Source organism: Gymnoscopelus microlampas (assembly GCF_963454915.1).
Source record: "Gymnoscopelus microlampas genome assembly, chromosome: 12".
NCBI classification, from domain to species: Eukaryota; Metazoa; Chordata; class Actinopteri; order Myctophiformes; family Myctophidae; genus Gymnoscopelus; species Gymnoscopelus microlampas.
This window is the reverse complement of record NC_139949.1, coordinates 14,274,599-14,346,687: the sequence shown is the minus strand read 5'-3', so window position 1 is coordinate 14,346,687 and position 72,089 is coordinate 14,274,599. Positions and strand designations below refer to the sequence as shown.

Here is a 72,089-nt window from a genome sequence, read left to right as displayed (position 1 = left end):
TGTCGCAGAGCTCCCCAGAGTCCACGCTCAGCTCGTGCTCGCGGCCACGCAGCCCCTGGGCCTGGGGACACTTTGACCCTTATGACTCCCCGGAGGTGTGTCTGTTTTCTTCATTGTTTTTGTTATTTGTATTTGCTTTATTTAGTCAAAATGATATTTCTAAAGCATGATTTATACTTATATATTCTTGTTTATATTAACTCATACTTTAAACAATTTGCTGATCTACAAGGTCATAGCATTACAATGCGACACATTGTGAGCTTGTAGATCATATTTTTGGAGGAGCATAAATTGGACATAATTGCGCAAGAGATTATGTATTCACCAATGAAGCTACATTAGTCTTATTTATTTGTTTAGCAGAGAATTTACACATTAGTTAACCTTTGTGATGTATACTGTGCCAGATTTAGAAAAGAGTTCATTTTCATCTGCTGTTTCTGGGCAAGCTGATGTTAAGAGGTTATATAGGTAAGGTTATATAAAAAACGTTTTTTAGCGCCTTCCATGATGTTGTTCCTTTTTGTTTGAGGTTCTACAATCGATGATGTCTGTTGACCTGCACTGCGGACATGTTTTGTGTGAACTTGTTCCCTCTCAGAAACGTGCAGAGTCCTATGTCCATGACTCCCATTACTGTGATTTTACAGCATTATATGCTGCTGAATAAACAACTTCAGCCATTCTGCAATGACAAACGTGCTGCAATTATTTTACTAAGCAGCTATTTATATTGCCAAGAGGTTAGTTTTGATACCAACCCTTTTCTGGTGTTTTATGTTTGTGAATTAACTCTTACCACCTTTCCAAACAATACACTCATACTGTACATGTTTTGTCTATGTCTATGCAGGATCAGGAGAAGGAGTATGTGGGCTTTGCCACGCTCCCCAACCAAGTACATAGAAAGACAGTGAAGAAAGGCTTTACGTTCACCCTCATCGTAGCAGGTGAGTGATCTCAGTTGGTTGTCACTGGACCACTGGATGGCTAGTATATATATTCGGGCAATGCCCGTTGGAAAAGCATGTCCCTCGGTTGTGAAATACTACAGTATTTCTTATTTCTCTCTCTCTCTCTCTCTCTCTCTCTGTCTCTCTCTCTCTCTCTCTCTCTCTCTCTCTCTCTCTAGGTGAGTCTGGCCTGGGTAAATCTACACTGGTCAACAGTCTGTTCCTCACAGAGCTCTATAAGGACAGGAGGGTTCCCAATGCTGAAGGTGAGGCACCATCAATTCATCTACTTTGCTCTGTATGAACAGAACAGGACTTAAGGGATACTTGACCCAAAGCATACAGTGTGATTCTAGATATACTGTAAGCATAGACACACCAAGCTGACATCAGGCCATTGGGCCGCCAATAAGCCACTGTGGCGGGTAATCGGTTTTAAAATGTTCAAGAGAGACAGAGAAAGCACACAATTATTTGGTGGCACAAATGCCAAATATCAGGGCAACAAAAGGCCACAAAATAAAACAATGATTTTAGTCCACTGAAGTACTAATTACATTTATGGATTAAGGATTATTTTTTTTAATGTATTCATATATTGGTGTTTACAAATTACCAACTCAGTGTCAAATGATCATAAATGCTCAGATTTTGGCCTCTGTGTGTTTGTGTGTGGGTGTGATGTGTGATGTGTAGAACGGATCCCTCAGACAGTGAACATTGTCAGACACACGGTTAGCATCGAGGAGAAAGGGGTCAAACTGTGCCTGAATATCATCGACACGCCAGGGTTTGGAGATGCTGTCAACAACACAGAAAGGTGAGGACATTAGTGAACTCAACCCTGCTCAACTAAAAAAGCTTTTGAATGGTGTCTGTATTCATGTTTATATAATATAGAGCAGCTTCGTTCACAAACTGCACACCTACTGTAGTTACTAACCTACTGTAGTATAGTATGATTGCCTTTTGACTTTCATGATTTTCTTAAAGATGATATTGATATAGTGTAATAGGATTTATTGTACTTATTGACATAGTATATTTATTTATTTTACAGTTTTTTTTATGTTTTGATGATTCTTTTTTTGAGTGGTGCCGAAGGCAACCACTCCTATATCTGGCTTTGTCCGTGTGTCTGTATGTATGTATGTATGTATGTCTGTCCACAAACATTGATGACAACATCAATACGGGGGTCAATACGGGGCTCATCAAAGGCACCACTCACTTCACATAGGGTGTGATTTTTAGCGGTATAGAGCGGATCCTGCTCTATACCTGACTTTGTCCGTGTTCACCGTCAACGCTCTGATTGGTCAGACCCGTCAACGTTCTGATTGGTCAGACCCGTCAACGCTCTGATTGGTCAGACCCGTCAACGCTCATGACATGGCTATAAACACATTATAAACACATATCGATGACAAAATGTATCAAAGGCGCCGCTACCTTCACACAGGGTGTGATTTTTTTCTGTATACTGAGGAGAAACATTGGCAGCCAAAAGCAGTGTTCTGACCCAAATTAGTTGTCTTTAAGCAAGGCTCTGAATCTCTGACCAGCTTCACAGGAGTGCTGCTGTTGGGCCGCCATGTACAGTATGGTGGCCAACAGAGCATTTCCGAATATGCAAGTTCTCAAACTTTTTAATTTCAAGGTCCCCCTGTTTGATATGCTTTAGGCTACGGGCCCCCATAACTCTTAGAGAAAACAAATACCAAATGGACCCCCTGAGGGGGGGACCCCTCTCAAGGACACCTGGTGGTCCTGCACCCCATTTTGAGAACCGCTGCTATACCGTAGCTGTTGTAGTTTTCTCATGGTGATTTTCTGTGTGTCAACTGCAGCTGGAAGGTGGTGGAGGACTTCATTGACCAGCAGTTTGAGCAGTACTTCAGAGACGAGAGTGGGCTTAACAGGAAGAACATTCAAGACAACAGGGTCCATTGCTGTCTCTACTTCATCTCTCCGCTTGGCCACGGGTACACAAAGCTGAGGAGATCTCATATCCTTAACCACTTAAGCCCTATATACGTTTTGAACACTTTTTTTTGGTTCACCTATAATGGCATGCCCAAACTAGGGACACCAGGTTGAAAGTGGTTCAGTGTTCTCAATACGTCTGTAGTGTTAAGTTTACTCTAAACATCCTTAAGTCACAATGCACCAATCAAACGGCTGAATGACACAAGGTTAATTGTGAGGTGACACATTTGGTGATTTGTGTTCATTTCCTGCCATATTGGCTGGCTTCAAGTACACACATACATATCATCCTAGTAGGCCAGTCCAATTGCTACATATAGTATGTGTGTGTCCTCCTTCAGTCTGCGACCGTTGGATGTGGAGTGCATGAGAGCCCTGCATGAGAAGGTCAACATAGTTCCTGTACTGGCCAAAGCTGACAGTCTGACACCACAGGAGGTGCACAGGAAGAAGCAGAAGGTATGAAACACTCATACCACATGTTCAGTTTCAGCATTGGAACTAGAAAAATTTGCTCCTCGGAGCACAGGTCTCCGCCAGGCCAGGTAACTTATTGTGGGCCAGCAAAGTTGAAAAAGGCAACATGGTGGAAAACCTGTCAGGTGGAAATTGGTGTGGCTTATTTGGGTTGCGTAATAATACAAAGTTATTTTTTGTTGTTGTTGTATGGCCTGTTACAGCGCCACCATGAGGCCAATTTGAAAAATGTGTGCGTGCTTCCTTGGCCTAGTGGGAATGTGCGTGCAAAGTTTCACTGCAATCGGACGCTGCGTTCAAAACGGGCCACTCCTACAAACTTAGGAAGCCAATCTTAGCCAATCAGGCTGGAATATGAAAAAGCTGACAGATCCGTCTTGATCACATGTAGAAAGAGAATGTGACGTCACACCATTGAAAGTGATAGCTGAAAACCTCCCAAGATGGCGCCACCTGTCCATATAGAGATAAAGTTCATGGTATTTGGACACAATCTGTAGGAGCAGCAGCGTAGCCAGCGTTGGGCAAGGCGGGCAGTTGCCCACCCAGTTGAGCCCTTGCTCAATGATGCTGCTGAAAGACGGACCAAAAAAATAAACAACGTCTCTGCATTACGATGGATGGACGGGCACTCAGGCAGTAAATCACCTTTCCCCAACAACACCTCCATTCTGTTTAGAGTCGCCATGATTAGCGGACTTCCTATGGTGCTTCCCTGCCTTCTATGGTGCTTCCTATGGTGCTTCCCTGTCATCTATGGTGCTTCCTATGATGCTTCCTTGTCATCCATGGTGCTTCCTATGGTGCTTCCCGGTCATCTATGGTGCTTTCTGTGGTGCTTCCCTGTCATCTACGGTGCTTCCTATGGTGCTATCCTGTCATCTGGCTCATTTTGCACAAAATGCCACAAATCATGAACGCAGCTCCCGATTGCTGTGAAACTTTGCATGCACAACCACACAGTAGGCCAAGGAAGAACCTCCACCTACATTTTTCACATCGGCTGTTGCTACAACAGCCCACTTAACGTTTTGACAAATAACTCTTGAACCGTAGCTCATACAATAACATTTTTTTTTGCCTCAGCCACTTGTGCCAGATTACATTTTCTGGCATTTAGCATTATATTCAAAACACACAATTTACTACTACTTCTACAGATTTAGTCAAAAACTCACACAAACTGGTGCACATTATCTCTGAGATGTAAGATGTATGAGTTAAGCTATGACTGCCTTCCAAAGTGATCAAAAAGTGTGTTTTGCAAAAAAATGCATCATGGTAGAAAATCTTGCAGAGTGGAAGTGGTCTTAATGGGGATCCAAGGAATCCAGGCGAAACTTCACGTGAATCGGCCTGTTATAACAACGCCATGAGGCTGATTTGAAAAAGTTAGGGTGATATTTCTTCCTTGACCTAGTGCACTGTGTGTGCAAAGTTTCACGGCAATCGGACGCTGCGTTTATGATTTGTAGCATTTTGTTCAAAACGGTCCACTCCTGCAAACTTTGGAAGCCAATCAGGAGAATTTTGCAACCCCATCTTTTTCACCCAGTGCCAAGTAATCCTGGGTGCTACACTCCCTCTGCCAGCCTAGGGAAAGCCCAGAGCCGAGCTCATGCCTCCTTCAATGCATGAGAACTAACTAAGCCTTCTTATCACCCGACAGAGGGGAGTTTCCCCGGTTGGACGTAGCACGTGGAAGGAACACGTTATTCCAACCACTTCCGTGTGGAAGGAACACGTTATTCCAACCACTTCCTTTCAGATCTGTCTTGATCACATGACCATAGATCTCTATGGTCATGTGATCAAGACAGATCTGTCTGGAGTTTGTGTACCAATTTGTGTGAGGTTTGGAGAAAATCTGTAGGAGTAATATCAAAACATTTGTCTTCTGTTGGCGCTATAACAGTCCCATGTGAACAAATTGGGGAAGAGGTTCTTTCTTGTGTGCAAAGTTTCACGCCGATCGGTCCAACGGTGCCGGAGATTAGCTGTTCACAGACGGACGGATACACGGTCATTCAGGGCGAAAACAATAATCAGCAGAGACAATAATCTCAAAAGTCACTTTTCTCATCAGCTCTTTCTTCTTTCTCTCCCCCATCCTTTCCCCTTGTGCCCCTCTCTCTCTCTCTCTCTCTCTCTCTCTCTCTCTCCCTCTCTCTCTCTCTCTCTCTCTCTATCTCTCTCTCTCTCTTTTCCATGTCAGATTCGTGAGGAGATTGAGCGGTTTGGCATCAACATTTACCAGTTTCCAGAATGTGATGAAGATGAAACCTTCAAACTACATGAGCAGATGCTCAAGGTGTTGATTCTCTACATTCAGTTAAAAGCATTCCACTCATGCTTTGGAAAATGGTCAGCAGCAGTAATGCCAAGTACACAATGAGTCATAGTCAATTGGCTACACACACCATACTGCTAGCATGGTCCTATAAGTGTACACGTTATGGGAAATAATACGTATTTATTCTGATCATTTGATAATTATCATTACTGTAGTTTTATTTGTCTGTTTAACACCCCCCTACTGTCGCTGTAGGACAGTATTCCATTTGCAGTGATTGGTAGTAACCTCCAGATGGAAAGCAACGGTCGCAAGGTCAGGTGTCGCCAGTACCCCTGGGGTGTGGTAGAAGGTATGAAACACACACATTACACTGCATTGTTTTATTCCCATGGAAACAACACATTTGATTTGCCAAAAGTCATCTTACTGTATGTCATCATCTGTGATTAACAGACGGTCACCCATTTCTGAATCCTGCATTTGAGTGACTGAGCGACATGAGTGTTCTTTTATGCCTGATTTATACTTGGTTGCGTGGCAGGTTTACACACTGAAAATAGCAGCTCTACAAGCTCAATGCGACACAATGTGTCATGAGCTGATATTTTCGGTGTATAGTCTGGCTGTACAAGTCAGTTCAGTGTGCATGGCATTGAACTGAATGCAGCGATGTGACGATGGTTAACCTGTGATAACTTTCATTCTGTGGGTCAGTGGAGAACCCGGCCCACTCGGACTTCTTGCTGCTGAGGAACATGCTGGTCAGAACCCACATGCAGGACCTGAAGGACGTGACACGAGAGATCCACTATGAGAACTACAGAGCACATTGTATCCAGAACATGACGCGCATGGTGGTGCACGAGAGGAAACGCAGGTGGCTGGCAGTGGAACCTTTGACTGAATGCGTGTATGCTTTTCGTACCAGCAATATAGCAAATTCTGAAAGCCACGGCCCCATGATTTTTACATCGCTTGACAACAAGTCAGGTGCGCGAGAGTGATGCCTTGATGGCGTGCCCCAGCTGATGGCCTCGTGTTTCCGAATTGCACGTAATACTTGACAATGACGTGCACTTTTACGTTAGGCTAGCTAATGTTAGCTTATGTTGTGTTATGGTTTCTGAAATGTACTCTTGCGAAATGCATACACGCTGATGAATCAGCAGCTGGATTATATGGTTTGTTAACTGAGTAATTGAATGAATGAGAGATGGATGTTTTAGTAGATTGTTTATTCTTTCAAAAGAGGAACATGCTGTATTTCATTACCAAAATAATGTATATGACCCTGTGTGTGTGTGTGTGTGTGTGTGTGTGTGTGTGTGTGTGTGTGTGTGTGTGTGCGTGCGTGCGTGCGTGCGTGCGTGCGTGCGTGCGTGCGTGCGTGCGTGCGTGCGTGCGTGCGTGCGTGCGTGCGTGCGTGTGTGCGTGCGTGCATGCGTGTTAGTGTGAGGGACAAGCACCGGCGGGGGAGTGGGGTAGATTTCCCTCTGCCGCTGGCCTCCATCGACAACGAGACAGAAAGACTAATCTTGGAGAAAGACGAAGAGGTATGGATTTAAACCTAATGTATTATACTTCAGGGTACTACAGAACAGCTTGCCAAATTTGAAACTCACTTAAGAAGCTAAAATCCATTTGCAGCAAAAGTCACTTAAAAAGGCTAATTTGGCTTGACGTACAGCGAAGTATGAATTAATATAATAAAACAATTTGAATAAAATTGGCTTTACTGTCAGTCACTGACTTATAAATCCCTGTCCCCCAGTTGAGGAGGATGCAGGAGGTCCTGGAGAGAATCCAGGAGCAGATGGCGCACAGTCAGAGAGGAGGCTGCTGACCTGGGAGGACAGGGAGAGACAACCCAGGACAACCTACTTAGACCAGTGGTTCTCAAACTTTTCAAGACCCCCAAGTTTGGTATGCATTAGTCCATGGACCCTCCCTCCTCTGACAGTGTTTGAATGGAACCAAATGGACCCATAACTATGAACTATTTTGCTGAGAACCACCTGGAACCCTCTCAAGGACCCCCATGGGGGTCCCTGGACCAGGTGTAGTGCTGCTTTTAGAAGTGGGGGAGCGCATCTACTATACTGCTTGTTTCCCCCAACACTAAATCTCTTTGACAAAAATAGCCAATCTACAAGCTCACAACGTGTCGCAGGATGACTGACACGTTGTGAGCTTGTAGATTGCCTGTTTTGGGCCAATGTTCCCCCCAGAATATGGATGCTGGGGTTCAAGTGGTTTTGACCTTTCTCGATCTAAATTCTACAAGCGTAAGTGTTTCGTTCTCATTTGCATCTTCCATGCTTATGTGGCACGAGAGCTATATCTGTGGTTCATAAACCAAAGGTTTGGGGTTCAAGACAGCCATTAAGCACATTTTCACAATTCCACGCCATTCCAACTCTACAAGGTTTAGTAATATGTTCTCCCTTGCCTCTTCCATGCCAGCGTGGCTCAAGAAATAAGGTCAGGGGTTTATAAACCAAAGGTTATAGGTTAAAAACTCAAAAACTGCTCAAGGAACAACTAAAACAACTATGAAATCAAACTGTTGTGATAACAAAAACTGATTCAAATGTCTTAATAAAAAACTAAAACAGCCATCAAACTGATTTAAACACCTTAACTCAAACAAGGGATAAATCAAATGCCTCCATAAACTACAACAGAGCTGTCAAAATAAACGAATACATTTATGAAACCTGAAATGAATAGGAAATAAAATCCTTAAGAAGAAACCAAGTTCAGTATTCATAATTCATAATTCTCTTACAGGGGTGGCAGATAAATAAATAGGTGGATAAGCCGACTACATCTTTAACATTTTCTCATGCCTTTAACCACTTGAACCCCAGCATCCCTGTTGTGAGGGTAACCAACCCAAACGTTCTCATTGAATGTTTTTCAACGTTTCTCAAAATCCGTGCATAGACTACTGGAAAACCACAAATTCCGTGCATAGCCGCCTCGCATCTCCCCCATTGTGACTAAACCATTTCGGAGGCGCGCAGTCTCAAGGGAATTGTCGCCGTGTGAAGGACCACCGAGCGAGCTAAAGCGAGCGAGTGGGTGCTCTACTTCCTGGTTTTTCCGGGTTGCGACTGGTTACGCCCACCGTGGGACTCCCCGTACATATGCACGGAATTTGGGGGTTTCTAGGCGACTATATGCACGGAATGACGTGCACAAATCCGTGCAATGTATACTAATTCTCTGGCGATCAGGCTGGATTACGCCCACCGTGGGACTCCCCGTACATATGCACGGAATTTGGGGGTTTCTAGGTGACTATGCACGGAATGACGTGCACAAATCCGTGCAATGTATACTAATTCTCTGGCGATCAGGCTGGGGTAACATTAGCCAAAAATTGCCGATCTACAAGCTTGTGACCGTTGTGAGCTTGTAGATCGTCTATTATAAGAGATTTGGTGTAGACTGAAAAAAGCAGTCCAAGTACTGTGGTCTCTACACCTTCAGGCAGGTGCTTTAGTAGCCTATACAGTCTACCCATTTACTGCAGAAATACAATTCAATGTACAGCATACATAATGAAAATAAAATCACTGAATAATTACTAAGGTGTTTAACAAAGATATTTACTTACTGATGATGGCACAACAGCTGAAGAAACATAGTACTACTAAGGACTAACTAAGGATAAAGATATTTCTGACTTCTGAGCTCTTGCCATATGCTGCAATCCTGCTTCAAAAAACTACACTGATACAACGCTGCCATCTAGTGGCCAGTGCAGTACAGTGGCACATGGAGTTTGAATTATTTCTGAAAAATGCATCATTCATTATTACTGTCTGAAGCTTTATATGTGATAAACTATTTCGTCATTGGCTTTTAGATTTGTATTTGTAACATTTTTGATCTGAATTTCTTTCATCTTGTATGTGTGGTCGTTAACAAACCTATGGAAATAAATCAAAAATAACTTCTATCTATGTTGTAGCTCAGTGGTAGCTCAGTGGTTCTCTAAGGGTCCGGGGACCCCCAGGGGTCCTTGGGGGGGTTCCAGGAGGTCCCCAGCTAAATGTGTTAATACAGCATCACAATCCTTTTAACCTCTTTATCCATTTATACGTTGGCCATTCAAAAATAGCAGATCTACGAGCTTGTCCATCTGATATTTTTGAAAATAGTTCAAAAATATCGAAAATCTTTTTAACATCAATCTTCTCTTCTGGCGTCCCCTGGCACAAAACCTTTTCAGATGGGGGTCCTTTGCACGAATAATTTTGAGATCTACTGCTGTAGCTCTTGTAACATGACTTTCTGGGGTTTGCTCATGGTCTAATGCTATAATAGGTATAATAGGTCTTCAACAGGGGGTCCGCGAAATTGTTGTTTGATTAAAAAAAAAAAAAAAAACTTTTTAAAAACTTTTTGTTATTCCCCCCCCCCAAAATGTCAATATGTCTTTAAACATAATATGACATATTTTAATAGCTTAGTATTGAATGCACAATAACATGGTATGTTTATACATATTTTGTAGAGAAAGAAAAGGTCTTTTGCACACCTACTGGGCCAACCTGTGGGTAGGAGCAGAATCCAGGCATTTGTTCATGTTTAATTGTTTATACATATAAAACACAATTTTATACATAAATATACGATATATGTGGTGGCCTACCCCCTACCAGGGCTGCCAACATTGGACTGTCAGAATCCAGGAGATTGGTTGGGGGCGTGGCTAGTGGGGGGTCTGGGGGTCCTCACTACCGAAAGGAAAGTTTGTCACTACCGGAACGAAAGTTAAATCCGAAAATAAGTGTGGAGGCCAAAATCGTCCCCCCAAAAACCTGTTAGGAGTACGTTTCAGGCAATTTAGAGTTGATTGGTAGTACTTTGTAGTGACATTTGTTTTGGTCCCTAACATTCATCGAGCTCTGGACTTAGTAAAAAAAAAAATTCACCATTGTGTCACTACCGAAACGAAAGTTTGTCACTACCGAAACGAAAGTTAAATCCGAAAAAATCACTAAGTGTGGAGGCCAAAATCGTCCCCCCAAAAACCTCTTAGGAGTACGTTTCAGGCAATTTAGAGTTGATTGGTAGTACTTTGTAGTTACTTTTTTTTTTTGGTCCCTAAAATTCATCGAGCTCTGGACTTAGTACATTTTTTTTCACCATTGTGTCACTACCGAAACGAAAGTTTGTCACACCGAAACAAAAGTTAAATCCGAAAAAATCACTAAGTGTGGAGGCCAAAATCGTCCCCCCAAAAACCTCTTAGGAGTACGTTTCAGGCAATTTAGAGTTGTTTGGTAGTACTTTGTAGTGACTTTTTTTTTTGGTCCCTAACATTCATCGAGCTCTGGACTTAGTAAAAACAAATTTCACCATTGTGTCACTACCGAAACGAAAGTTTATCACTACCGAAACGAAAGTTAAATCCGAAAAAAGCACTAAGTGTGGAGGCCAAAATCGTCCTCCCAAAATCCTGTTAGGAGTACGTTTCAGGCAATTTAGAGTGATTGGTAGTACTTTGTAGTGACTTTTTTTTTTCACCATTGTACCGAAACGAAAGTTAAATCTGAAAAAAGCACTAAGTGTGGAGGCCAAAATTGTCCTCCCAAAATCCTGTTAGGAGTACGTTTCAGGCAATTTAGAGTTGATTGGTAGCACTTTGTAGTGACTTTTTTTTCACCATTGTACCGAAACGAAAGTTAAATCTGAAAAAAGCACTAAGTGTGGAGGCCAAAGTCGTCCTCCCAAAATCCTGTTAGGAGTGCGTTTCAGGCAATTTAGAGTTTTTTTCACCATTGTACCGAAACGAAAGTTAAATCCGAAAAAAGCACTAAGTGTGGATGCCAAAATCGTCCTCCCAAAATCCTGTTAGGAGTACGTTTCAGGCAATTTAGAGTTGATTGGTAGTACTTTGTAGTGACTTTTTTTTTTCCACCATTGTACCGAAACGAAAGTTAAATCCGAAAAAAGCACTAAGTGTGGAGGCCAAAATCGTCCTCCCAAAATCCTGTTAGGAGTACGTTTCAGGCAATTTAGAGTTGATTGGTAGTACTTTGTAGTGACTTTTTTTGGTCCCTAACATTCATCGAGCTCTGGACTTAGTAAATTTATTTTTTCACCATTGTGTCACTACCGAAACGAAGGTTTGTCACTACCGAAACGAAAGTTAAATCCGAAAAAATCACTAAGTGTGGAGGCCAAAATCGTCCCCCCAAAAACCTATTAGGAGTACGTTTCAGGCAATTTAGAGTTGATTGGTAATTTTCGTTTCGGTAAAATTTATTTTACCGAAACGAAAGTTAAATCCGAAAAAATCACTAAGTGTGGAGGCCAAAATCGTCCCCCCAAAAACCTGTTAGGAGTACGTTTCAGGCAATTTAGAGTTGATTGGTAGTACTTTGTAGTGACTTTTTTTTGTCCCTAACATTCATCGAGCTCTGGACTTAGTACATTTTTTTTTCACCATTGTGTCACTACCGAAACGAAAGTTTGTCACTACCGAAACAAAAGTTAAATCCGAAAAAATCACTAATTGTGGAGGCCAAAATCGTCCCCCCAAAAACCTGTTAGGAGTACGTTTCGGGCAATTTAGAGTTGATTGGTAATTTTCGTTTCGGTAAAATTTATTTTACCGAAACGAAAGTTAAATCCGAAAAAATCATTAAGTGTGGAGGCCAAAATCGTCCCCCCAAAAACCTGTTAGGAGTACGTTTCAGGCAATTTAGAGTTGATTGGTAATTTTCGTTTCGGTAAAATTTATTTTACCGAAACGAAAGTTAAATCCGAAAAAATCACTAAGTGTGCAGGCCATAATCGTCCCCCCAAAAACCTGTTAGGAGTACGTTTCAGGCAATTTAGAGTTGATTGGTAAATTTATTTTACCGAAACGAAAGTTAAATCCGAAAAAATCACTAAGTATGGAGGCCAAAATCGTCCCCCCAAAAACCTGTTAGGAGTACGTTTCAGGCAATTTAGAGTTGATTGGTAATTTTCGTTTCGGTAAAATGTATTTTACCGAAACGAAAGTTAGAGTACCGAAACGAAATTTAGAGTTGATTGGTAGTACTTTGTAGTGACTTTTTTTGGTCCCTAACAGTCATCGAGCTCTGGACTTAGTAAATTTATTTTTTCACCATTGTGTCACTACCGAAACGAAAGTTAAATCCGAAAAAATCAATAAGTGTGGAGGCCAAAGTTTCGGTAAAATGTATTTTACCGAAACGAAAATTACCAATCAACTCTAAATTGCCTGAAACGTACTCCTAACAGGTTTTTGATTTTTTCGGATTTAACTTTCGTTTCGGTAGTGACAAACTTTCGTTTCGGTAGTGACACAATGGTGAAAAAATAAATGTATTTGTCTTGTTTGTTGTTCAAATCAAAGCACGAGGAAGGCTGTATTTCTTTGCCAACAGTTAGCTCAATGGGTTGAGACGCAGTATTCATGATCCAGAGGCCATGAGTTCAAATCCCACTCGTGTCTTTACTGTGATGCTTCCCTTTGCAGACTAACTTCTAGAAAAACAAGTTAAAAGCACCATGAAACCTGTAACTCTCAGCCAACAGCTTAGCTCAACTGGTAGAGCATCTGTCCAATAACATGACTTGACTTCTCTTGAGTGGGTTCGATTCCCACTCGAGTCAAGTGTCCCCGGTAACTTGGGGCAACGGATAAATTGACTGATATCCTTAGTGATGCTTCCCTTTGCAGACTAACTTCTAGAAAAACAAGTTAAAAGCACCAGGAAACCTGTAACTCTCAGCCAACAGCATAGCTCAACTGGTAGAGCGTCTGTCCAATAACATGACTTGACTTCACTTGAGTGGGTTCGATTCCTACTCGAGTCAAGTGTCCCCGGTAACTTGGGGCAACGGATAAATTGACTGATATCCTTAGTGATGCTTCCCTTTGCAGACTAACTTCTAGAAAAACAAGTTAAAAGCACCATGAAACCTGTAACTCTCAGCCAACAGCATAGCTCAACTGGTAGAGCGTCTGTCCAATAACATGACTTGACTTCACTTGATTGGGTTCGATTCCCACTCGAGTCAAGTGTCCCCAGTAACTTGGGGCAACGGATAAATTGACTGATATCCTTAGTGATGCTTCCCTTTGCAGACTAACTTCTAGAAAAAACAAGTTTTCCTGGAGGTTTTAAGCGCCCAATTCATTGTCAATGCGGCCAATGGACATTTAAAGGCAGGCTTACAACTACATACTTACGCCTAGTAACCTCAATCTTACTTTAAAATGTTCATCTTACTGTGGACATGTTTGCCTGAAAAGGAATCTTTGAAATGTTTAACAGTTTTAGAATTGTACTCCTTTAAAAGTTCAGAGATTTATAATGGAGGTCGATGGACGAATTTGGGACCTCAAAAAAACACTTTCACCTAGAAACTCCATTCACAGTTCAAAAATTCCACCTTACTGTGGACATGTATGCTTGAGATTTTTTTCTTTGAAATCATTTGTAGTTTTGGAGATATTTAACTTTAAGCGCCCAATACATTGTCAATGCGGCCAATGGACATTTAAAGGCAGGCTTACAACTACATACTTACGCCTAGTAACCTCAATCATACTTTGAAATGTTCATCTTACTGTGGACATGTTTGCCTGAAAAGGAATCTTTGAAATATGTAATAGTTTTAGAATTGTACTCCTTCAAAAGTTCAGAGATTTATAATGGAGGTCGATGGACGAATTTGGGACCTCAAAAAAACACTTTCACCTAGAAACTCCATTCACAGTTCAAAAATTCCACCTTACTGTGGACATGCATGCTTGAGATTTTTTCTTTTGAAATCATTTGTAGTTTTGGAGATATTTAACTGTAAGCGCCCCATTCATTGTCGATGCGGCAATGGACATTTAAAGGCAGGCTTACAACTACATACTTACGCCTAGTAACCTCATTCATACTTTAAAATGTTCGTCTTACTCTGGACATGTTTGCCTGAAAAGGAATCTTTGAAATGTTTAATAGTTTTAGAATTGTACTCCTTTAAAAGTTCAGAGATTTATAATGGAGGTCGATGGACGAATTTGGGACCTCAAAAAAACACTTTCACCTAGAAACTCCATTCACAGTTCAAAAATTCCACCTTACTGTGGACATGCATGCTTGAGATTTTTTCTTTTGAAATGTTTAATAGTTTTAGAATTGTACTCCTTTAAAAGTTCAGAGATTTAGAATGGAGGCGGGTGGAAGGTTTTGGGACCTCAAAAAAACACTTTCACCTAGAAACTCCATTCACAGTTCAAAAATTCCCCCTTACTGTGGACATGCATCCTTGAGATGTTTTACCTTTTAAAGATTTGTAGTTTTTGAAATATTTAACTTTAAGCGCCTAATGCATTGTCAATGGCAATGGATATTTAAAGGGAAAAGGGTACAAAGTTTTGAAGGCTAAGTTAACAGAACAAGTCAGAACCTCTGTGGTGCAGTGGTTTAGATACAGGACCTGCAACCAGAAGGTTACCGGTTCAAATCCAACCAGGACAGGTTTCCAACAAATACCTGACTCTTGCACCTTTATCTGATCTTTCAGTGAACAGCGTGTAAGACACCATAGAAAGTATGTACCATGATGGAGCAGTGGTTAAGATTCAGGCCTTACACACTGAAGGTCCTGAGTTCAAATCTCGCAAGGACATCTTTCTAACTTTTACCTGGGGCTTTTACCTTTATATAATCTTTCAGACAAATTCCACGCAAGTCAACAGAACATGTAAGGACCTCTGTGGTGCAGTGGTTTAGATACAGGACTTGCAACCAGAAGATTCCTGGTTCAAATCCAACTGGCACACTTTTTTTTTCTTTCCCAAGACTCAAGACCCAAAAGAGTCTTGAGTCGAACATATTACTCCCGCGGAGACATCAAATTTCGCTGTTGGGCCTTGAGTCCCAAGACTCAAAGCCCAAAAGAGAAATTTGATGTCTCCGCGGGAGTAATTGGTTCGACTCAAGACCCAAAAGAAGGTGAACTGACTGTAATGATTCAAAATGTCATATATAGAATAGAAACCCCATTCAAACTTTAAAATGTTCATCTTACTCTGGACATGTTTGCCTGAAAAGGAATCTTTGAAATGTTGCATAGTTTTAGAATTGTACTCCTTTAAAAGTTCAGAGATTTAGAATGGAGGCGGATGGAAGGTAAGGGTTAGGGTATAGGGACCTCAAAAAAACACGTTCACCAGGAAACTCCATTCACAGTTCAACAATTCCACCTTACTGTGGACATGCATGCTTGAGATTTTTTCTTATGAAATCATTTGTAGTTTTGGAGATATTTAACTTTAAGCGCCCCATTCATTGTCGATGCGGCAATGGACATTTAAAGGCAGGCTTACAACTACATACTTACGCCTAGTAACCTCATTCATACTTTAAAATGTTCGTCTTACTCTGGACATGTTTGCCTGAAAAGGAATCTTTGAAATGTTTAATAGTTTTAGAATTGTACTCCTTTAAAAGTTCAGAGATTTAGAATGGAGGTCGATGGACGAATTTGGGACCTCAAAAAAACACTTTCACCTAGAAACTCCATTCACAGTTCAAAAATTCCACCTTACTGTGGACATGCATGCTTGAGATTTTTTCTTTTGAAATCATTTGTAGTTTTGGAGATATTTAACTTTAAGCGTCCCATTCATTGTCGATGCGGCAATGGACATTTAAAGGCAGGCTTACAACTACATACTTACGCCTAGTAACCTCATTCATACTTTAAAATGTTCATCTTACTCTGGACATGTTTGCCTGAAAAGGAATCTTTGAAATGTTGCATAGTTTTAGAATTGTACTCCTTTAAAAGTTCAGAGATTTAGAATGGAGGCGTATGGAAGGTAAGGGTTAGGGTATAGGGACCTCAAAAAAACACGTTCACCAGGAAACTCCATTCACAGTTCAAAAATTCCACCTTACTGTGGACATGCATGCTTGAGATTTTTTCTTATGAAATCATTTGTAGTTTTGGAGATATTTAACTTTAAGCGCCCCATTCATTGTCGATGCGGCAATGGACATTTAAAGGCAGGCTTACAACTACATACTTACGCCTAGTAACCTCATTCATACTTTAAAATGTTCGTCTTACTCTGGACATGTTTGCCTGAAAAGGAATCTTTGAAATGTTGCATAGTTTTAGAATTGTACTCCTTTAAAAGTTCAGAGATTTAGAATGGAGGCGGATGGAAGGTAAGGGTTAGGGTATAGGGACCTAAAAAAAACACGTTCACCAGGAAACTCCATTCACAGTTCAAAAATTCCACCTTACTGTGGACATGCATGCTTGAGATTTTTTCTTATGAAATCATTTGTAGTTTTGGAGATATTTAACTTTAAGCGCCCCATTCATTGTCGATGCGGCAATGGACATTTAAAGGCAGGCTTACAACTACATACTTACGCCTAGTAACCTCATTCATACTTTAAAATGTTCGTCTTACTCTGGACATGTTTGCCTGAAAAGGAATCTTTGAAATGTTTAATAGTTTTAGAATTGTACTCCTTTAAAAGTTCAGAGATTTATAATGGAGGTCGATGGACGAATTTGGGACCTCAAAAAAACACTTTCACCTAGAAACTCCATTCACAGTTCAAAAATTCCACCTTACTGTGGACATGCATGCTTGAGATTTTTTCTTTTGAAATCATTTGTAGTTTTGGAGATATTTAACTTTAAGCGCCCCATTCATTGTCGATGCGGCAATGGACATTTAAAGGCAGGCTTACAAACTACATACTTACGCCTAGTAACCTCATTCATACTTTAAAATGTTCGTCTTACTCTGGACATGTTTGCCTGAAAAGGAATCTTTGAAATGTTGCATAGTTTTAGAATTGTACTCCTTTAAAAGTTCAGAGATTTAGAATGGAGGCGGATGGAAGGTAAGGGTTAGGGTATAGGGACCTAAAAAAAACACGTTCACCAGGAAACTCCATTCACAGTTCAAAAATTCCACCTTACTGTGGACATGCATGCTTGAGATTTTTTCTTATGAAATCATTTGTAGTTTTGGAGATATTTAACTTTAAGCGCCCCATTCATTGTCGATGCGGCAATGTACATTTAAAGGCAGGCTTACAACTACATACTTACGCCTAGTAACCTCATTCATACTTTAAAATGTTCGTCTTACTCTGGACATGTTTGCCTGAAAAGGAATCTTTGAAATGTTTAATAGTTTTAGAATTGTACTCCTTTAAAAGTTCAGAGATTTATAATGGAGGTCGATGGACGAATTTGGGACCTCAAAAAAACACTTTCACCTAGAAACTCCATTCACAGTTCAAAAATTCCACCTTACTGTGGACATGCATGCTTGAGATTTTTTCTTTTGAAATCATTTGTAGTTTTGGAGATATTTAACTTTAAGCGCCCCATTCATTGTCGATGCGGCAATGGACATTTAAAGGCAGGCTTACAAACTACATACTTACGCCTAGTAACCTCATTCATACTTTAAAATGTTCGTCTTACTCTGGACATGTTTGCCTGAAAAGGAATCTTTGAAATGTTTAATAGTTTTAGAATTGTACTCCTTTAAAAGTTCAGAGATTTATAATGGAGGTCGATGGACGAATTTGGGACCTCAAAAAAACACTTTCACCTAGAAACTTCATTCACAGTTCAAAAATTCCACCTTACTGTGGACATGCATGCTTGAGATTTTTTCTTTTGAAATCATTTGTAGTTTTGGAGATATTTAACTTTAAGCGTCCCATTCATTGTCGATGCGGCAATGGACATTTAAAGGCAGGCTTACAACTACATACTTACGCCTAGTAACCTCATTCATACTTTAAAATGTTCATCTTACTCTGGACATGTTTGCCTGAAAAGGAATCTTTGAAATGTTGCATAGTTTTAGAATTGTACTCCTTTAAAAGTTCAGAGATTTAGAATGGAGGCGGATGGAAGGTAAGGGTTAGGGTATAGGGACCTCAAAAAAACACGTTCACCAGGAAACTCCATTCACAGTTCAAAAATTCCACCTTACTGTGGACATGCATGCTTGAGATTTTTTCTTATGAAATCATTTGTAGTTTTGGAGATATTTAACTTTAAGCGCCCCATTCATTGTCGATGCGGCAATGGACATTTAAAGGCAGGCTTACAACTACATACTTACGCCTAGTAACCTCATTCATACTTTAAAATGTTCGTCTTACTCTGGACATGTTTGCCTGAAAAGGAATCTTTGAAATGTTTAATAGTTTTAGAATTGTACTCCTTTAAAAGTTCAGAGATTTAGAATGGAGGCGGGTGGAAGGTTTTGGGACCTCAAAAAAACACTTTCACCTAGAAACTCCATTCACAGTTCAAAAATTCCCCCTTACTGTGGACATGCATCCTTGAGATGTTTTACCTTTTAAAGATTTGTAGTTTTTGAAATATTTAACTTTAAGCGCCTAATGCATTGTCAATGGCAATGGATATTTAAAGGGAAAAGGGTACAAAGTTTTGAAGGCTAAGTTAACAGAACAAGTCAGAACCTCTGTGGTGCAGTGGTTTAGATACAGGACCTGCAACCAGAAGGTTACCGGTTCAAATCCAACCAGGACAGGTTTCCAACAAATACCTGACTCTTGCACCTTTATCTGATCTTTCAGTGAACAGCGTGTAAGACACCATAGAAAGTATGTACCATGATGGAGCAGTGGTTAAGATTCAGGCCTTACACACTGAAGGTCCTGAGTTCAAATCTCGCAAGGACATCTTTCTAACTTTTACCTGGGGCTTTTACCTTTATATAATCTTTCAGACAAATTCCACGCAAGTCAACAGAACATGTAAGGACCTCTGTGGTGCAGTGGTTTAGATACAGGACTTGCAACCAGAAGATTCCTGGTTCAAATCCAACTGGCACACTTTTTTTTTCTTTCCCAAGACTCAAGACCCAAAAGAGTCTTGAGTCGAACATATTACTCCCGCGGAGACATCAAATTTCTCTGTTGGGCCTTGAGTCCCAAGACTCAAAGCCCAAAAGAGAAATTTGATGTCTCCGCGGGAGTAATTGGTTCGACTCAAGACCCAAAAGAAGGTGAACTGACTGTAATGATTCAAAATGTCATATATAGAATAGAAACCCCATTCAAACTTTAAAATGTTCATCTTACTCTGGACATGTTTGCCTGAAAAGGAATCTTTGAAATGTTGCATAGTTTTAGAATTGTACTCCTTTAAAAGTTCAGAGATTTAGAATGGAGGCGGATGGAAGGTAAGGGTTAGGGTATAGGGACCTCAAAAAAACACGTTCACCAGGAAACTCCATTCACAGTTCAACAATTCCACCTTACTGTGGACATGCATGCTTGAGATTTTTTCTTATGAAATCATTTGTAGTTTTGGAGATATTTAACTTTAAGCGCCCCATTCATTGTCGATGCGGCAATGGACATTTAAAGGCAGGCTTACAACTACATACTTACGCCTAGTAACCTCATTCATACTTTAAAATGTTCGTCTTACTCTGGACATGTTTGCCTGAAAAGGAATCTTTGAAATGTTTAATAGTTTTAGAATTGTACTCCTTTAAAAGTTCAGAGATTTAGAATGGAGGTCGATGGACGAATTTGGGACCTCAAAAAAACACTTTCACCTAGAAACTCCATTCACAGTTCAAAAATTCCACCTTACTGTGGACATGCATGCTTGAGATTTTTTCTTTTGAAATCATTTGTAGTTTTGGAGATATTTAACTTTAAGCGTCCCATTCATTGTCGATGCGGCAATGGACATTTAAAGGCAGGCTTACAACTACATACTTACGCCTAGTAACCTCATTCATACTTTAAAATGTTCGTCTTACTCTGGACATGTTTGCCTGAAAAGGAATCTTTGAAATGTTTAATAGTTTTAGAATTGTACTCCTTTAAAAGTTCAGAGATTTATAATGGAGGTCGATGGACGAATTTGGGACCTCAAAAAAACACTTTCACCTAGAAACTCCATTCACAGTTCAAAAATTCCACCTTACTGTGGACATGCATGCTTGAGATTTTTTCTTTTGAAATCATTTGTAGTTTTGGAGATATTTAACTTTAAGCGCCCCATTCATTGTCGATGCGGCAATGGACATTTAAAGGCAGGCTTACAACTACATACTTACGCCTAGTAACCTCATTCATACTTTAAAATGTTCGTCTTACTCTGGACATGTTTGCCTGAAAAGGAATCTTTGAAATGTTGCATAGTTTTAGAATTGTACTCCTTTAAAAGTTCAGAGATTTAGAATGGAGGCGGATGGAAGGTAAGGGTTAGGGTATAGGGACCTCAAAAAAACACGTTCACCAGGAAACTCCATTCACAGTTCAAAAATTCCACCTTACTGTGGACATGCATGCTTGAGATTTTTTCTTATGAAATCATTTGTAGTTTTGGAGATATTTAACTTTAAGCGCCCCATTCATTGTCGATGCGGCAATGGACATTTAAAGGCAGGCTTACAACTACATACTTACGCCTAGTAACCTCATTCATACTTTAAAATGTTCGTCTTACTCTGGACATGTTTGCCTGAAAAGGAATCTTTGAAATGTTTAATAGTTTTAGAATTGTACTCCTTTAAAAGTTCAGAGATTTATAATGGAGGTCGATGGACAAATTTGGGACCTCAAAAAAACACTTTCACCTAGAAACTCCATTCACAGTTCAAAAATTCCACCTTACTGTGGACATGCATGCTTGAGATTTTTTCTTTTGAAATCATTTGTAGTTTTGGAGATATTTAACTTTAAGCGTCCCATTCATTGTCGATGCGGCAATGGACATTTAAAGGCAGGCTTACAACTACATACTTACGCCTAGTAACCTCATTCATACTTTAAAATGTTCGTCTTACTCTGGACATGTTTGCCTGAATAGGAATCTTTGAAATGTTTAATAGTTTTAGAATTGTACTCCTTTAAAAGTTCAGAGATTTATAATGGAGGTCGATGGACGAATTTGGGACCTCAAAAAAACACTTTCACCTAGAAACTCCATTCACAGTTCAAAAATTCCACCTTACTGTGGACATGCATGCTTGAGATTTTTTCTTTTGAAATGATTTGTAGTTTTGGAGATATTTAACTTTAAGCGCCCCATTCATTGTCGATGCGGCAATGGACATTTAAAGGCAGGCTTACAACTACATACTTACGCCTAGTAACCTCATTCATACTTTAAAATGTTCGTCTTACTCTGGACATGTTTGCCTGAAAAGGAATCTTTGAAATGTTGCATAGTTTTAGAATTGTACTCCTTTAAAAGTTCAGAGATTTAGAATGGAGGCGGATGGAAGGTAAGGGTTAGGGTATAGGGACCTCAAAAAAACACGTTCACCAGGAAACTCCATTCACAGTTCAAAAATTCCACCTTACTGTGGACATGCATGCTTGACATTTTTTCTTATGAAATCATTTGTAGTTTTGGAGATATTTAACTTTAAGCGCCCCATTCATTGTCGATGCGGCAATGGACATTTAAAGGCAGGCTTACAACTACATACTTACGCCTAGTAACCTCATTCATACTTTAAAATGTTCGTCTTACTCTGGACATGTTTGCCTGAAAAGGAATCTTTGAAATGTTTAATAGTTTTAGAATTGTACTCCTTTAAAAGTTCAGAGATTTATAATGGAGGTCGATGGACGAATTTGGGACCTCAAAAAAACACTTTCACCTAGAAACTCCATTCACAGTTCAAAAATTCCACCTTACTGTGGACATGCATGCTTGAGATTTTTTCTTTTGAAATCATTTGTAGTTTTGGAGATATTTAACTTTAAGCGCCCCATTCATTGTCGATGCGGCAATGGACATTTAAAGGCAGGCTTACAACTACATACTTACGCCTAGTAACCTCATTCATACTTTAAAATGTTCATCTTACTCTGGACATGTTTGCCTGAAAAGGAATCTTTGAAATGTTGCATAGTTTTAGAATTGTACTCCTTTAAAAGTTCAGAGATTTAGAATGGAGGCGGATGGAAGGTAAGGGTTAGGGTATAGGGACCTCAAAAAAACACGTTCACCAGGAAACTCCATTCACAGTTCAAAAATTCCACCTTACTGTGGACATGCATGCTTGAGATTTTTTCTTATGAAATCATTTGTAGTTTTGGAGATATTTAACTTTAAGCGCCCCATTCATTGTCGATGCGGCAATGGACATTTAAAGGCAGGCTTACAACTACATACTTACGCCTAGTAACCTCATTCATACTTTAAAATGTTCGTCTTACTCTGGACATGTTTGCCTGAAAAGGAATCTTTGAAATGTTTAATAGTTTTAGAATTGTACTCCTTTAAAAGTTCAGAGATTTAGAATGGAGGCGGGTGGAAGGTTTTGGGACCTCAAAAAAACACTTTCACCTAGAAACTCCATTCACAGTTCAAAAATTCCCCCTTACTGTGGACATGCATCCTTGAGATGTTTTACCTTTTAAAGATTTGTAGTTTTTGAAATATTTAACTTTAAGCGCCTAATGCATTGTCAATGGCAATGGATATTTAAAGGGAAAAGGGTACAAAGTTTTGAAGGCTAAGTTAACAGAATAAGTCAGAACCTCTGTGGTGCAGTGGTTTAGATACAGGACCTGCAACCAGAAGGTTACCGGTTCAAATCCAACCAGGACAGGTTTCCAACAAATACCTGACTCTTGCACCTTTATCTGATCTTTCAGTGAACAGCGTGTAAGACACCATAGAAAGTATGTACCATGATGGAGCAGTGGTTAAGATTCAGGCCTTACACACTGAAGGTCCTGAGTTCAAATCTCGCAAGGACATCTTTCTAACTTTTACCTGGGGCTTTTACCTTTATATCATCTTTCAGACAAATTCCACGCAAGTCAACAGAACATGTAAGGACCTCTGTGGTGCAGTGGTTTAGATACAGGACTTGCAACCAGAAGATTCCTGGTTCAAATCCAACTGGCACACTTTTTTTTTCTTTCCCAAGACTCAAGACCCAAAAGAGTCTTGAGTCGAACATATTACTCCCGCGGAGACATCAAATTTCTCTGTTGGGCCTTGAGTCCCAAGACTCAAAGCCCAAAAGAGAAATTTGATGTCTCCGCGGGAGTAATTGGTTCGACTCAAGACCCAAAAGAAGGTGAACTGACTGTAATGATTCAAAATGTCATATATAGAATAGAAACCCCATTCAAACTTTAAAATGTTCATCTTACTCCGGACATGTTTGCCTGAAAAGGAATCTTTGAAATGTTGCATAGTTTTAGAATTGTACTCCTTTAAAAGTTCTGAGATTTAGAATGGAGGCGGATGGAAGGTAAGGGTTAGGGTATAGGGACCTCAAAAAAACACGTTCACCAGGAAACTCCATTCACAGTTCAAAAATTCCACCTTACTGTGGACATGCATGCTTGAGATTTTTTCTTATGAAATCATTTGTAGTTTTGGAGATATTTAACTTTAAGCGCCCCATTCATTGTCGATGCGGCAATGGACATTTAAAGGCAGGCTTACAACTACATACTTACGCCTAGTAACCTCATTCATACTTTAAAATGTTCGTCTTACTCTGGACATGTTTGCCTGAAAAGGAATCTTTGAAATGTTTAATAGTTTTAGAATTGTACTCCTTTAAAAGTTCAGAGATTTATAATGGAGGTCGATGGACGAATTTGGGACCTCAAAAAAACACTTTCACCTAGAAACTCCATTCACTGTTCAAAAATTCCACCTTACTGTGGACATGCATGCTTGAGATTTTTTCTTTTGAAATCATTTGTAATTTTGGAGATATTTAACTTTAAGCGCCCCATTCATTGTCGATGCGGCAATGGACATTTAAAGGCAGGCTTACAACTACATACTTACGCCTAGTAACCTCATTCATACTTTAAAATGTTCATCTTACTCTGGACATGTTTGCCTGAAAAGGAATCTTTGAAATGTTGCATAGTTTTAGAATTGTACTCCTTTAAAAGTTCAGAGATTTAGAATGGAGGCGGATGGAAGGTAAGGGTTAGGGTATAGGGACCTCAAAAAAACACGTTCACCAGGAAACTCCATTCACAGATCAAAAATTCCACCTTACTGTGGACATGCATGCTTGAGATTTTTTCTTTTGAAATCATTTGTAGTTTTGGAGATATTTAACTTTAAGCGCCCCATTCATTGTCGATGCGGCAATGGACATTTAAAGGCAGGCTTACAACTACATACTTACGCCTAGTAACCTCATTCATACTTTAAAATGTTCGTCTTACTCTGGACATGTTTGCCTGAAAAGGAATCTTTGAAATGTTGCATAGTTTTAGAATTGTACTCCTTTAAAAGTTCAGAGATTTAGAATGGAGGCGGATGGAAGGTAAGGGTTAGGGTATAGGGACCTCAAAAAAACACGTTCACCAGGAAACTCCATTCACAGTTCAAAAATTCCACCTTACTGTGGACATGCATGCTTGAGATTTTTTCTTATGAAATCATTTGTAGTTTTGGAGATATTTAACTTTAAGCGCCCCATTCATTGTCGATGCGGCAATGGACATTTAAAGGCAGGCTTACAACTACATACTTACGCCTAGTAACCTCATTCATACTTTAAAATGTTCGTCTTACTCTGGACATGTTTGCCTGAAAAGGAATCTTTGAAATGTTTAATAGTTTTAGAATTGTACTCCTTTAAAAGTTCAGAGATTTATAATGGAGGTCGATGGACGAATTTGGGACCTCAAAAAAACACTTTCACCTAGAAACTTCATTCACAGTTCAAAAATTCCACCTTACTGTGGACATGCATGCTTGAGATTTTTTCTTTTGAAATCATTTGTAGTTTTGGAGATATTTAACTTTAAGCGTCCCATTCATTGTCGATGCGGCAATGGACATTTAAAGGCAGGCTTACAACTACATACTTACGCCTAGTAACCTCATTCATACTTTAAAATGTTCATCTTACTCTGGACATGTTTGCCTGAAAAGGAATCTTTGAAATGTTGCATAGTTTTAGAATTGTACTCCTTTAAAAGTTCAGAGATTTAGAATGGAGGCGGATGGAAGGTAAGGGTTAGGGTATAGGGACCTCAAAAAAACACGTTCACCAGGAAACTCCATTCACAGTTCAAAAATTCCACCTTACTGTGGACATGCATGCTTGAGATTTTTTCTTATGAAATCATTTGTAGTTTTGGAGATATTTAACTTTAAGCGCCCCATTCATTGTCGATGCGGCAATGGACATTTAAAGGCAGGCTTACAACTACATACTTACGCCTAGTAACCTCATTCATACTTTAAAATGTTCGTCTTACTCTGGACATGTTTGCCTGAAAAGGAATCTTTGAAATGTTGCATAGTTTTAGAATTGTACTCCTTTAAAAGTTCAGAGATTTAGAATGGAGGCGGATGGAAGGTAAGGGTTAGGGTATAGGGACCTCAAAAAAACACGTTCACCAGGAAACTCCATTCACAGTTCAAAAATTCCACCTTACTGTGGACATGCATGCTTGAGATTTTTTCTTATGAAATCATTTGTAGTTTTGGAGATATGTAACTTTAAGCGCCCCATTCATTGTCGATGCGGCAATGTACATTTAAAGGCAGGCTTACAACTACATACTTACGCCTAGTAACCTCATTCATACTTTAAAATGTTCGTCTTACTCTGGACATGTTTGCCTGAAAAGGAATCTTTGAAATGTTTAATAGTTTTAGAATTGTACTCCTTTAAAAGTTCAGAGATTTATAATGGAGGTCGATGGACGAATTTGGGACCTCAAAAAAACACTTTCACCTAGAAACTCCATTCACAGTTCAAAAATTCCACCTTACTGTGGACATGCATGCTTGAGATTTTTTCTTTTGAAATCATTTGTAGTTTTGGAGATATTTAACTTTAAGTGCCCCATTCATTGTCGATGCGGCAATGGACATTTAAAGGCAGGCTTACAACTACATACTTACGCCTAGTAACCTCATTCATACTTTAAAATGTTCATCTTACTCTGGACATGTTTGCCTGAAAAGGAATCTTTGAAATGTTGCATAGTTTTAGAATTGTACTCCTTTAAAAGTTCAGAGATTTAGAATGGAGGCGGATGGAAGGTAAGGGTTAGGGTATAGGGACCTCAAAAAAACACGTTCACCAGGAAACTCCATTCACAGATCAAAAATTCCACCTTACTGTGGACATGCATGCTTGAGATTTTTTCTTATGAAATCATTTGTAGTTTTGGAGATATTTAACTTTAAGCGCCCCATTCATTGTCGATGCGGCAATGGACATTTAAAGGCAGGCTTACAACTACATACTTACGCCTAGTAACCTCATTCATACTTTAAAATGTTCGTCTTACTCTGGACATGTTTGCCTGAAAAGGAATCTTTGAAATGTTTAATAGTTTTAGAATTGTACTCCTTTAAAAGTTCAGAGATTTATAATGGAGGTCGATGGACGAATTTGGGACCTCAAAAAACACTTTCACCTAGAAACTCCATTCACAGTTCAAAAATTCCACCTTACTGTGGACATGCATGCTTGAGATTTTTTCTTTTGAAATCATTTGTAGTTTTGGAGATATTTAACTTTAAGCGCCCCATTCATTGTCGATGCGGCAATGGACATTTAAAGGCAGGCTTACAACTACATACTTACGCCTAGTAACCTCATTCATACTTTAAAATGTTCATCTTACTCTGGACATGTTTGCCTGAAAAGGAATCTTTGAAATGTTGCATAGTTTTAGAATTGTACTCCTTTAAAAGTTCAGAGATTTAGAATGGAGGCGGATGGAAGGTAAGGGTTAGGGTATAGGGACCTCAAAAAAACACGTTCACCAGGAAACTCCATTCACAGTTAAAAAATTCCACCTTACTGTGGACATGCATGCTTGAGATTTTTTCTTATGAAATCATTTGTAGTTTTGGAGATATTTAACTTTAAGCGCCCCATTCATTGTCGATGCGGAAATGGACATTTAAAGGCAGGCTTACAACTACATACTTACGCCTAGTAACCTCATTCATACTTTAAAATGTTCATCTTACTCTGGACATGTTTGCCTGAAAAGGAATCTTTGAAATGTTGCATAGTTTTAGAATTGTACTCCTTTAAAAGTTCAGAGATTTAGAATGGAGGCGGATGGAAGGTAAGGGTTAGGGTATAGGGACCTCAAAAAAACACGTTCACCAGGAAACTCCATTCACAGTTCAAAAATTCCACCTTACTGTGGACATGCATGCTTGAGATTTTTTTCTTTTGAAATCATTTGTAGTTTTGGAGATATTTAACTTTAAGCGCCCCATTCATTGTCGATGCGGCAATGGACATTTAAAGGCAGGCTTACAACTACATACTTACGCCTAGTAACCTCATTCATACTTTAAAATGTTCGTCTTACTATGGACATGTTTGCCTGAAAAGGAATCTTTGAAATGTTTAATAGTTTTAGAATTGTACTCCTTTAAAAGTTCAGAGATTTAGAATGGAGGCGGGTGGAAGGTTTTGGGACCTCAAAAAAACACTTTCACCTAGAAACTCCATTCACAGTTCAAAAATTCCCCCTTACTGTGGACATGCATCCTTGAGATGTTTTACCTTTTAAAGATTTGTAGTTTTTGAAATATTTAGCTTTAAGCGCCTAATGCATTGTCAATGGCAATGGATATTTAAAGGGAAAAGGGTACAAAGTTTTGAAGGCTAAGTTAACAGAACAAGTCAGAACCTCTGTGGTGCAGTGGTTTAGATACAGGACCTGCAACCAGAAGGTTACCGGTTCAAATCCAACCAGGACAGGTTTCCAACAAATACCTGACTCTTGCACCTTTATCTGATCTTTCAGTGAACAGCGTGTAAGACACCATAGAAAGTATGTACCATGATGGAGCAGTGGTTAAGATTCAGGCCTTACACACTGAAGGTCCTGAGTTCAAATCTCGCAAGGACATCTTTCTAACTTTTACCTGGGGCTTTTACCTTTATATAATCTTTCAGACAAATTCCACGCAAGTCAACAGAACATGTAAGGACCTCTGTGGTGCAGTGGTTTAGATACAGGACTTGCAACCAGAAGATTCCTGGTTCAAATCCAACTGGCACACTTTTTTTTTCTTTCCCAAGACTCAAGACCCAAAAGAGTCTTGAGTCGAACATATTACTCCCGCGGAGACATCAAATTTCTCTGTTGGGCCTTGAGTCCCAAGACTCAAAGCCCAAAAGAGAAATTTGATGTCTCCGCGGGAGTAATTGGTTCGACTCAAGACCCAAAAGAAGGTGAACTGACTGTAATGATTCAAAATGTCATATATAGAATAGAAACCCCATTCAAACTTTAAAATGTTCATCTTACTCCGGACATGTTTGCCTGAAAAGGAATCTTTGAAATGTTGCATAGTTTTAGAATTGTACTCCTTTAAAAGTTCTGAGATTTAGAATGGAGGCGGATGGAAGGTAAGGGTTAGGGTATAGGGACCTCAAAAAAACACGTTCACCAGGAAACTCCATTCACAGTTCAAAAATTCCACCTTACTGTGGACATGCATGCTTGAGATTTTTTCTTATGAAATCATTTGTAGTTTTGGAGATATTTAACTTTAAGCGCCCCATTCATTGTCGATGCGGCAATGGACATTTAAAGGCAGGCTTACAACTACATACTTACGCCTAGTAACCTCATTCATACTTTAAAATGTTCGTCTTACTCTGGACATGTTTGCCTGAAAAGGAATCTTTGAAATGTTTAATAGTTTTAGAATTGTACTCCTTTAAAAGTTCAGAGATTTATAATGGAGGTCGATGGACGAATTTGGGACCTCAAAAAAACACTTTCACCTAGAAACTCCATTCACAGTTCAAAAATTCCACCTTACTATGGACATGCATGCTTGAGATTTTTTCTTTTGAAATCATTTGTAGTTTTGGAGATATTTAACTTTAAGCGTCCCATTCATTGTCGATGCGGCAATGGACATTTAAAGGCAGGCTTACAACTACATACTTACGCCTAGTAACCTCATTCATACTTTAAAATGTTCATCTTACTCTGGGCATGTTTGCCTGAAAAGGAATCTTTGAAATGTTGCATAGTTTTAGAATTGTACTCCTTTAAAAGTTCAGAGATTTAGAATGGAGGCGGATGGAAGGTAAGGGTTAGGGTATAGGGACCTAAAAAAAAACACTTTCAACAGGAAACTCCATTCACAGTTCAAAAAGTCCACCTTACTGTGGACATGCATGCTTGAGATTTTTTCTTATGAAATCATTTGTAGTTTTGGAGATATTTAACTTTAAGCGCCCCATTCATTGTCGATGCGGCAATGGACATTTAAAGGCAGGCTTACAACTACATACTTACGCCTAGTAACCTCATTCATACTTTAAAATGTTCGTCTTACTCTGGACATGTTTGCCTGAAAAGGAATCTTTGAAATGTTAAATAGTTTTAGAATTGTACTCCTTTAAAAGTTCAGAGATTTAGAATGGAGGCGGATAGAAGGTAAGGGTTAGGGTATAGGGACCTCAAAAAAACACGTTCACCAGGAAACTCCATTCACAGTTCAAAAATTCCACCTTACTGTGGACATGCATGCTTGAGATTTTTTCTTATGAAATCATTTGTAGTTTTGGAGATATTTAACTTTAAGCGCCCCATTCATTGTCGATGCGGCAATGGACATTTAAAGGCAGGCTTACAACTACATACTTACGCCTAGTAACCTCATTCATACTTTAAAATGTTCATCTTACTCTGGGCATGTTTGCCTGAAAAGGAATCTTTGAAATGTTGCATAGTTTTAGAATTGTACTCCTTTAAAAGTTCAGAGATTTAGAATGGAGGCGGATGGAAGGTAAGGGTTAGGGTATAGGGACCTAAAAAAAAACACATTCACCAGGAAACTCCATTCACAGTTCAAAAAGTCCACCTTACTGTGGACATGCATGCTTGAGATTTTTTCTTATGAAATCATTTGTAGTTTTGGAGATATTTAACTTTAAGCACCCCATTCATTGTCGATGCGGCAATGGACATTTAAAGGCAGGCTTACAACTACATACTTACGCCTAGTAACCTCATTCATACTTTAAAATGTTCGTCTTACTCTGGACATGTTTGCCTGAAAAGGAATCTTTGAAATGTTGCATAGTTTTAGAATTGTACTCCTTTAAAAGTTCAGAGATTTAGAATGGAGGCGGATAGAAGGTAAGGGTTAGGGTATAGGGACCTCAAAAAAACACGTTCACCAGGAAACTCCATTCACAGTTCAAAAATTCCACCTTACTGTGGACATGCATGCTTGAGATTTTTTCTTATGAAATCATTTGTAGTTTTGGAGATATTTAACTTTAAGCGCCCCATTCATTGTCGATGCGGCAATGTACATTTAAAGGCAGGCTTACAACTACATACTTACGCCTAGTAACCTCATTCATACTTTAAAATGTTCGTCTTACTGTGGACATGTTTGCCTGAAAGGGAATCTTTGAAATGTTTAATAGTTTTAGAATTGTACTCCTTTAAAAGTTCAGAGATTTAGAATGGAGGTCGATGGACGAATTTGGGACCTCAAAAAAACACTTTCACCTAGAAACTCCATTCACAGTTCAAAAATTCCACCTTACTGTGGACATGCATGCTTGAGATTTTTTCTTTTGAAATCATTTGTAGTTTTGGAGATATTTAACTTTAAGCGCCCCATTCATTGTCGATGCGGCAATGGACATTTAAAGGCAGGCTTACAACTACATACTTAAGCCTAGTAACCTCATTCATACTTTAAAATGTTCATCTTACTCTGGACATGTTTGCCTGAAAAGGAATCTTTGAAATGTTGCATAGTTTTAGAATTGTACTCCTTTAAAAGTTCAGAGATTTAGAATGGAGGCGGATGGAAGGTAAGGGTTAGGGTACAGGGACCTAAAAAAAACACGTTCACCTAGAAACTCCATTCACAGTTAAAAAAATCCACCTTACTGTGGACATGCATGCTTGAGATTTTTTCTTATGAAATCATTTGTAGTTTTGGAGATATTTAACTTTAAGCGCCCCATTCATTGTCGATGCGGCAATGGACATTTAACGGCAGGCTTACAACTACATACTTACGCCTAGTAACCTCATTCATACTTTAAAATGTTCGTCTTACTCTGGACATGTTTGCCTGAAAAGGAATCTTTGAAATGTTTAATAGTTTTAGAATTGTACTCCTTTAAAAGTTCAGAGATTTATAATGGAGGTCGATGGACGAATTTGGGACCTCAAAAAAACACTTTCACCTAGAAACTCCATTCACAGTTCAAAAATTCCACCTTACTGTGGACATGCATGCTTGAGATTTTTTCTTTTGAAATCATTTGTAGTTTTGGAGATATTTAACTTTAAGCGTCCCATTCATTGTCGATGCGGCAATGGACATTTAAAGGCAGGCTTACAACTACATACTTACGCCTAGTAACCTCATTCATACTTTAAAATGTTCATCTTACTCTGGACATGTTTGCCTGAAAAGGAATCTTTGAAATGTTGCATAGTTTTAGAATTGTACTCCTTTAACAGTTCAGAGATTTAGAATGGAGGCGGATGGAAGGTAAGGGTTAGGGTATAGGGACCTCAAAAAAACACGTTCACCAGGAAACTCCATTCACAGTTCAAAAATTCCACCTTACTGTGGACATGCATGCTTGAGATTTTTTCTCATGAAATCATTTGTAGTTTTGGAGATATTTAACTTTAAGCGCCCCATTCATTGTCGATGCGGCAATGGACATTTAAAGGCAGGCTTACAACTACATACTTACGCCTAGTAACCTCATTCATACTTTAAAATGTTCGTCTTACTCTGGACATGTTTGCCTGAAAAGGAATCTTTGAAATGTTTAATAGTTTTAGAATTGTACTCCTTTAAAAGTTCAGAGATTTAGAATGGAGGTCGATGGACGAATTTGGGACCTCAAAAAAACACTTTCACCTAGAAACTCCATTCACAGTTCAAAAATTCCACCTTACTGTGGACATGCATGCTTGAAATTTTTTCTTTTGAAATCATTTGTAGTTTTGGAGATATTTAACTTTAAGCGCCCCATTCATTGTCGATGCGGCAATGGACATTTAAAGGCAGGCTTACAACTACATACTTACGCCTAGTAACCTCATTCATACTTTAAAATGTTCGTCTTACTCTGGACATGTTTGCCTGAAAAGGAATCTTTGAAATGTTTAATAGTTTTAGAATTGTACTCCTTTAAAAGTTCAGAGATTTATAATGGAGGTCGATGGACGAATTTGGGACCTCAAAAAAACACTTTCACCTAGAAACTCCATTCACAGTTCAAAAATTCCACCTTACTGTGGACATGCATGCTTGAGATTTTTTCTTTTGAAATCATTTGTAGTTTTGGAGATATTTAACTTTAAGCGTCCCATTCATTGTCGATGCGGCAATGGACATTTAAAGGCAGGCTTACAACTACATACTTACGCCTAGTAACCTCATTCATACTTTAAAATGTTCATCTTACTCTGGACATGTTTGCCTGAAAAGGAATCTTTGAAATGTTGCATAGTTTTAGAATTGTACTCCTTTAAAAGTTCAGAGATTTAGAATGGAGGCGGATGGAAGGTAAGGGTTAGGGTATAGGGACCTCAAAAAAACACGTTCACCAGGAAACTCCATTCACAGTTCAAAAATTCCACCTTACTGTGGACATGCATGCTTGAGATTTTTTCTTATGAAATCATTTGTAGTTTTGGAGATATTTAACTTTAAGCGCCCCATTCATTGTCGATGCGGCAATGGACATTTAAAGGCAGGCTTACAACTACATACTTACGCCTAGTAACCTCATTCATAATTTAAAATGTTCGTCTTACTCTGGACATGTTTGCCTGAAAAGGAATCTTTGAAATGTTTAATAGTTTTAGAATTGTACTCCTTTAAAAGTTCAGAGATTTATAATGGAGGTCGATGGTCGAATTTGGGACCTCAAAAAAACACTTTCACCTAGAAACTATTCACAGTTCAAAAATTCCACCTTACTGTGGACATGCATGCTTGAGATTTTTTCTTTTGAAATCATTTGTAGTTTTGGAGATATTTAACTTTAAGCGCCCCATTCATTGTCGATGCGGCAATGGACATTTAAAGGCAGGCTTACAACTACATACTTACGCCTAGTAACCTCAATCATACTTTAAAATGTTCATCATACTGTGGACATGTTTGCCTGAAAAGGAATCTTTGAAATGTTTAATAGTTTTAGAATTGTACTCCTTTAAAAGTTCAGAGATTTATAATGGAGGTCGATGGACGAATTTGGGACCTCAAAAAAACACTTTCACCTAGAAACTCCATTCACAGTTCAAAACTTCCACCTTGCTGTGGACATGCATGCTTGAGATTTTTTCTTTGAAATCATTCGTAGTTTTGAAGATATTTAACTTTAAGCGCCCAATGCATTTTCAACGCGGCAAATAGTATAGTGGCCAATTTGCGGTGTCGTCACCTGCCTGCACACAGCGTCGGGTCTGTAACACCCTGCCTGCCCTGTCTGCTCAAAGTGCAGGGGCAAGATCCGTCAGGGGAAAAAAACAAAAAAAATCAACATAAGATTAGCAGCCCCTCACCCTCTTCTGTTGCCTAGGTCTCAAATGAGCCTCATTTGCTAATCGGCCGAATTGTAAATGAGGACCATTTGAAAACCGGTTTGGCCACCGACAGGCGCCCAGAACGCATGGATGCATATTTATAACAGAAAGAGCTTCACATTTAACTATAGCCATACTCATTCATTCAATTCTGAATTCTTAAAATTAAAAATTCTCTATTAGATTAGATTAGGTCTACTCTTCTTTCATGTGTATCAGATCATGATTGTTCGCCATCAAACAATATCAAGCAAAAAGAAAACATCGGCCGTCCTTGTCTCCATTGCGCAGAGACGGGCACCTCTCTCCATTCAGAAATGTAATAGAAGAACCGTCGCCCTAAAACACCCTGCCCCGGGTCTAACCCGGCGGCCTCGGTCCGTGAAAAAAACGGGGCAATGTGTTTTGGGACGAGCGTTCCGTTTTCCACCTGGAATGGCTCGGTAATTCTCAATAGACTTATCACCCGTTGTTGCGCGACCCCCCGCCGCTTAACCCCTGTGGGGGGGTTAAGATTCTGGCCCGGTCAACGTTAGAATTCACCTTACGAAAGTGTCTGTGGAGCCTCATAGGAGCTATAGCCTACAGCAGAGGGAGAGGTTCTTAATGGAGCTAGTAATAAAACAATAGTAAAAGGTAGTAGTAGGCTATAATAACTTAATATTCCGATTGGAGCTAAACTATCAGACGTTATCCTTCAACTTCTCGTTTATGCTCCCAAATGACTGGATATACAGGTTTTGTAGCAATTGTAGAAATATTAGACCTTGATTGTCGAATGTTTAAGCATGGTATAATCATATATAGGCTACTTTACCATAGAACATTTTTCAAATATTTTATTTTTTAACATTTTGGACAAAATAGCCAATTTTACATGGAGGTGCCCAGATGTCCCTTGTGCCCACCTATCCTGTTATACCCTGGTGGGTCTGTAAGTCATTTATTTGTTACACAATCGGTCAGTATCATAATAAATAAATACCAAATGGAATATTTCTATACGTTTTTTTCTGATAAGTCTATAGAGCGTGCCAAAAATCCTGAAGGGGGCGTCAACAAGGCGTCTTTGAGGGGTAAAAACCAGGTTGACACATTGCCCCCCCTCAAGTATGTCTGCAGCTACTATGCCACGCCCCCCGTGGTGACGAGTCGTTGGCACGTTCTATAAGAGTAGGCTAAATACATTAAATTAACAAAAACGATGTTTTAACATTTATATACCTAGATATACGTTAATATATCTTATGTTTATATAATATCATTATATTGTAAAATGTATGCTGTGTTGTACAAAAAAACAGATCTACAAGCTAACACCGCGTCACTCAGCAATGCGTTGTTAGCTTGTAGATCTGCTCTGACCATATCCACACTGTGGACGAGCTGAGATGGTGACGTCACCGAGAACGGTGCGTTCCAACTACCGTACTCCCGTACTCCCGTCCTCGCGTCCTCGCAAGTTTATACTCCCGAGGCGAACTTGCAAGTCTGAACTTCCAAGGACGCAAGTCCGTGCTTCCCAAGTTCGGGTATTGAGAAACGGCCGGTGTGTCTTGCCAATTTTGGTGGGGAGAGTCTTGTTTTGTTTTTTTGCTGAATCTGCTGTTTTTTGAGTGTGTACCGGTGCGTTAGCCTGGCTCCACCCCTGAATCGCTAGCCGTCGTCCTAAAACACCCTGCCCCAGGTCTAAACCAGCGGCCTCGGAGCACGAAAAAAAATGGGGCAGTGTTTTTGGGACGAGCGTTCCGTTTACCACCCGGTAGTGAAAATAGCAGATCTACAAGCTTACGATGTGACGCATTGTGAGCTTGTAGATGTAGATCTGCTACGTTCACTGCTTTGGGTCCGGGGGAGACATCAAATTTATGTTTTGGGTCCCGAGCTAAAAGGTTTGGGAACCTCTGGTTTAAAAGATGCTAATAATATCTTTGTTTATTGTAGCTACTCCACTTACTCATTAACTGCTTTTACTTGTATTAAACGTTATAGCTGGATAGTCTGAATTGTGAACCAGCAGTAGTCTAGAACAGGGGTCTTCAACAGGGGGTCCGTGATAGGATTTTTTTTTTTTTACATTAACCACTTGAACCCTATTCCTTTTCTGAAGGGAACATTAGCTGAAAATAGCAGATCTACAAGCTCTCAATGCCTCACGCTGCGAGGCACTGAGAGTTTGTAGATTGGCTTATTTTTGGCAAAGAGGTTAGGTGTAGAGGGAAAAAAGAGCAGACCAAGTAAAAATAAATGTTTTTATCTGAAACACAATTGTATACAATATAGAGGGGGCCCCTGCTTCATCTCTCTCTCAGCTAGGGGGTCCCTGGCCTGAAAACGTTGAAGACCCCTGGTCTAATGTTAAGACATTGACCTCTGCATTGAACTGGCTCCCTCTCAGCTGTGCTATTACAAAGAAAGATGTGCATATCCAGAGAAAGATTGACGGACAACCATTGTTGTAAATGTAATAAGATTTATTAAGAATCTTTATTATTTCTTCGGCATAACTCTTCAATTATTTTATTTTTTTATATTCATTTAATTGTTATCTTAAACAGTGGACAGTTAATCTAAAAGGCAGCCCAAAAACATACAGGCGATATAGATATATATTTATATATAACTTAAAACTTTCTCCATAGGGAAAACATTGTTTTATATTTAGATATAAAATATCAATGTAGCTTGAGGTCCAATATCCCGCCCACATCATACAGTATCATTGTACATGGTCCCGGAAAAATTAAAGAAAACGTACAAAAAACAAAAGAGCTAAACGGCAATCTACATGCAGAAAACTAAACGGGCATGGGTCAAATTTTGTAAACTACATACACTCAAATGCCTAAACGTGCATACGATCACACATTTACAAAAAAAAGGTACATACAAATATTACAAAACTCAAACTGAATATCAGACATTAGGTTAGCAAGAAAAAAAAAAGTAATTTTTTGTTTCTTTTCAACTTTTTTACTCGTCTCAGTGGAACTCACAAAAGTGGCCAAAATAAAATAACAAAAAACAAACGTGACTGTATTTCTTTTTTTCCATTCATTCATTACGTGTGTATACATTTCGTTGAGGGTTTTATCACAGTGTTGAGGAAGGTGAATACACGAACGTTGCTCATACATACATACGATACACCTAGCACCCGTACATCGCCTCTGTATGAAAATAAAAAGTAAGAGTAAACAAGCCCCATATCCCGGAGGGACGGTCACGTTAGCACCAGCGGTTGCCTGACAACCAACTAGCCAATCACAGCGTGGCCTTCCTTCTAAGCTATGGAATCTGGACTCTGGACTTTATACGCCATATATAAAGAAACATACCTCGCCCGCAAACGGACGGTACATTGGCGCTGACATGCACAGGGGGTCAAACTGTACAACCAAATTAGAACCATGCATCAGAAACAGCAGGATTAGCTATAGTACAGGATATAAACAGAATATAGTCACATATACATACATATAGAAACAGCAACAAAAAAAATAAAGAAAGAAAAAGGCAAGGGCCAGAAAAATGTGATTTCATACATTTCATACATAACTGGTGAAAAACAACAAATTAGAATGTGACGGACAGAGAGACAGAAATGTAGTCATGAGTCTAGGCTGGCAAGAGGGCTGTGTGGAGCCATGAACTCAATGTAAACGCACACAAACATTCTCAGGGTTCCTACATTTTCAAAATCCACATTTTTCCATACATTATTTTATTGACTTGTAGATTGATCTGTAGATTTTTGCCATGTTCTTTTTTTTTTTTACCCCCAGCGGCAGGGCATATGAAGAATAGGTAAACATTGTTTTTCACACATTACATAAGTAACAATTGAGTCGTACATCTGTGGTCGTGCGTACCTGTGCTGATTAAGCCACTTTCAACCTTGGCGTCCCTATTTTTGGCATATCATTACAGGCAACGATTTACAAAAATGATCACTTTTGTTTTTTAAATCGTATAAAATAGCAGATCTGCAAGTTCACAATGCATCACATTGTGCCACGTTGAGAGCTTGTAGATCTGTTATATTCAATTTTCATCATATGACGAAGTATATAGGACTTAAGTGGTTAATAGCCTTAACCCCTTACTTTTGTAGACTTGTTTGTGTGCCATTTCTGGGACCTGATCCAGTTCCTGTTCTACACGCCACTCAGGACTTCATTTAGGTACCCTGGCCTGCACAGTGCTTATTTGGTGCCACTAACAGTAGCTGTGTGCTGTGACCATCTGTAGAGGGTGCTATGTTACTGCTGTGTCGAGAAGATGTGTAAGCCATCGTTTTGAAGGTGAATCAAAGCTTATAATTGAACATTTAGCCATGGTGAGCTTCAACTTGTTTTCTCTCTGTGGGATTGATAACCTGGAATCTGGGGGTGGCAATCGTTAAGCACCTGGTGTCTGCTACAAAAAAAGCATGGAGATACAGGTTAAGGCTGCAACTATCGATTATTTCCTCAGCGATTATTCTACTGATACTACTTTTTCGATTATTTCGATTTAATAATCGAAATAATCGGTTTTTTTTATAATCGACTAAATCAGTCGACTAATAAGTCTGATTAACCAGCTAAGCCCTATTCTATAAATACTTCATCACACAATGATGTAAAAAATACAGAAAATGTCCGATCTACAATCTCACGTGTCGCGTCAAAACTTGTTGTAGGCTTGTTAATTATTTTAATATATTATAATTATTATTATTTTATAATCAATTAAGTCTATTAGTTTGATTAACTGCTGTACCCCTACATTACAGACCCACTGACGACTATCTTCAGCCTCACTTGTCAAACACACACCGACTACATCATCTTACCAACACTGAGAGGTGCGCTTTAACCACTTAAAACCCCAGCATTCTTATTGTGGGGAAGGCTTGAACAGAAAATAGCAGATCGACAAACTCACAGAGCTTGTAATTTTAGCGAGAGCTTTCCCCACAATAACCCAAAACAAAAAAAGACACTAGTATTGAGCCCTGAGGGACTCCGGTTACCCATATGGGATTTAAGTGGTTAAGCTCAATACATACTCCTCCCGACGTCCGAAATTTTCTTCGGAAGGGGAGGTGATATAACTACAAATTGACGTTATTCCGAGCATCGGAAAGGCGGTTTCAGAACTTTTCCTCGGAACCCGTGCACCTCCAGATGTCCCGACTCTCTGAACTATAGTTCTGAAAGCCTTTCCGACCCGGAAGATTTTCCAATGCCGGAAGGAGTATGTATTGGCCTTTTTACCCTCACTGATGACATCGTTGTTATTTCGTTTTTTGGGGGGAGGGAGTATGGAACACAGAACAAGTACATACCACTATCGCCAGAGACTAATCAATCGCTCTCACATACATTTTTCTCCTGAATAGGGCTGGGCGATATGGACAAAATCAAATATCACAATATTTCTGACCAAATACCTCAACATCAATAGTGTGACAATAATACAGTATCCATTTTTGAGAATTCTTGACAATAGGCTCTATGCACAGCAGCCATATTGGAAAGAAATTGGGCCCCTTCCTTACTTCCTTCACAGGTGTTACCAATGATACTAATGAAGGCTCTGTTCCATTTAGTGTAGCACAGTGGTTCTCAAACCTTTTAATTTCAAGGACCCCCATAACTCTGAGAGTGTACAAATGGAACCAAATGTACCCTTACAGGTCCATTTGGTTCCATGTGTACACTCTCAGAGTTACACACCCATAAGGGGCCATTTGGAACCCCCTCAAGGAACCATGAAGGTCCCTGGACCACACTTTGAGACCCAGTGGTGTAGCAGAGTGTTTCCAGTGAGCCAACATGGACAATATCAGCACCCTGACTCTGCTTGACCAGAATGGAACAGAGCCTTCATTAGTATCATTGGTAACACCTGTGAAGGAAGTAAGAAGTGGCCCAATTCCTTTCCAATATGGCTGCTGTGCATAGAGCCTATTTCTGAAAATAAGGCTTAAGTGATTAAAACCCGGAAAAGACTGGAAAAACCCAACCATATTTAGTCTCATATCACAATATTGACATAACATCAATACACCGTATTGCCCAGCCCTACCCCTAAATGAATGAAAGAATATTTAAGGTAGATCCTTGATGCCTGAGTGTGAGCGCTGAGCTTATTATGTTAGTGCTTCTGGTTGTACGCTGAGGAAACGTGGGAAGGTATAGTGCGGGAGGGAAGGAAGGGAGGAAGAAAGAAGGAGAGAAGGAGGCAAGGGAAGAAAGAGAGGACGGAGGGAAAGATAGAAGGTCCTGTCTAGACAACAGAGATGAGTTTTCACGTGTTGACAGACTAAGCCACTCTCTCTGCAGAAACGTCCTGGTTATGTACTTACGTACGCACATGCTCAAACAAATCCCCAAAGATCATCTCTAGGCAATAGGATCTGAAGTCCCTGGTTTCTTTCCAGAAGGTGGCACGCCCGTTTCCTGCACTGGGTCCTTTACCCATAGCTTCGTTTGATTGGCTCTGTGATTAGATTTGAACCCGGAAACAGATAGGACACCTTCATAATGTGTTTCTGGTCCAGATCTGCTGCTGAGCCGCTCGAACAAAGCTATGGGGGAAATGAACCGGAACAGTAAACGGGTATGACAGCTTCGGCAAACCTGGGAATACAGCTACGCACAAAGCCTATAAAGCAGTGGTTCTCAAAGAGGGGTCCGGGGACCCCCAGGGGTTCTTGAGAAGGGTTCCATGGGATCCCTACCCAGGTTATTGACAGTTAAGAACCAAATGGACCCTTACAGCTCTGTAAGGGCCCGTTATGGTGGACCGTGGTCAAATGCATACCAAACTGGGGGTCCTTGAAATGAAGAAAGTTTGAGAACCACTGCTATAAGGCACCAGACGCCAGAGTTCATTTATCTATGGGGGAATGTTTTTGTGTTCTTAAGACAGGACTGAGGCTCATTCAGATGGTTTCACATCCATCCATCCATCCATCCATATGTCCCTCTTTCAGGCCAGTTTGAGTGTGCTGACAGGGAAGGGTGGGACCGTCACCATGGTCACAGGGTTGAGGACAGTGGTCTGGCCCACCAGCTGCGGGTGAGGGGCCAACACGGCCGTGGGCTTCCCCAGGGACTGTCCTCCCTGGCTCATCACGGCCGCCGCCGCGTTCATCTGCGTGGCGGCGTGGGTGGCGTGGACGTGAGGCAGGTGGGTGAAGGTGTGGGTTATGTGACCCACCATGGTGGGCTGGGACATGGCGACGCCCTGCGGGTACAGCGCCGTCGACAGGTGCGGCGGCAGCGGGCCGCCCAGGTGCGCCACGGGGTGCACCGTGATGTGTCCGATGGGCTGCGCCGTGATTGGGTGGTGGTGGTGAGCGGCGGGCGTCACCGTGAGCGGGGTCGGGGCGGGAGCGGCCACCATGGCCTGAGGGACGACGACGGAGGACGAGGACGACGCGGGACCCGGCGAGGGGGCGATGTGCGTCAGGTGCTTGTGATTGGCCGGCAGGGCGTGATTGACGGCCTGGATGACGGAGGCGTGCGAGACGGCCGCGTGGTGGGCGATCACCGTGGGCTGCACCTGCATGGCCGGGGGCGGAGCCAGCGTTACGGCGGAGACCGGGGGAGGGGCGGGGGCTATGGGCTGAGGGGCGGAGGGGCCCGTCGGGGAGGGCGCGGTCAGGACCCCAGAGAGCGGGAGGGCCGCGTGTTGGATCGACAGGTGAGGGGCCAGGAGGGGCGGGGCCTGTATGAGGGGGGCGATGGGTTTTGGGAGGGACGGGGGGCGAGGGGCGGAAGACACGTCCTCCTCAATGTCCTGGTCAAAGTTGTCTTCACCTTCTGTGGAGAGGAAAGGGACCATTAGTCTCACAGGGAAGAGCTTTCTGTAGCAGCATGGTGTGTGTGTGTGTGTGTGTGTGTGTGTGTGTGTGTGTGTGTGTGTGTGTGTGTGTGTGTGTGTGTGTGTGTGTGTGTGTGTGTGTGTGTGTGTGTGTGTGTGTGTGTGTGTGTGGGTACATGTATTACTACACTGATACATATATATATACTATATATACTATATACTATACTTGTAAGGGCCAAATGTACTCACAAGTATAGTAGAATTTGAGAAAAAAAAATCCTGGTCCTCACAAGACAAATGGTTGTTTTATATGTTAAAAGGGTTTTTTACAGTTAGGCTTACAATAAGTAAAGATTCAGGTTAGGATTAGGGTTAGGAATTTAGAAGTTACGTTTGGGGGTTAGGGTTGAAGTTATGACTGATTTATACTTAATTGTGCACCGGTGTTGTGCACCAAAAATAACAGATCTACAAGCTCACAACTTGTGAGCTTGACTATTTACGGCTGTTGGGTTAGGCTTAAAATGGCCAAAGATTGTACAAATGGCATTGATAAAATCGCCATCCTAAAAATGTTCACAAGTATAGTAATACAAACATACACGTGTGTGTGTGTGTGTGTGTGTGTGTGTGTGTGTGTGTGTGTGTGTGTGTGTGTGTGTGTGTGTGTGTGTGTGTGTGTGTACCTGATGCGGTAGAGGTGGAGGCCTGGTCGTCCTCGGGTTGGACGGTCTGTCTGAGGACGCGGTCTATCTCTGTGATGTCCATACACTGACTCAGCTCTTTCTTCAGCTCGGCCAGGCGCTGCTGCGTGGCGATCTTCTCCCGCGCCAGGCGCTCCATCTCGTGTTCATACTCCTTCTCCTTACGTTTCAGAGTCTGACACAAACAGAGACATGTACAGTATGTTTCAGAGTCTGACACAAACAGAGACATGTCGCGTACAGTATGTTCACCTGCTGCACCCCCCAATCAATGCCTTACTTCAGGGGTCTTCAACGTTTTTCAGGCCAAGGACCCCCCTAGCTGAGAGAGAGATGAAACAGGGACCCCCACAACATATTGTATAAAATTACACACCTTGCAGTGCGAGGCGCTGTGAGCTTGTAGATCTGCAAAGTTTGGCTAAAGTTCTCTTCAGAATAGGGATGCAATCCTATTAACAAGATTTGGCAGCCCCCCTGTAGTAACTCTGAGGACCCCCTAGGGGGCCCGGACCCCCTGTTGAAGACCCCTGCTTTACTTATTTAGTTTGATCTGTCTGAACCGTGAATCTGCATGAAGACACTTGCAAATAATCATTGGTGCTTATTTAAACAACCTTGGAAATGTCCAAATTCCAGCTAAGTTAGTGATATACTGTAGGAACCAAATGGAGTGTACAAACGGAAATGTTATTATTCAAGGACTTTCAGTAGCATGTCTACAAAGGCTGAAAAGATTTTCATTTCAGCCAGCATCCAGTAATACAATAAGATGGAACGGTAAAACAATATCTAGCTGGCAGAATGATACACATAATAATAATGAATAAACACCAAGGGCCCGTTTCATTGTCTCGGCTTGGCTGTTACTGTCGCTGTATTTTCATTGTGTGCTGGTTTTCTGAAGTCTGGTTTTACAAAGGGTGCCATATGAATTGATAGCATTTACAGAGGTAAGCACATGTATAAATGTATAAACACACACAAATACAGTCTCCTTTACCGTGGCACTGAGAGAAGCCCCTCCCATTTCCTGGACATCAAGCTGGCGTTATAGATAACTATTTATAAAGTGGAGGTCAGCTGAGTCCAAAGCCTTCCCTACTACTGTGATGTCACTGGTAGACCCATCTGTGTCCTAATAACTAATAAGACACAGGTGGGTGTATGGGTGTCATATGGAACAACAGAGGTCAACTTATAGCAAAGCTTTCTCATGGACCAGACACGCGTTGTGGACGGACTTGACAACTGAGAGACAAAATGAGAGAAATTAAGAGAATTATGCTGCGTTCACATGGGTAGACACAAAGATACACAGCATATTTATCGCTCTGTCGCTTTGTATCTGTGTTGCTCAACACAGTCGTTGACGTCATCAAGCGTGCGTCCGTCATCAGAGCTACAGTTGTAGTTTTGTATCTGGAAGTTGAACCCAGCTCAACTTGTATTTGTAGCTTTCCATCTTTGCATCTTTTGTGGCAGCTACAAACGTCGGATGTTGCTTTGTACTTCATGTCGCTGGCTTCCATTGAAAATGAATGGTAGACTGTATCTTTGTATCTGCCCGTGTGAACGCAGCATAAAGCCTGATTTACACTGGATTGTGTGCCAATGTTGCACCTGAAAAAAGCTTGTAGATCTTCTATTATTGGTGCACGATACTGGCGCGCAACTAAGTATAAATTAAGCATGTCAGAGAGAAAACTGTGACTAAGCGGAGAGAGACAAAGTGTCAAAGGTCACAGCCTCTCCAGAAAGGGTGAAACTATTCATCGAATAATCAATTGACCAAACACTTACCGAATCGGTTTAGTGATATGTCATGTTAAAATAACTGATCCACACTAAAATGTGAATACCTGCCTTTGTTACTTATTATAAAATGAAAAGCATGTTTTATGGCTGGTAAACGTTTTCATTTAAGTTCAGATACATTTACGTAATGTTTATTTACTATCAATTTCTACTTTATTTTACTGTAATTCTATTACCTAAAGCATAGATTGATCAAAACAATACCCGACAGAATAATTCATTATGAAATGTGTTCGTTGCAGCCCTACTTCCTTTGGAGCTCCTGTATGGGTGTGTGTGTGTGTGTGTGTGTGTGTGTGTGTGTGTGTGTGTGTGTGTGTGTGTGTGTGTGGGTGGGTGTGTGTGTGACCCACTTTGTGTGTGGCTCAGCTGACGCAAGCAGCACACAAAAAAACAGCGTGTATGCCTGCCTGCCTAAAGACATTAACACAGATTACTGCAGAGGGAGGGGAGGTACGAGTGGGTGACCGGCGGCTGTGGGGACACTGAGCGCCACAAATGAAAAATGGAATCAAAGTACCGCGTGTGTTCACACGCCCTCAACGCACCGAGTCCATGTAATGACTGGGCCAGGTACAGGTGTTTGTCTTGGAACTTCCAAGAAGCAAAATATTCTCATATCCAGTGGTGTAAAGTAAGTACATTTACTTAAGTACTGTACTTAAGTAAAGAATTTTGGTATTCGTACTTTACTTGAGTATTTCCAATACTTTTACTTCTACTCCACTACATCTCGGATCCAAATATTGTACTTTTACTCTACTACAATTATTTGAAAACTTTACTTACTAATTACTAGTTATTACTTTGAAGATTCAGCTTATTCTTACAAAACATACACTAACCACTTCAGACCTATATATCCATCCATTTCACTTTTACTTTTGGTACTTTAAGTACATTTTGATACCAATACCTTTGTACCTTTACTCAAGTAAATTTAGAATTCCCGACTGTTACTTGTAACAGAGTATTTCTACAATGCAATATTTACTTAAGTAAAATATCTGAGTACTTTTTCCACCACTGCTCATATCAACCTTCAAGGAAAGGTCTGAACTCAAACGAAGGCCTCGCTATGCAAAAGATGACTGTTTTAGTTCTGGTGTGAAAAGTGCATAAGCAAAGCCTTATTTACACAGTCGCTGCCGTGTGTAATCAATCCTTGTACGTCCACAACCGTGACTTTTCAGGAATTGGAATAAAGAACCTGTGTTCAAATGGAGTTATTATTCAGTCACACGTTCTTTTAATACTTTTCATTGGTTAAATATTGATATAACCCACAGACACACTTAACCACATCACAAGTTACAACGTGTTACATTGTAAGCTTGTAGATCTGCTGTTTTTACTACTTTTGCGCTGTCATATGACAGTACGAAATAGGACATTAGCTTATGAAAGAAAAAAAAACGTGAAAAAGATCAAATATAGAGATCCAAGGTTTATGCCCGACAGCAACAATATGATGGATTCAATTCCCTGCACACAAGTGTCTGATGGAATATGAATGGTGTCTTTTATTGTCCTGTTAGGGAGCGATAAGGAGCAAAAAGGAAGGGAGGATAGAAGACAGGAGGATGGAGAGAACAGGGGGAAGGAAAGAGGAGGGGATTGAATTAAGAGAGAGAGAAAGAGAGGGAGAGAGAGAGAGAAAGAGAGGGAGGGGGGACAGAGAGAGAGAGGAAGTGATAGTGAGAAATGAGCCTTTGGGGACACATGTTCCTACTCCAGGCCGCTCAGTCCAGTGAGCAAAGCTGTTTACCTTGGAGCCTTACGTGACGTCTCAACACACGAACACACTCCCTGCTACTGCCAACACACATCCAGTCAACTTAAACAACCTCCCTGACGTGTGTGTGTGTGTGTGTGTGTGTGTGTGTGTGTGTGTGTGTGTGTGTGTGTGTGTGTGTGTGTGTGTGTGTGTGTGTGTGTGTGTGTGTGTGTGTGCGCGCGCTCACATACATGCGTGCATGCCTGTGTGTGTTCTTGCATTTCTAAGATGACAATGAGGAAAATCCTGCACGGTGAACACATTTTGAGCGCACCTCACTGTTTCAGGGTTAGAAATAGCTTCCCTGAACTTCCAGATACCTGACTTCATACCTGACTTAAGGCTTCATACCTGACTTATGGCTTAGGTTAAGGTCAGGTATGAATTGTCGACTGATGCTGCGTTCACACTAGCGGTGACAAAGCATCAGGTTAGAAGTAATTGTCAATGGAAGCCAGTGACACAAAGCTACAAACTGACACCCGACACTTGACATTGCGTGACACGCTACAATTTTATTTTGTTTTTGAGCAGGCTTCAACTTTTTTCAGCGCTCAGATGACGCAGTGAAGTGTCAATCAATCATGTTTTTCTTTCAACGTTTCCACTCCCCTTCTCTCCACAATTCCTGCTCCACTCCGTGAATGGAAGAAAAACCCATTCTTGCAATGAACCAGTTAGCTTTTCTATTTAACCCTTTTCATGTATGCAGTTCGCCATAGCAACACTTCAACACTTGGTTGTTCTGTAGCTTTAAAGGGTTAAGAGAAGGAATGCCGTTCATGGATATCAAAGTACAGTACGTCTGTACAGACGCTTCTGCAGCAATCCAGACGTGCCTTAAAGGTTGCACGGCGAAGATTCCAAGTTATATCATTCATCTCTTCAACGAGACACATTGTGCGACAACTCAGACACAGCACTGCCAATGGACATTGTATTTAACACAAAGCTTCAGTCTTCCAACAGATGTGTCTGGCCAGAACAGGCCACATGCACGGGTGTATGATGCGCGCTGCCATGCAACTAAACAATTAACCACTTAATCCCTCTAGACGTAGTAAACTGGACCAGAGTTGGCTCTGTACCTGGACCGCTTTTTTTCTCTTCGCAAAGAAATGCAGATCTACAAGCTCACAACGTGTTGTATATTCTATTTTTGGCAGATGTTGCCCTCAGAATATGGATGCTGGGGTTCAAGAGGTTAAAAGATCTCAACAGCCTGTTGACAGCGCAGTGGTTCAGACACGCACCTCTGGAACAGCATGTACTCACACCCAACCACAGCCTTTCTACTGTTTCTCCCCTACACTGTCTCCCTCTGCTGCTGTCTGTCTCTCCTACACTGTCTCCCTCTCCTGCTGTCTGTCTCTCCTACACTGTCTCCCTCTGCTGCTGTCTGTCTCTCCTACACTGTCTCCCTCTCAGCGTTCCTGTCTGTCTCTCCTACACTGTCTCCCTCTCAGCATTCCTGTCTGTCTCTCCTACACTGCCTCCCTCTCCTGCTGTCTGCCTCTCCTACACTGTCTCCCTCTCAGTGTTCCCGTCTGTCTCTTCTACACTGTCTCCCTCTCAGCGTTCCTGTCTGTCTCTCCTACACGGTCTCGGTCTCAGCTGTCCTACAGTCTGTCTCTCCTACACGTCTCTCTCACAGTCTTCCTACTGTCTGTCTTTCCTACACCGTTTCCCTCTCAGCTTTCCTACCGTCTGTCTCTCCTACAGCGTCTCCCTCTCAGCTTTCCCAGCTTTCTTCTCCTACAAAGATTCCCTCTCAGTGGTCCTACCGTCTCTCTCCTACAATGCTTCCTTCACAGCTTCCCTGTCGCCTGTCTCCCCTACAAAGTCTCCCTCTCAGCTCTCTTGCATTCTGTCTCTCCTACACGGTCTCCCTCTCAGCCTCGTCTGGGTAAAAAAAACATAATACAATTATTAAGAATCCCCCTCAGTCCCGCAAATCACCACGGAAACAGCTGCCACCCCCATGGCCGTTTCCGTGGCAACCCCATCCACGAGGAGCCGGCTGCCGGAGCGACGGAACAGAGGAGGGCACGAGGAGACGTCTAATTGGCTGATACCTACGGGGTAATTACGTACAAGGAGCGATCCGATTGGGCGGTTCGCCAGACGGCCGCGTCAGATCACTTTGCCACATCCCTACCACCCCATCATCCCACGCTCCTCCTTCTCTCTTAACCCTTTAAGACCTGAAGCCGATTCTACATGTTCCAGGGACCCCCCAGAAGCAAAGATTTGAGTTAAAAATATTCGCTTAAAAAATATATATATTCAAAGATTTGCACACATTTTCACGATTTTTCAAAAATAGCAGATCTACAAGCTCATAGCGCGGCACTCGGTGCCGCGCTATGAGCTTGTATATCTGCTGTTTTTGAATAGCCAAAGTGTAAAATAAAGCTTTTTAGCTCAAATCTAAAAATGACCCAGTTCCAGGTCTTAATGGGTTAAACCCTCTGTTCTTAGTCAAACGGATCCCGAGTTGCAACAGTACTTGGTGCGCTCTTTTTCCCCCCCACTACACTAAATCTCTTTGCTGAAAAGAGCCGATCTAAAAGCTCACAATGGGTGGCAAGCTTGTACTGTAGATCTGCTATTTTTGGCAGATGTTCCCCCCCCAGGGTAGGGATGCTGGGGCTCAAGTGGTTAAACGCCCTTCCCCCTTGCTGTTCTTCTGTGTTCTTCTGTCGTGCATCCTGCCTCGTCCCCTCACCTCCCCTCTGTAATAACTCCTAATTTACGCTCCCGTGCACACACCGGTGCTGCAAACGGCAGACCTGCAAGCCCACAACGTGTTGTGGATCCGGCAGGTCTGCTGAGAGTATGAATGGGGCTTACAAAGGTGCCTGGGGTGTCGTATGGTCCGACAGACCCCACCTTCACTGTGAGAACATATTGCGGTTATTTCTGCTTTATTGGATAGTATGGCACTATCCATCCACAGACTGTAAAGAGAGTAGAGACACTGCATTATGTAGAACACCGTTTCTCAACGTCTAGTCTGGGGCCTCCCAGAGGTCCAAAACAGACCCTTAACGGTCTGTAATATCTGAAAGGGTACATATGGAACCCGTTTGGGATCCTAATCTACACTGTAAAATTCTCAGTGTTCATTTGCACTTCCTCCCTCGCAGCTTTCCTACCGGCTGTCTCTCCTACGCTGTCTCCCTCTCAGCTTTCCTACCGTCTGTCTCGCCTATATGCTGTCTCCCTCTCAGCTTTCCTACCGTCTGTCTCTCCTATATGCTGTCTCCCTCTCAGCTTTCCTACCGTCTGTCTCTCCTACGCCGTCTCCCTCTCAGCTTTCCTACCGTCTGTCTCTCCTGCTGTCTTCCTCTCAGCTTTCCTACCGCCTGTCTCTCCTATGCTTTCTCCCTCTCAGCTTTCCTACCGCCTGTCTCTCCTACGCTGTCTCCCTATCAGCTTTCCTACCTTCTGTCTCTCCTGCTGTCTTCCTCTCAGCTTTCCTACCATCTGTCTCTCCTATATGCTGTCTCCCTCTCAGCTTTCCTACCGTCTGTCTCTCCTATATGCTGTCTCCCTCTCAGCTTTCCTACCGTCTGTCTCTCCTGCTGTCTTCCTCTCAGCTTCCTACCGTCTGTCTCTCCTGCTGTCTCCCTCTCAGCTTTCCTACTGCCTGTCTCTCCTACGCTGTCTCCCTCTTAGCATTCCTAATATCTGTGTGGGGTATGCTAAAGAGACGTCCTCATATGAACCTCAAACTTGGCAGTAAGCTGAGTCTCAGGCGTATAAGCGGGACGGTACACTCCTTCTATCTCTTGTACTCATACTTTACCTATTATTTGATCCTATTGCTGATATCTAGTGTAGATTTGCCCTTGTACTTTTTACTGCCGATTCCTTCCTTCCCTCAATGAGGGGGTTCCAGGGGGTCCCCAGAAAAATGTGTTAACCTAGCATCAAAATCTGTTTAACCGCTTTAATCCTAATGCACATCGCGTTGGCGGAAACATTTTGAATATTTGTGAAACATTTTAACAACACAAATCTTGAATGGTGGTCCCTGGCACAAAATATTTTCAGATGAGGGTCCGCAGTACATATTCATTTGGGGGGTCCCTGACATAAAAAGGGGGACACCAATGTCCCCTACACTCTCCTTCCTGTCCCTGCTGTAAGAGGTATGGACGTGACCTTATAAAGCATCTTCAGAGATGAAAAGGAGTTGCATGAAAAGACATCCCTGAAACATCCCCACTGCGGCAGCGTCATCATCACCCACGCCAACTAAAACTCAACACCTATACAATCTGGGCTTTTTTGACGTGCAGCACTGCAGCATGTGCGTGCACACACACACACACACACACACTAAGGTGGGTTGACCACCTGCCATCATCCGTTGCTATGGTTACAGAGTGTTGAGGGCCAGAGACGCGAGGGCAACGGAGGACAGGAATGAGCAAAAGAGAGAGAGGAGGAGGCGGAGGGGGGAGAGGGATGGGGTGATAAAAAAAGAAGAGGGAAGTGTAAATGGGGGGAGGGAGGTCTTGCACAAGCCTTCATTACGGGACTATACCCAGTTGTGTGGAAGCAAATTGTCTGCCGCACATGCCCAGTGGCACACACTGGATAAGAGCACACACCCTGGTCTCTCTCTCTCTCTCTCTCTCTATCTCTCTCTCTCTCTCTCTATCTCTCCCCCATCTTTCACTTTATCTCCCCCCTCTCCCCTTACATGTACACTGTCAAGAGTTATTTTATCACTGAGGATTTTCCCAGAGATACAAAATCGTTATCTAATGAGGTCTGTGGGCTGAATCCATATCAAACTGTGGGTCCTTGAAATTAAAAAGGCTGAGAATCACAGCCCTAGTCTCCTCCCCCCCCCCCCCCCCCCCCCCCCCCACACCCCCACACACACACACACACACACACACACCCTCTCTCTCTCTGCTGCAAGAGGGAGGGGCAGAGCAGTGCGGGGGCAGGGAGAGAGGATGATGTCATGGGACTCGGGCTAGCCATGTGCTCACGGCTCACGTGGCTTCTTGTGGAGAGAGATATGCACAGACAGATGGAAGGAGAGAAAGATGGAGAGCGAACAGAGCAAACTGAGAGAGAGGGCCATGTTAGTACACGGGGACAGCTGACGGGGAGTTGGCGTGGGGTCTTGTTTGACAACGCCCTCTGGCTCATGAAAATGTCACCGGCACACTTTTGTTCACTTGGAAATATGTCATTGACTAGAGTCATTTCTTTGTCGAAAGGGTCATGTGATGAAATATAAATTCACTGGAATCACTAGGTAACTTGCTATGTATCAGTAATTATCAATAGATAGATGACCGCATTGCTAGCTAGTAATTTGCTGTAGTAAAAAGATGACATGATTGCCATATAACCTCTAGAAGAAACCATGTATCTCCATATTTCACCTTTTTATGTTTTTTCAATGAATGCCCTGCTTATTCATACAAGAGGGTCGCACAAAGGTAGTGAAAATAGAAGATCTACAATAGGCTCTATGCACAGCAGCCATATCGGGAATGATTTGGGCCCCTTCCTTACTTCCTTCACAGGTGTTACCAATGATACTAATTAAGGCTCTGTTCCATTTAGTGTGGCATAGTGGTTGTCTTATTTTCAAGGACCCCCATAACTCTGAGAGTGTACAAATGGAACCAAATGGACCTTACGGGTCCATTTGGTTCCATTTGTATACTCTCAAGAGTTACACACCCACCATAAGGGGCCATTTGGGAACCAAAATGGAGTGTTTCTAGTGAGCCAACATGCACGATATCAGCACCCTGACCAGAATGGAACAGAGCCTTCATTAGTATCATTGGTAACACCTGTGAAGGAAGTAAGAAGAGGCCCAATTTCTTTCCAATATGGCTGCTGTGCATAGAGCCTACTGTAGATCGTCTATTTCCACTATTTCTGAACATTTTCATTCTATTTCCTGAAAAGTAATGGTTTTGGACATACAAGGTTTCCACCCGACAGGGACAATATCCTTCTATAAATGAGTGAAATCTCTGCATGAGTGAGTGAGTGAGTGAGTGAGTGAGTGAGTGAGTGAGTGAGTCCCCCGCTTATCTCTAGAACCACCCAACCAATCTACTTCCAACTCGGGATGCATATTGCAGAGGACCCAAGGGAGTGACCCACCGAGTTGGAAATCGGTCATCCATGACATCATAGTACTGATGTCAGAGACTGTCCTGGATGCCATAATTGGGCATGGCTGACACGGAACACCATATATATACTGTATGTGCATGAAAGGGACACGGACACACAGACGGGTACACAGGGTACTTTGACAACAGGTACAACGGGTATTGCACCGGACGGGCATGCGTTCCCAATGGGTTTTGTTCCCGACTTGCATCGTTCTCGGTGACTATTCTGCCCAACGGGCACCGGTCTAGTGTGATTAAATGTATTCACAACTGAGGAAACACTGGAGCTTATCGGGGCACAAAGGAACCAAAACACAGAGCAGAAAACAACGGCCGTTGACTATTCATAGAATGGCTGTATCATGACCAGGCTGGCCATGTTTTCAGCCAACTCCCTCCTCACACTGTTGGTAAATCCCAGAAGAACTACCTTTCATTCCCCCGGGTAGTTCCTTGTTGACAGTAATATGTTAACATATTTATTCAATGAAAGTGTTAACTTTTCTAATGTAAGATTTTGCAAGTAAGTCGTGCAGGGTAATGCACTGTGAGCAAGTCCGTTATGAGAAAATAATCGCACTTTGCATCAGGCTCCATAGCACCCTCCTGTCGTGCGGTTAGTCTCATAACTGACATGTTCAAAGTGCATTATCTATTACTTAACAGTCAGAATTACCAAATTATTAACCAAATAGCTGAGAGTACATCCAATTTATTTATGTCCTTCTGATCTGTTTGCTGCTTAATTTAATCCAGAACCCCCATCTATCCCCACAAATCTGCTGCCCATCTTAAAAAACATAAAATACTAAAGATCAATCTAACATATTCAAATATAACAATGGAAAAGGCTGATCTCTTTGCTCAAGATCATAAAGAAACTTTAACGACTCACACTAGTGGTGACAAAAGCATCAAAACGTCCGAGCGCAGCCAACTATGTTGCTGCCAAGTAGAGGTGTCACAATACGCCTAATCCACGATTCGATTCAAATTTCGATTTTAAAGGTAGGGTAAGTGATTTTCTTTGGTTAAAATACGTGTTAAATAGCTCTATATTCTGATAGTACTCATTGCTATAGAGTGTTTGTTCAGTAAAAGGAATCTCCTTGTCTCTCCAGCTCTTTATAAAACAGAAAATGCATTTTCGTTTCAGTTTCATTTCCAATTTTATCCAATCAGGATAGAGAACTCAATCAGGATATAGATTAAACAAGTGAAATTGGAAGTGATGACACTAAGAAATGAGCAGGCAAAATTGGAACTGGAACACTATAAAAATGAAGCTTAAAAATGGGTACTTTCTCCTGATTGGCTGAGATTTAATGTATTTTCTGTTTATTAAAGAGCTGGAGAGACGGGGAGACTCCTGTTACTGAACAAACACTCTAGTCTATAGTAATGATTCCTATCAGAATATAGTGCTTTAACCTTTTAACAAAATACTTTTTGTTTTAACCCAAAAATATCACTTACCCTACCTTTAAGCTCACGATTTGATTTTTATTTAATTTTAATTATTAGGCTATTGACTCTTGATTTGTAAAGAAAAACACTTGTTTTTCAACAAATAACTTTTATTTTAATAATTATAAATAACAAATGAGAATCTAGAATAATAAAATGTTTAACTTTGAGTTTTGTCATTGACATTTTCAGATTCTTCTTTAAGAAGATTAGTTAACATTCTTTGAAAAGTTCAGATTTTTTCCCATTCCAAGTGGCTATGACTGACTTCCAAAGTTTGCGGGCCCTGGGTAGAAAACCCGGCCTGGTGGAGATTGGCAGAGATCTGCGCTCTGAGGAGGACTGTTCTAGTTAAGGCAGTCCATCAATTGGACGCGTTGTGAGCTTGTAGATCGGCTATTTTCAAATAGCCTATGTATAAAATAGGGCTAAAGTGGTTAATGTATGTTTTATAATATAATAATGTATATCTGCAAACTGTGCAAAGTAACTAAAGTTTTCAAATAATTGTAGTGGAGTAAAAAGTACAATGTTTGCCTCTGAGATGTAGTGGAGTAGAAGTTAAAGTACTGAAAGCTGGAAATACTCCAGTAAAGTAAAAAATACCTCAAAATTGTACTTAAGTACAGTACTTGAGTAAGTGTACTTAGTTACTTTCCACCACTGCTCAAATGCGATCTGCTGCCATGGCACTTTGTAACGTTCTAGAACAGTTTGAATATTTAAATCCAGCGTTCTCACCACTGAAAAGGCTTGCATGTCACGAGACTGCGCTCGTTATTTCTTGAGCGCTACCCGCGGGTCGAATTGTGTGTGAGTTTGGGGGGAAACACATGGTTTCTCTCTCTGTCAACTCAGCTGAGGCTTCCTTTTTCCCTGTCGGGAAGCAGGAATGTGCAAAATGTACAGAAAAACAACGCATGGCTTCCCTTGGACCAGCATTGCCAGATTTTGTGAGAGAAACAAGCAACCAGGTCTATGAAAAGAAGTCCAAAATAAGCGACTAGGGCAGGTCAGTCAAACGTTATTGTCGAATGTTGTTTTAGAGCAGCGGTTAACAAACATTTTCATGTCAATATATTCAAGCGACTTTACAGATAAACAAGTCTAACTTGACTTGGCAACACTGCCTTGGACTCGCACATGTGCTGGACTGTGAGAATCGTGATACGGCATGTAATTTCGGTACACTGTATCGAACGTAAATTTTGATACATTTTCAGTACGTATCGAGTATCGCGATGGCCTTACTGCCAAGTCACCGTTACTCAAGCCAATGAAAAGGGTAGGGTTAAATAGCACAGGGCAGGAATTAGTTTCTCTTCTATTTACGTAATGGAGCAGGAATTGTGGAGAGACCAGGGGAGTGGAAATGGTGAAACACAAACATATGATTGAATGACACTTCACTGCGTCACTGGAGCACTGAAAAACGTTTAAGCCAGCCCCACGTCTTAGTGTGCCACACTTGTCACTCTGCAACACGTATTGATTGAAAAAGAAAAGAGCAGGAGTGTCGTTCGGACACGTTTCAAGTTACTAGCATGTCCATATACGGTAGAAACAATGCTAGAGGGCAGTGCCAACCAAGCGTACCAAAACAAAACATTTAGCAAAGCACCCAACGTTAAAGGATCACCACACCGAACTCTAGTCTATAAAGAATTTCAAGAGGTTTGGGACAGGTCACGTTTCAACATCACTGAAGCATTAGGAAAGATATCCCAGAAAGCAACGCCAACCCCCTCGCCCTCCCCCCAATCCTGAGAACAAAACAACAACTGAATATTGTGACCGCAGGCCATATGGTCACACTTTGTAGAATTTGATCAATTCAAAATAGTAAAAGGGTACCTGTATGTAACGCAAGGCGCTGCGGAGAACACTCAAGTTGGACGTCTTCTTCTCGTCCACATTTGGAACGTTCTTCTTCAGGGTCTCAAAACACTCCTTCAGGTGTGCTCGTCTGGAGAATGGAAAAGAGCACAGAAAGAATTGAATGACGAGAGAGACGGTCACTGTGGAAGTCTGGGTGAGCCTCCGGATACTGGCCGTCAACAGGATGCGAGGAACTAATGGCAAGATGGCAGCACACGTCTCTACGTTTGTTTCATGAAAATAGATGTTTTCCTTGCGTTTCCTTTACTGTGCTTTGGTTTGAAACAAAAACATTTTCAAGCTCAAATCTACTCTTGAAATAAACCAAATGTATGGTGGCAGCACACGTCTCTATGTTCGTTTCATGAAAATAGATGTTTTCCTTGTTTTTCTTTTACTGTGCTTTGGTTTGAAAGTAAAACATTTTCAAGCTCAAATCTACTCTTGAAATAAACCAAATGTATAGATTTAAACAGCAAAACCCCGGCAGGATCTTGTATTTTATCCTGCCAAGTCTTCCACTGTTGACATCCTGACTCTAGTGTATTTACCTGCCGGCTGCCCACCCACCCCCTCCTCCAGTCTGCTGCTGGCTCTGTTCGCTCTGTCCCTGCTGTGCTCCCTGCCTGTTGCTTTGCTGTTGTTGCCGACAGGTGCATCTCCTCTCTCCACCTGCCAGCCTGCAACTTTGCTAGCTCTCCCCTTAGTGGAGGTGCTAAGCAACATTTGACTTCAAGTCATGATGCAAAGGTCCCCTTTGGTATGGAAGTACCTTAGGGCCATAGGAAAAGAATTATCCAAAGAGACGAGTTAGATCACCCTTCTTTTTTTTTTTTAGGCGTTTTTAAAAATGGCCACCGACAATTAACCACTATTACACCAGACCCCATATCTTTGCTTCTGTTAGAGCTATAATAATAATATTGGTGTCAAAGTGTACATTTTTGTGGTCAAGGAATTCAATTAAATAGGTTTCAATGCAAAAAAACGAATACTTCATTAATTGCCATGACAGCGGGGGGTAAAATATGCAAATTTCATTAAAAAAATACGTTTTAACAGGGTAACTTAACCCCTCCCCCTCTAAAACTTGTATTAACTTGTCCCTTTGTCATGGAAGTACCTTAGGGCCATAGGAAAAACAATATCCAAAGAGACAAGTTAGATCACCCTTCTTTTTTTTTATAGGCGTTTTTAAATATGGCCGCCGACAATTAACCACTATTACACCAGACCCCATATCTTTGCTTCTGTTAGAGCTATAGTAATAATATTGGTGTCAAATTGTACATTTTTGGGGCTGAGGAATTCAATTAAATAGGTTTCAATGTAAAATACCCAATGCTTTACTAATTGCCATGACAGCGGGGGGTAAAATATGTAAATTTCATTTGAAGAATACGTTTTAACAGGGTAACTTACCCCCCCTCCTCTAAAACTTTGATTTACTTTTCCCTTTGGTATAGAAGTACCTTAGAGCACTAAGAAAGAAATGATCCAAAGAGACAAATAAGATCACTCTTCATTTCTGAAATATATGCGTTTTTAAAAATTGCTGCCACCATTTGAAGTGATACAGCAGAACCCATATTTACTTCTGTTAAAGCTATAATGGTAAACATTTTTAGGGTCAAGGAATCCAATTAATTAGGTTTCAAGGCAAAACAAATCCCCAATAATGTTCTTACTACCATGACAATGGGGTTGTTGTGGTAATTTGAGTCTTGCACTTGCAAATAACCAGTTCTGGCAAGTCCCTTGAAATAATTGAAATTGAAGCCATTCATCAAAGGGCAAAAGGAAGAGGGGGCTCGACTCATCATTTACAGCCTTTTCCAAATATCGCTCATAAGCCTTCATCACAAGTACAGAGCAGCTACAGACACCTGATGCATGTACCAGGTTCTGCAGATGTGGTCAACACCAATGAAAGACTGAGCTTTGCCACTAGTTGAATTACCACAATTGGTGAGAGCTGTAGTCCATCCACTGCCATTCATCCAGCCAGTCTCCAGACACAATCCAGAGCATCTTTTTTGGCAAGTGTGAATAGGGGTTGATCAGCTAACATGACTGGTGTCTGACTTGGATTTAGGTAGTTGATTGCTTGAAGGAGGACATTCATTGCATGCCAAGCCAAGCCATAGTGGGACTGGTAGGAGACTCTGTGAACAGTGGCAGTATGTATGATCTGGATGGGGGGGCTGAACAAGGCTCTGCAATGCTTGCATAATATGCACCCCATGAGATCCATTCTTCATCCTCAAGGTTGTCTTTCCCCACAAGGTGTCGGTGACTCTCTCCAACCACTGGGAGCCTTCTTCAAGTGTGTTGCTGAGAGGACAAGAGGCTGGCTGAGGATGACTGTTTGTATTAAGGGCAGGAACATCAGTTTGGAGTGAAACATCCAGATCCATTGTTGTGTAGAAAGCTGGAAAGGATTGTACATGCTTCTTCCCCATCTTAGCTGGAACTAGGATGTTAGTGAGATTGGCTGTTTGTTGGTCATCTGACGGGAAGTGCTGCTGAATGCTTATGCATGTCCCATGGAGGGCTGATTTTGCTGTTGTTGAGGTCAATGTTGTCAAAACCACCATTAGTGAAGACACCCTTCTGCACACACCAATCTGCTCCCACTGATTGATCACTGTACTCAATGTTTTCAAGCGATCACATGATACACCATACCTCGCTTATGCATGGTATCCACCTGGTGTTTACTGCCAGTATGCAGGTGCAGATTCATTGCCAGATACAGTGAAGCTGTGGTTCCCTTTCTCTTATGTGACAACTAACACTACGGACATTTCTTGGATCTGCATTTCACAGAGTTGTAAATGATTTGCTGCCCAATTGATGTAGCAACCTGGCACTTCTCTGGTTCAGGGGCTGGCTGGTCAATACCTTATCCATTCAGAAGCATCTTTAGGAACAATTGCAGCAGGGGAGGGATTGAATCAGGAGGCTGTGAAGGAACCTGTAAATTATTGTTTCATCTGAAGATATTCTTCCCGGAGGATTTTAGCTGCTCTGAAGATGATGGAGACATCAGTAAATGTGTTGCTTTTCATGCCAACAACAGCTTTCAGGTCATCATCAAACAACATAACAGGGACCAGCCACGATCTAGTCACACAGATCTGATGTCAATATCCTCTCGAAGGCGCGTGGTGTTACATTTAATAATAATTGATTGACTCAAAGAATTCATTGAGGACATGTGCTCTGATGACCTGTGTTGCCTTATTTTCTGTCGTGTCACAACGGCGGTTTCTGCTTTTCTATAGAGCCTAGTCAGGCATGCACGATGATGCACTGCCTCCATAGCTACCATGTCACCAGCAGCTTGTTTAGCTAACAGACACTTGTCACCCAGCACCTGAGCACATTATTTCACTTTTCGATCCAATCCCAGGGTGGAAGCCGTCCTTAGTTCCTTTCTGTTGCCAACTTCACCACAGAAGAAACACGGTGTGGTTTATTCACATGAGGATGATGATGAGCATGAGAGTATAGCCTGTGCAGTGAACTTGCCACCACCATTCATGCACTGTGTTTTTACTGGGCTCACAGACTCTTCATGTCTTCTTCTTGCTCTGTCCACTTTTTGATCGATAATGGCACAGTTAACATAAAAAACATTCTGTATTCAATGAGAAAGTAATACAAACCTCAAATTGAACCTCAAAGTGTCTCAGATTTTCTGTCACCTCTGATTTAATCAAATTGTCGCAGTCCCTTGTGCAGAATTTATGTTTTGTGGCAGCAACAGGTGTAACTCTCAGGTGATAACAGTCAGACATATACACTTACAGTCAGACAGACACTAATCTCTCAAGACAGATTCAGAGCTCTGCAGCTGAATCTGTCGGGAGCTCCTGATACAACGTGTATAGTTAGGAATGTTAGGAATGTAAACAAAGACACGCAGACCGGAAGTGGAGGGCTGAGGGCGGACCTAATGGCCACCATCCTGTTATCCACATTCTATTGGGAGGTCCCCCCCAGAGTCAAATCTTAAGGAAAAAAATAGCAGAGGGTGCTGTTTTTTCCTTTTTTTGACTGGGTTCCTAGATTGGACAGACACACATAGAGCATATGGCATGTGCATAAGAGGTTGTACTTCTTAAAGTTTTTTTTATAGGGGGAACATTTTAATGTCACTTATTTTGTTGATTAAATGTGCATATTTTACCCCCATTGTGAGGGTAATGAGAAAACTATTGGGTTTTTTAGTCTTGGAACCTATGTAATTGTATTCCTTGGCTCCAGAAATGTACACTTTGACACCAATATTATCATCATAGCCCTAACAGAAGCAAAGATATGGGCTATGCTGTATTGCTGTAAATGGTGGCGGCCATTTTTTAAAACACAAATACTTTAGAAATGACGTCTTATCTAGTTTGTGTCTTTGGATAATTTATTTCCTATTCCCCTAAGGTACTTCCATGCCAAAGGGAAAACTAAATTAAAGTTTTAGAGGGGAAATAAATGGAAAGTTACCCGTTATTTACGTATTTTTCTAATAAAATGTGCATATTTTACCCCTGTTTTCAATGGCAATAAGAAAATGATTGGGTTTTTTGCCTGGAAACTTATTGAATTGGATTATTTGACCCCAAAAATGTACACTTTGACACCAATAATATTATTATAGCTTTAACAGAAGCAAAGATATTGGTTCTGCTGTATTGCTGTAAATGGTGGCGGCCATTTTTTAAAACGTGTATATTTCAGAAATGAAGGGTGATCTAACTCGTCTCTTTGGATAAATGTTTTCCTATGGTCCTAAGGTACTTCCATGCCAAAGGGGAAACTAAATTAAAGTTTTAGAGTGGGGAAAAATGGAAAGTTACCCTGTTAAAACAACATTTTCCAATTAAATTAGCATATTTTAGCCCTGTTTTCATGGCATTGAGAAAATGATTATTATTTTTTTGCCTTGAAACCTATTGAATTGGATTACTTGACCTCAAAAATGTACACTTTGACACCAATATTATTGTTATAGCTTTAACAGAAGCAAAGATATTGTTTTTGCTGTATTGCTGTAAATGGTGGCGGCCATTTTTTAAAACATGTATATTTCAGAAATGAAGGGTGATCTAACTCGTCTCTTTGGATAAATGTTTTCCTATGGCCCTCAGGTACTTCCATACCAAAGGGGACCTTTGCATCATGACTTGAAGTCAACGGCATATTTTTGGGTCCTAACACCTCCACTACCTTGTGTGCCTGCTGTCCTGCTGTTAGTCCCGCTGTTAACCCATTCAATCCGGGAACGCGTCTGTGTCATTTTAAAATGTCTTTGGTTATTCAGAAATAGTAGACTTACAAGCTCATAGCACTGAGTGCCGCGCTATGAGCTTGTCAATCTGCATTTTTTTGAAAAATCGTGAAAATGTGTGCAAATCTTTACAAATGTCTTCAACAGTTTTCTGAAAAATTGTATGTTTCTATATCAGTGGTTCTCAAACTTTTTCATGTCAAGGACCCCCAAAATTATATGTATTTGGCCACCGACCCCATCAAAATATGTTGTTCCAGGGACCCCCAGAAGCAAAAGATTTGAGTTAAAAATGTTGCTTCCAAAAATATATGTATTCAAAGATTCGCACAAATGTTAAAGATCTTTCAAAAAATAGCAGATCTACAAGCTCATTGTAGATCTGCTATTTTTCAATAGCCAAAGAAATCGTAAAATTACACAGATGCGTTCTCGGATTGAATGGGTTAAGTGTGCCTCTGTCCCAGGTGCCTCTCCTCTTCCCTCTACCAATGCTGACGCAGATCTCTCCGCCGGGTTGTGCCCAACGCGATTACCAGCACTCTGCCCCGCTGTGAAATGGCTAAGCAGGGGTCGCAGCAGGGGATATTCTACTTACGCTGACTTTTTCCTACTATGTGAAATTAAATACACCATATGTCTGTTTTGAAAGGTTATTTTAAACGTTTAAGAGAATTCTCTCACTGACCATGTACATGACCAATCATTTAATGCTAACGAGTTACTAGCTAGCTTAGCTCTGCTAAATGCCTAATGGAAATGGATGTCACCTGGGCCAGGGCAAGGAATATACGTAAAACTGAGCCAGACTAGCTCAGTTTTAAACAGCTCTATAACCAGTCTACATCGGGCAAAATCAGAATGTTTACCTCTGAAACCACAAAAACCTTAACTATTCAAAGTTCTGGAAAGTAATAAAATCCTCTTCTGGCTATGTACGCTCTAGTCTAGTGAAACTTCCAACCTACATACATTGTTACAGATTCCTGCACTCTGACTCATAAGTCAGCCATGCTTAAAGGAGCATTTCACCCCTGGAAGAAACTGCAATCACTCAATGGTAATAGTATTTGTAGTAGATAACAGTAGCACAATTTAAAATTTGCACCCTATGGCCATAAAAATAATGAAATCTGTGTGTTTGACTAGGTTTTGACTGGACTGCTTATTACTACAATGACCATAATGCTTTTGGTTTACTGCCCCTCCTTGTGGCAGGGGAGATTCTGTGTGGGTGTGATCTCCAACAACGACGTTGAAACAGCATGGTAGTGTTGCCATGTCTGCTTATTATAAGCGGCTTCTTTCTAAAATGTAGTTGATATTTGGGCTTGTTTCCAAATGTTTTGATTGTTGTTTAAACCAGTGGTTCTCAAACATGTTCATGTATTTTTCCACAGTCCCCCATCTGAAATTATAATTTGTGCCAGGGAGCCCCTAACAGATATTTGTCAAAAATATTCCACATTTTGCACTTTTTCCCCCTCAAGATGTTTTTGTAAATAGCAGATCTACAAGCTCACAATGGGCAGCGAAGCGTTGTGAGCTTGTAGATCGGCAATTTTCAAATATATAATATCCCATGTACATGTCTAGGTAAAGTTGGCCTAGTTATCCTCTTTTGGGTTTATTTTCTTAGACCTGGTTGCTTATTTCTCTCACAATATCTGGCAACACTGACTGAAGAACGTCAACCTAGCACATGTTCATCTAGTTACATATATGTCCAAGGATTCGTTAGTGATGTCATATCACTGTCAAATCCTTGCTATCTTCATGCAGTTCTACTTCCGTGTCGCATAGTAGTGACATCACTGTCGAATCCTTGGTATTTTTATCCTAGCCTTTCGCGACGGTTTGTTTACCAGCTGCCTCTCCACGCTGTCTTTTTTTTTTCACGCTTGAGCTTATGAAACACTACACAGGATTATTATTTCATGTCAACATTCAAGTACAACTATCAGAAGATAACTCAGGTAAAGTAAAGTCTCACTCTGCAACGGGGGGCGCAGCTAATGGGAGTGACTGTGTGGGGACACCCCATTGGGGCGGTCTTTGGAGCTGGTCTGTGTGAGACGCGTCGAGACAACATGTAGTGCGGAAAAGGAATGACATAACATTTCGTGACGTAAATAACGTCACGAGAAGGTAGAAGATTACTAGATATCTCAAAACACAGATCATACACAAAAATAATAATAATTGAGTCCTAAACTTCATTACCATTGGGTCATTTTCTTCCAGGGGTGAAATGTCCCTTTAACTGTTTCAATGGGCAATTTATTTCTGTTGGTTTTCTTTAGAATCCTTGTGTTCCTGAATGCCTAATTATGTGTGCAAGTTGACAACGCTTTCCCTATATCACATGGAGCTACTATTAATTGACCATTTCAATGTTCTATTGTTCTCCGTTTATGTCAACAACCTTAGAAAAAAAACGTATTTGGCATTTTCTGTACAGGCCTTTGACATTCCAGTCTGCAACTGATGTTGTTCAGTCCTGCCTGCAGCAACTAAACTTGGCATTAAATATAGGACTGTCACGATTGCAAATTTAAGTTGACCATTAATTGTCACACAAAATAATTACGATTAACGATTTATATGACAAATAATTTCAATTACATTTACAAATAAATTGCTGACTGGCTGCGGTGAAACCTGCAGGGAGGGTTTAATCCATCAAGGCAGAGTGAGATGTTTGTGCCCAGCAGGAACTAGGACGCAACACACCCTACTTCCCCTACTTCTGATCAGACGAAGGAGGAACCAGGCCCGGAGGCAACCCACAGTGCCTAGAGCCTCCTAGTGTCGCCAATACCTACTGCAACAGCTCACCTAACCTTGCCTGACATTGGCCGGACTGATGGCGTGGATTCACTCAAAAACTGCCATGTGTGAGTGGATCTGCGTTGTCGGTCTGGCTAGTGCCAGGCTAACCCTTACCCCTAATTAGAACTGTCTCTAACTACCCCCAAGAGACAGTGGGGGCAGTAGCACGCCACTTGGACACAGACCGGGGTCTGATCAGCTTAGGTCGGGTTGCTTGGAGGAGAGTGTCTGCTGCAAGACCCGAAACACCCAGTGACTCCTGATGATGTGTCCAACTTTGTGCATCAGTTGATGTTTTATTAACTGACACAGTTAATAATATTATACATAGCTTACAACATGTAAGCTTGTAGATAGCGGAAATAGCTGATCTACAAGCTTACAACATGTGACGTGTTGTAAGCCTGTAGATCTGCTATTTCTGGAAAATGTTTGAAAACCGCTTTACAATGTGCATTAAATTCACCCATTCCACACACCCATGCCTATATCAACAGAGGAAGCAAGGTACCTGCTCATCGGGAGCAGTTAGGGGTTAAGTATCTTGCTCAAGGACACTTGGTTTTTCTCGCCCCTCCCGTTTTTATGCGAGAATTTCTGGGAACCCAGATTACTTGGACACTAACCCAGGCGAAGCCGGGAAATCTTCTGATTCCCAAGTGACCTCCAGGTGATCTTAGGCTTCTACTTGAGAAATAAATCCTGCCTCTCCTTTAGAGCTATACCTTGTGTTGACAACATTCTTGCCATTGCAAGATTATGGCAACCTGTTGAACATGAGTGCCTATGTTGTGGTCGCTGGTCACTTTGTCTCATTGTGACCTGCAATTTGTCACTGGTTGTAAACATCTGATCCACCATACACAATCCAATTGGCCATCTCTTTTAAGTACAGTACATATAGGAATACCCATTAAAAAAAAAGGCATCATATTCATATGAAATCAAAAAGGAATTAGAACAGGAAGTATTAGAAATTGTCTCTATATCAGTAACAGGACTGCAACAGTTAATCAAACTAATAGATTTAATAAAATAATGCATTTTATAAAAGCGAAAATAGCACATCTACAAGCACAACGTGTCACAATGTAATGTTATGAGCTTTTTCTGCAAATTTAGTGCGCCAACTTTCTAAGTACAAATATTGGTTAATCCGACTAATTAGTCCATTCTAAATATCAATTATAATTTTGTATTTGCTGAAAAAACATGCTTCTCGCTTATTTGTTTAATAGACAAAGTAATAAATAAAATAACCGCTAAGAAGATAATTGACACCTGTAGCCCTCAAATGTATTATTCATACAATCCAAAAAATGGCTTTTCAAATTTTCGATAAGTGTGTATGTGTTTGTTTGTATGAAACCTAAAAGTATCTGTTTTTTGTGCAGCCCTCTTGGTTAGGTCTCTCTTGAAAAAAAGGTTGAGTCTTTGCCTGGTTAAATATAAGGTTTAATAGATAACCTGATAATTTGCTTTAATGTTTGGCCATGACATGAGTCAGCAGAAATACACTGGTGTTTCATTGTGACTCACCTGTTCTTCTCCAGCTTGTTGTGAACCTCTCTGGTACCAGCTCTGTAATCATACACACCCACAGACACACACACAGACACACACACAAATTAGAAACAAAAAGAAAACTTTTTCCTACTGATGTAATACTTTTTACATACCATTTTGGGGACATTGCAATGATGTACATTCACATTTTATAAAACATTAGTCCAAATCATTAGTCAAATATAATTGTGGACAGACACCAATGCTGTGCCCATTTTGCCATGCCAAGCCCAACCAACTGGTTTTATATAATTTATAAATATATATAATGTAAAATAATATATGACATTTGTCAGGAACATACACACACACTGACCCTCCAGGTCTCCTCTTCCCGTCTAAGGACCTCATGTCCTCCACCGTCAACCCGTTGGTTCGTGGCTGAGGGGTGCCGGTGGGCGGGGCTTGCTGGGGGAGCAGTGCATGCTGGGAGCCCGGCGCGGCGGCGGCGATGGGCGAGGCGTACGGGATCTGAACCTGGGGCTGCATGGGCTGCATGGACTTCACGTCGCCGATCGTCAGCGGCGGCGAGACGGGCTCTACCTTCACCTGGGGAGCGCACAGGAGGTGTCGGGGAGCGGGCTGCTGGGGAGGGGAGGAGGCGTGGCCGTTCTTGTGGACCGCCGTGGCCACGGCCATGGGGGCGGTGATGGGGAGGGGAGGGACCGAGGGAGTGGCCGTGACGACGGGAACCATGGGGATGACGGTGATGGGAACCTGGGAAGGCGGAAGGGACGGCGGAGGAGGCGGGGGGACAGGAGGCGCGGGGGAGGGGTGCCGTGGTTGTTGTTGTTGTTGTTGTTGCTGTTGCTGTTGCTGCGGTAGTTGCAGCTGTTGCCGGTGATGGCCATCGCCCCACACCACGTGGTTGGCTCTGATTGGTTGGGCCGACAGGGTCGCCGCCACCTCCATGCGCCTGGACTCCTCCCGGCTGAGGAGCTCCTCCTCTCTGCGATGCTCCTCATCTGTGAGAAGACATGGGATGAGGTCAGAGGGATTTACAGCAGTGAGCCAGAACAATAGAAAAGGAAATAAATAGCAGATCTACAAGCTTACAACACGTCACCAAGTGACGCATCGTAAGCAGATCAGACAGGTGTCTGACAGGCAGATATCTGCCTGTCAGACACCTGTCGTCTAGCAGGCAAGTTTATTTCAACAGAATAATGGCAAAGTGAAAGACTAGCACATGGCTCTCGTAATGTTTCTGGGTTATTGTGAGCAGCTTTTCATGCTGATAGGCCATATAGATTTGCAATTTGATAGAACGTATCTGTCTACTCAAAACACTGACTCTGGGTTTGCACTTGTATTTGTTCTGCTCAAAGTCAGCATGTAATATCTTTAAGTTAGTGACAGGCTGAAGATTTCAAGAATACAGCCATGAGATGTGTGATAAACCATGCTATCCATTATGGAGGATCCTCTGTCCAGCCCCCACCCTTTATTACTATATTTAACACATTTCTAATCTATCTACACCGTTATAGGGACCAAAAAATCATGCAATGCCAAATTTGTACAAAAGCAAATTTTGCCATTTTAGTTAGTTTGTGTTGGCTATTCAAAAATAGCAGATATACAAGCTCACAGCGCGTCATTTCGTGCCACGCTGCCAGCTTGTACATCTACTATTTTTGAACATTTTTTGAAAGATCTTCAAAGTGAGAGAACTTTAGAAGGCATTTGTAGAAACAGGCTCTGGTTTTAATGGGTTAAAATTGTAAGCTCCCCTTCCACCCGCCCCCACAAACATGTTTGTACATTTCATGTATACACACACACACACACACACACACACACACACACACACACACACACACACACACACACACACACACACACACACACACACACACACACACACACACACACACACACACACACACACACACACACACACACACACAGATGTCATGCTGGAGGCAGACAGCAGATACAGACAGGAGCGGAGGAGAGAACATGTCTGCCTGGCCTCTTTAACCAGAGAAACCCTCCTGCTGTCCGGAACATTCAGTCGACGTGCGTGCCTGCAAGCCCGACCTGTGATAGGCTGCTTAGCTAAATGGGCAGGGCCGGTTGTCAGGGAGCCACTCAGCTGCGTCAGCTAGACTTGGCGCCACGGCAACATACACAGCGCGTCACTGTACAGCATGCGTACAGAGAGACATGCTTACTTGCAGCGGTGGAAAGTAACTAAGTACATGTACTCAAGTACTGTACTTAAGTACGGTTTTGAGGTATTCTTTTTACTTTACTGGAGTATTTCCAATGTTCAATACTTTTACCTCTGCTCCACTAAATCTCAGAGGAAAATGTTGTACTTTTTACTCCACTACAATTATTCGAAATCTTGAGTTTCTAGTTAATTAGATTACATTTTGATCATTAGAAAACATGCATTAACCACTTTAGACCCATATACATTCTGCTTAATGAGTACTTTTACTTCAAGTATATTTTCATGTAAGTTTTGAATACAGGACTTTTACTTGTAACAGAGTATTTCTACATTGTGGTATTGATATTGGTACATCTCAGTACTTCTTACACGGTCACCACTGCTTACTTGCAGGCACACACGGAGGGGAGAATGGAATTCTGGGGCATAACACATATCACACTGGTTCCTCAAGTTTAAACACATCATTACGTAAATATATTCAATTAGGGCTGCAGCTATTGATTATTTTCTTAGCGATTATTCTATCAATTACTTTTTCAATTAAGCTAACAATGGAGAAGTGTGTTTTTATACATATATATCAACAAATGAATTAACCACTGAAGTCCTATTTTATACTTCGTCACACAACAGTGTTATAAATAAATAGCAGATCTACAAGCTCTCAACATGTCACATTGCGAGGTGTTGTGAACTTGTAGATCAGCTACTTTAACTATTGATAGGGATCAATTACTGAACAATTACTTATGATCAATTATTTTTAATAAATATTAAATCTACAAGTTTGATTAACCGTTGCAACCCTGTATGTAGTATGTTCAATAAATGCTATTGAGCAATAATCTATGAACCAGAAAATCTTTGCCAGGGAACACACGCACACACGCACACACACACACACACACACACACACACACACACACACACACACACACACACACACACACACTTTCTTTCGAGTGAGCACTTCCACATCAGAAAGACAGGTTCACCTCTCTAAAGTAATCTCAAGGGCCCTTAGTTACTATGACTACCGCTATATTCCCAGGGATTCATTCCACAGACCCACACGGCCCATAGCTACTGCCACTACAACACACAGCCAACACAATGTAACACAACTGTCATAAATGTGTGTGCCTGGTTGAATAAAAATGCTACATTTATTGACAGAATATCTCCCCCTATCTATGTGGGATTATCATTTCTGAACACAAGTTCACATCAAAATATGGCCACAGCCCAAAAGACTGGACATAATGAGTGAAATTACACAAGGGACCTGCCAATTTAGAGACAGTTATTTGTGCAATGAGCTAGAAACCATGGGGAAGGGGATTATAAATCATCTTGACTTAATTTATTACAAATGAACTGCTTCTAGATCTCAAAGATGTTAGATATGAAATATTGGACATACGATGAAAGCGGGAATAGCTGATCTACAAGCGCACAACTCATCACATTGCAAAGTGTTGTGAGCTTTCTTTTCTTTTTACGTGTTCTGACATGATGATGTTTTTAAGTAATCTGAACCCACTTCTAGTAACTTCCAGTCTAGTCACACGTACAATAATAATCTATTGCAGCAGAGAAGACACCCAGGAATAGATCCCATTCATCATTATTCTGGTCTTTCTCTCTTGCCAAGGGTCTGCAGAACTCTGCACTGCCTCACACAGCAGCACAGCAAGCATTTGACTCTAGTTTAGACGTCAACATTCCCATATTATGTCACCCTTTTTTCCTAATGGCACATGGATTCACTTTGCATCAAAGTAAGCATGCAGTGGAAAAGACAGTGCCTGTTAATGCCCCCTTTTGTGTGTATTTCTGTGGATTACAGTTGGTCTCTAGCTCTTCCCTGAGTGTCTCACGCAAACACACACAATTCAGCCATGCTCTAGTTTGGAAATGCACGCAAACGTAAATTACATAACTCCTGCATTGATGGAGGGAAGGGGGCGGGGGGAGAAAGAATTGTGGTGGTGGTGGGGGGAGGGGGGAGGGGGGCTGCCCTACTTCCCCCCTCTCCCCGTGACCCGCCGCTGTCAGCGGAGTGGGGAGGAGGGGGGCACAATGCACGTGGTTGTCGAGGGCGGGCCCAGTCAAGCACAGGGTACTTTGTTGCCTTTAAAAGGTCAGAAGGCAACTTGCATTGTGCATTTTGTGAAGTAAATGTTAAACACTTTATTTTTCACAATTAAAATGCCTGAATGAAATGTAACAGTGGGCTGTTACGAATTAAATAAGATCAGAACTGTGACTATCCAAGCTATGCCCCTCCAGACTAGTGGCGTCAGTCATAACCTGCTATTATAACCTACCATAAAATAATAACAATCCAATTTGATAGCCGCGTGTTAAACGTTGTGCTCAAATCACGCTGTAACCTGGATGGTCACGACTCTAGCGAAGCACGCAAGTCGTGTGTGAAGGCAAAAACACACCCCGTGTGCCAAGCACGCGGTATGTAAGTGGGGGTGTAGATTATCTGACACGTCATCAGAAGGGAGAGACAAAAAGAAGCCAGTTCCCTACTTCCCTTTCCACTAGAATCGTGTTGGTCCTGTTGATTATAACTCCCCCAAGGGTCAACCCGGGACTGACTCACAGAACGTATTCTGAAGCGTGTTTTACCCTTCACTATGGCTTAATATTTAATCGACATCAAATAGATACACACGCGTAAAAAAGGAGAGCGGGGGACCCGCCCCGGTGTGTCATAAGATAGCAGAGCAGAGCCATGTCAGGGCATTACATAAAGAGAGCAGTCTGTCTCTCCTGCCACCGCCCTACCACCCACCCCCACGACGGACTGACTTCTGCTGCGCTCACACTGGCAGATTCAAAGATACAAAGCTACACAGCGTATTTGTAGCTTTGTATCTGAAGTTCAAATCAGTTCAACTTTTTTTTGTAGCTTAGTAGCTGCTGTAGCGTTTGAAGCAGCTACACACGTCTGGTGTATCTTTTAGTATCTTCATGTCGCTGGCTTCCATTTAAAAAGAATGGTAGCCTGTGTCTTTATATCTGCCAGTGTGAACACAGCATGAGAGAGAGAGTGGGTCAGACGGCTCCAAAAGGGGCCCATTCTTTATGAAACCCGCCTGGGGGGATGTGACTCATTGCGCCAACAACAAGGACCAAAGTGTGTTATCATTAACTAAATGTCTACTACTCAGGTGTTATTAACACTGCTGGCACAGGGTAGTTCTTAATGCTCGGCAGAGGGAAGGTGGGGACAACTTGTGTAACAAAGTTACCGCGACGGGACCGTAACCTAAAACCCCCCCAACAGTGCGCAGGAGCGGGCACCGTGCCGTGGTGTGTCTGACTGTCTGTCAGCAGGAGCTTCAACATTCACAACACAACACACACACCCCACACTCACGCACGCGCGCACGCACCGTGAGGAAAAATAGTTTGAAAAATACTAAACTTTTGGGGCTATTTCCGCATTTGGAACGAGCCAGGTAAACGGACATAATAACTAACTAATGGACAGGCTGAGTGTTGTTGACGCAGCAGCACCGGAGAGGCTTCCGCTCTCCTCCACTAGGCGGGTCAGTTGAAATGCATGACCAGTAGCGACTGACTGACTGACTGACTGGGACGGGCTCGTTTCGTTTCCCCCCAAAACTTTCGGGTTCCGACCGTTGTGTTAGTTGATCAACGGTTCCGTCTGGAAGCCTCCGCCCGGGCCCAGGGTGGTGCTCCTGCTCCGACTTACCACGTGCTATCTGTTGTTGCTGGGCTTGCCATTCCAGATATCTGGCCGCCTCCAGCAGAGTATCGATGCTCATCGCGCCGCGTCCCTCACGGTCGGTAGGCGACCCGGTTCCCCGGGACGGAAGGAAGCAAGAGAAACGGGCGGGTGTTTTTTAGTCTCCAGCGAGGCCCCGGTGGTGCACGATCAACCCGCACCGCACGCGTCGATCGTTCCTCCCTCTTTCTCCTCGAAAAGGGACCGAAAAAATCAATCGGAGAAACCGAAGGTAATTCCTCTGCATACGTAAAAAGATGATTGCAACAAGATGGCGATGCAACCACGGGAATACACACAAAACAAGGCGAGTCGTATTCTAGGCAAGCCCCGCCCCTCGGGGCTCTAGCCCCGCCCTTCTTACTACGACCTTCGGCAAAACACGGCGGACAGCCGTGTGGCTGCGTGGATGTACGGAGTACGGACCAGTGATGATCATTCTCATATCCCAGTTTGATATGCATTTAAGGCCCCAGACCCCCATTTTGATACG

General features: G+C 41.6%; 2 protein-coding genes across 3 annotated transcripts in view; one reads left to right on the top strand and one right to left on the bottom strand.

The window, feature by feature from the left end:
- LOC311057220 (septin-5-like) overlaps positions 1 to 7,561 on the top strand; it is a gene marked incomplete at both ends in the record, with an annotated part of 9,958 nt that extends 2,397 nt beyond the window's left edge. The window contains 11 exons of the mRNA XM_084074169.1: positions 1 to 95; positions 857 to 953; positions 1,136 to 1,222; positions 1,653 to 1,776; positions 2,807 to 2,941; positions 3,287 to 3,404; positions 5,638 to 5,733; positions 5,971 to 6,067; positions 6,433 to 6,595; positions 7,169 to 7,271; positions 7,490 to 7,561. The exon at positions 1 to 95 is cut by the window's left edge and continues 772 nt beyond it. Of these exons, the coding sequence (XP_083930295.1) occupies positions 1 to 95; positions 857 to 953; positions 1,136 to 1,222; positions 1,653 to 1,776; positions 2,807 to 2,941; positions 3,287 to 3,404; positions 5,638 to 5,733; positions 5,971 to 6,067; positions 6,433 to 6,595; positions 7,169 to 7,271; positions 7,490 to 7,561 (1,187 nt within the window). The remainder of the gene's footprint in view (positions 96 to 856; positions 954 to 1,135; positions 1,223 to 1,652; positions 1,777 to 2,806; positions 2,942 to 3,286; positions 3,405 to 5,637; positions 5,734 to 5,970; positions 6,068 to 6,432; positions 6,596 to 7,168; positions 7,272 to 7,489) is intronic.
- A 30,523-nt stretch (positions 7,562 to 38,084) lies between these two features.
- mntb (MAX network transcriptional repressor b) lies at positions 38,085 to 71,867 on the bottom strand. Of its 2 annotated transcripts, none has more exons than XM_084074770.1 (6): positions 71,564 to 71,867; positions 65,947 to 66,607; positions 65,616 to 65,657; positions 55,931 to 56,042; positions 42,830 to 43,022; positions 38,085 to 42,139 (listed from the first exon to the last, which is right to left on the bottom strand). In XM_084074770.1, exons 1-6 carry the CDS (start codon positions 71,634 to 71,636, stop codon positions 41,304 to 41,306), a joined length of 1,917 nt encoding a protein of 638 aa, XP_083930896.1. In that variant the 5' UTR covers positions 71,637 to 71,867; the 3' UTR covers positions 38,085 to 41,303. The 2 variants fall into 2 exon arrangements, with proteins under 2 accessions (XP_083930896.1, XP_083930897.1); XM_084074771.1 differs by having other exon boundaries at positions 65,959 to 66,607.
- Positions 71,868 to 72,089: the final 222 nt, after the last annotated feature.

Excerpts from the sequence above, each read along its gene's own strand:
- mntb (XM_084074770.1), bottom strand. The coding sequence starts at position 71,636 with ATGAGCATCGATACTCTGCTGGAGGCGGCCAGATATCTGGAATGGCAA. Across the intron at positions 66,608-71,563 it reads GCAACAACAGATAGCACGTG|ATGAGGAGCATCGCAGAGAG; the intron begins GTAAGTCGGAGC and ends GTCTTCTCACAG. Across the intron at positions 65,658-65,946 it reads CCTGGAGGGTCAGTGTGTGT|AGCTGGTACCAGAGAGGTTC; the intron begins GTATGTTCCTGA and ends GTATGATTACAG.